Source organism: Macaca mulatta, chromosome 1, assembly GCF_049350105.2.
Source record: "Macaca mulatta isolate MMU2019108-1 chromosome 1, T2T-MMU8v2.0, whole genome shotgun sequence".
Lineage (NCBI taxonomy): Eukaryota > Metazoa > Chordata > Mammalia > Primates > Cercopithecidae > Macaca > Macaca mulatta.
The window spans coordinates 203,582,041-203,654,129 of NC_133406.1; the positions used below are offsets into that span (position 1 = coordinate 203,582,041).

Genomic DNA, 72,089 nt, shown 5'->3' on the forward strand with positions numbered 1-72,089 from the left:
AATAATTCATTTTGAATTATTGTAGTATTTTGAGTATATATCCTTGTGTAGGTTTTTTAAAAAGTGGTTGTTCTAGGATTCACATTATATATACATAACATCACAATCTATTGGTACCAACATTTGTCAATTTGAGAGGTAAGAAACCTTATCTCCCTTCGTATTCCTTTATCCTCCACAGTTTATAATTTGTAATATAATTATCTTAAATATTTCCCCTACATACAGTGAGATCCACATCAGAGAGTGTTACAATTCTTTCTTCAACCACCAAACATAATTCAGAAAACTGAAGAGGAGAAAGAAAGTCTATTTGGTTTGCCCAAATTTTTACTCTTTTCATTGTTCTTTCTGTTTTCCTGATATCCCAAGATTCCTTATTGCACAATTTCCTTTCCACATTTCCTTATTATTCTATCTTCAAGTTTAAGTTCATTTAACAATTATTTTAGGGTAGGCCAATTGGCTGTCGATTGGCTACAATTTGTCTTAGTTTTTAAAATCTGAGAATATCTTGATTTTTCCTTCCTTCCTTCCTTCCTTCCTTCCTTCCTTCCTTCCTTCCTTCCTTCCTTCCTTCCTTCCTGCCTTCCTTCTTTCATCTTTCTTTTTTCTTTCTTTTTTTTTGACAGGGTCTGACTCTGCTGCTCAGGCTGGTGTGCAGTGGTGTGATCTTGGTTTACTGCAACCTCTGCCTCCTGGATTTAAGCCATCCTCCCACCTCAGCCTCCTGAGTAGCTGGACTATAGGCATATGCCACTACACCTGTCTAATTTTTGTAGAGACAAGGTTTGGCCATGTTGCCACTACACCTGTCTAATTTTTGTAATTTTTGTAGAGACGAGGTTTGGCCATGTTGCCCAGGCTGGTCTCAAACTCCTGAGCTCAAGTGATCTGCCCACCTCGGCCTACCAAAGTATTGGGATTACAGGCGTGAGCCACCATGCCTGGCCTCCTCTTTATTCCTGATGAATATTTTTGGTGGATATAGATTTCTTGTTTGACAGCTGTTTTCTTTCAGCACTTGAAAAATATTGTGCCACTTTCTTCTGGCATTCATGGTTTCTGATGAGAAATCACTGTCATTTGAATTGTTTAACTTCTGCAGGTGAGGTATCTCTCTGCTTAAAGTATTTTCTTTGTTTTTAGTTTATGGATTTTTGACTATAATTTGTTTTGATGTGGGTTTCTTTGAGTTTATCCCATTTGGGATTCACTGGGCTTCTTAAATTCATAATTTTGTGTCTTTTGCAAAATTCAAGATACTTTCAGCCATTACTTATTTGAATATTTTTTCAGTCCATTGTCTTTTCCCTCTCCTTCTATGACTCTGATGGCATGAATGTTAGATCTTTTATTAAAATTCCACAGTCTCCTGAGATCCTGTTCATTTTTTTTCTGGTCAATTTTCTCTCTGGTGTTTAGATCTAGTATTTTCTATTGTCCAGCAAGTTCACTGGCTCTTTTATCTGTGTTCTCCTTTGTTCTACTGATATAGTCCTTTGAGTTTTAAATTTTCGGTTATCATATTTTTTAGTTTTAAAATTTCCATTTAGTTCTTCTTCACATCTTCTATTTTGTCAATTTTTTTGGCAGAATTTGTTTCAAATGTGTTCATAATAGTTTGATGAAGCATTTTTATGATGGTTGCTTTAAAATCCTTGTCAGATAATTCTAACATCTAGTGTCATCTCAGTGCTGGCATCTGTTGATGTTTTTTTCTCATTCAGGTTGAAATTTCCCTGGTTCTTGGTATGGTGAGTGATTTTAGACTGAAACTTGGACATTTTAGGTATACTGTTATAAGACTCTGTATTTTCCTTCCCTTCCCCTCCCCTCCCCTCCCCTCCCCTCCCCTCCCCTCCCCTCCCCTTCCCTTTTTCTTTCTTTTTTCTGAGGCAGAGTCTCACTCTGTCACCCAGGCTGGAGTGCAGTGGCACAATCTTGGCTCACTGCAACTTCTGCCTCCTGGGTTTAAGCGATTCTCCTGCCTCAACCTCCCGAGTACCTGGGAGTACAGGTGCCTGCCACCATGCCTGGCTAATTTTGGTATTTTTAGTAGAGATGGGGTTTCACCATGTTGGCTAGGCTGGTCTCAAACTCTTGACCTCAAGTGATCCATCCACCTTGGCCTCCCAAATGCTGGGATTACAGGCGTGAGCCACCACACCCAGCCTGTATCTTATTTCAGTCAACTGTTTCAATAAGCTTCTTCTGGTATTGTTCCGGTGGAGAAAAGAGAGTGCTGTATCATTCCTGCAAGGTGGGAATGAAAGTCCAGTTTCCTTATTCAGCGGTAATTGACATTGTAGTGGGGCAAGAACTACTTGTTACTGCTGTGTTGGAGTAAGAGTTCAGGTTCTACACTAGGCCTCTACTGAGACCATCTGGGCAGGAAGAGGGAGAAATACTTTGTTTCTGCTTTCCAGCTGGCCTCCACTAACATAACAAGGATAATGATAGTGGAGTGGACTCATTAACCAGGTGGTGGTGAAAATCCTGACCCTGTGCTAGTTCTCCTCTGACACCACTTAAGTGGGAACGGGGAGGAGCACCTTGATACCACTGCGCAGGTGTGGACGTCCAGGCTCCCCATGTTGTCTCCACTGACTCCACACAGAGAAGTCTCATGATCAGTTGGCAGAGATAAAAGTCCCAGATTTCTACTTGGCCTTTTCTGACACCACACTAGTGGGGGATAGGACACCTCATTACAGTCTGGTGAAAATGGAAGTCTAGGCTCCCCACTTAGTCTTTGCTGGTAGGGGTGGGAGTGGGACCACAGTTTTTCTGTGATATGTCACTGGAATAGAGAGAAATTATTTTCTAGAGTTTTCCATTTTGCTAAGCTTTTCCTTTGTCTAGAGGGAGCGGGCTTTGACTTAGAGATTTTTTTTTTCTGTCTATGTTCATTGACATTTCCAGGTTGTTGGCTTCTTCAGCACCCAGTGGGACACATGAGGCAAAGAGAAAATTCAAAGACCTTCCTGCTGAGTCATTCCTTGGGTCCTGAAGTCCCCAGCCAGTTTGTCTTCTTCTCACCACCTTTCAGAGTCTTGTTTGTTTTATAAATAATTATCAGGGTTTTTAGCTATACTTAGCGGGAAGATCAGTGTAAAGCACACCTACTCTATCTTTCTGGAAGCAGAAGTCCAGTCTCATGTACTAAGACAATGGAAGAAAGAACAACAACAACAAAATCAAGCTTTTTGTAGATGTTGGGGCACTTTGATTATTTTGTCTGAAGGCAATGTCAGCAAATTGAAGAGTCAGTTTGCCTGAACTCTTGGGCATCACCATAATTAATATCAGGCCTTGGTGTGGTTATTAATAATGTACCTCAACTGTTTGATTTTACAGATTTTGATTGAGTGTATTCAACCTTGAAAGAAGAAACTTGCTAAATAAGCTGGTTTTGTGAGTCACTTCATCATTAAGGTGAACAACAAATTTATTCAGCTCATTGATGTTTTTACACTCAGTTTTGATGTCTCAAAATCACTGGCAAACATCTCTCCTTGCAAAACCACTGTATATTAGTGAGATAGAACCAGCTTTTCAAGGCACTTTCCACAGGATAACAATTCAAAACACATCTTATTACAAAATTTACCTACTTTAGTTCCCTATTGAAAACATTAACAAAATCAGGAGGCAGGCACTTTCAGGTGAAGCATTCTAGGGTAAGTGAGGCAATGATTCCAGCTGTATCCAGTGTGTGCCTGAGGCCAGCTACTGCCACTCCTGCAGTTGTGCCTGTCAGAATTCTAGCTCCATCTGCTCACTTTCTCCAATTGATACTATGGTTTTCCCTGGAACTCATATTATCTTGTTGAAATTTCCTTAACCAGTTATTTTACTTTCAAGAAATTTGCATTTAATGTCTTATAGGCATCATCATTATAAACATAGTAAACATAGACCCATAAAATGCCCTCCACGTCAACATCTGTTCAGTCACATGACTGTAAGGTAAAGAACCCACTTAACCTAGGTCTCCCAACTGGTTGCTCAAATATGCCTTTAAAATACATTAAAATGCATTATTTTATGGTTCAGTCTGGAAGAGCAACTTTTCTAGCTTGGCTGCTTCTTTTTGCTCCAAAACATTCTGCCATATCTACACCCCAGTTCCTCATTTTCTCTCCTCCAGCTTGGAAGGACTTTTCTTTCCAAGGTGATTTTTTTGAAAAATTGTGATAAAACATACATAACATAAAATTTATCATTTTGACCATTTCTAAGTGTACAGTTAATTGGCATTAAGTACATTCGCATTGTTATGGAACTATCACCACCATCTCTCTCCAAAACTTTTTCATCTTCGCTAACTGAAACTTTATGCTCATTAAAAAATAATTCTCCATTTCTCCCTCCCCTCCAGCCACTGGCAACCACCACTCTACTTTCTGTTTCTCTAAATTTGACAGCCGTGGGTACTGCCTATGAGTGGAATTATACAGTATTTGTACTTTTGTGACTGGCTTACATAACTTAGCATAATGCCCTCAAAGTTTATTGATGTTATAGCATGTGTCAAAATTTCCTTATTTTTAAATTGAATTTCCTTATTAAATTTTTAAAACATTTTAAATTATTTTTAATTAAAAAATAATTTTGTGTATTTATTGGGTTACAATGTGATTTTTATTTTTTTGGAGACGGAGTATCAACGTTTTGCTTTTATTGCCTGTGCTTTTGGAGTCAAATTCAAAAAATCACTGTCCAGAACAATGTCAATAAGTGTTTTCTCTATGTTTTCTTTCAGTAGTTTTATAGTTTCAGGTCTTACCTATAAGTCTTTAATCCATTTCAAGTTGATTTATTTATTTTTGGTATATGGTATGAGATTAGGTCCAATTTTATTCTTCTGCACATGGATATCTAATTTTCCCAACCCCATTTATTTGAGATACTTCTTTATTGTGTTTCATTGGCATTCTGTAAATGCATGGATTTATCTCTGGGCTTTCTATTCTATTTCATATTGGTCTATGTTTGTTTATATTCTATTACCATATTGTTTTTACTACTGTAGCTTTGTAATATATTTTGAAATTAGGGAGTGTGATGTTCCAGCTTTGTTCTTATTACTCTAAATATTGCTGTGACTATTTAGACTATTTTGTGGTTCCATATGAATTTTAGGATTTTTCCCCATTTCTGTGAAGAATGCCATTGCAATTTTGATAAGGATTGCATAGAATCTATAGATCACTTTGGGTAGCATGGATATTTAACAACATTAATCTTTCTAATCCATGAACATGGGCTGTTTTTCTATTTATCTGTGCTTAAAAATTTTTCATAATTAATGTTTTATGATTTTCAGTGTACAAGTCTTTCACCTCTCTTTAAAAATTTTGTTTTTTCCATAAGTTATTGGGGTACAGGTGGTATGTGGTTACATGAGTAAGTTCTTTAGTGGAGATTTGTGAGAACCTGGTGCACCCATCACCTGAGCAGTATACACTGCACCATATTTGTTGTCTTTTATCCCTTGCCCCCTCCCACTCTTCCTCCAAGTCCCCAAAGTCCATTGTATCATTCTTATGCCTTTGCATCCTCATAGCGCTAGCTCCCACATATCAGTGAGAACATATGATGTTTGTTTTTCCATTCCTGAGTTACTTCATTTAGAATAATAGTCTCTAATCTAATCCAGGTCATTGCAAATGCTGTTAATTTATTCTCTTTTGTGGCTTCGAGATATATATATATATATATGTGTGTGTGTGTGTGTGTGTGTGTGTGTGTGTGTGTATGCCAGAGTTTCTTTATCCACTCTGACTGATGGGCATTTGGGTTGGGCATTTGGGTTGGTTCCACAATTTTGCTATTGTGAATTGTGCTGCTATAAACATGTGTGTGCAAGTATCTTTTTTGAATAATGACTTCTTGCTTAAGTTTATTACTAAGTATTTTATTCTTTTTGATGCTGTTGTAAATAAGATTGTTTTCTTCATTTCCTCTTTAGGTAGTTCATTGTCAGTTTGTAGAAACACCACCAATTTTCATATGTTGAATTTGTATCCTGTAACTTTATTGAATTTATTAGGCCTAACTTTTTTTCATTGAGTCTTTATGATTTTCTACATATCTAATCATGTCATTTGTGAACAGAAAAAATTTTATTTCTTCTTTTCTGATTTAGATGCCTTGTATTTATTTTTCTCCTCCTAATGCTCTGGCTAGGACTTCTAGTACTATGTTGAGTAGTAGTGGTGAGATGGCACCCTTGCATTATACTAAATATTAGAGGGAAATCTTTCCATTTCCTCCCATTGACTATGATGTTAGCTGTGGGTTTGTCATGTTTGGCCTTTATTATGTTGAGGTACATTCATTATATTGCTGAAAGTTTTTTTGTTTGTTTTGAGACAGAATCTCACCTTACCATCAAGGCTGGAGTGCAGTGGCACAGTCATAGCTCACTGCAGCCTTGAACTCCTGGGCTCAAATGATCCTCCTGCCTCAACCTCCTGAGTAGCTAAGGCTACAGGCATGCATCACCATGCCTGGCCAATTTTTAAGTTTGTTTTTTTTTTTTTTTTGTAGAGACAGAATCTTGCAATATTTCCCAGGCTGCTCTTGAGCTCCTGGCTTCAAGTGATCCTCCCACCTTTTCCTCCTAAAGTGCTGGGATTACAGGCATAAGTCACTGCACCTGTCTGAGTTTTTCTTTTAAATCAGAAATGAATGTTGAATTTTGTCAAATGTTTTCCCGCATCTATTGAGATGGTCATATGTTTTGTCCTTTATTCCATTAATGTGGTGTTATCACATTTATAGATTTACATATGTTGAACCATCCTTGCATCCTTGGGATAAATCCCACTTGGTCATAGACTATAATCCTTTTAATGTGCTATTGAATATGGTTTGCTAGTATTTTATTGAGGATTTTTGCATCTATAATAATCAATTAGGAATGTTGGCCTGTAATTTTCTTTTCTTCTGGTGTCTTTGTCTGGGTTTGGTATTGGGTAATGTTGATTTCATAAAATGAGTATGGAAGTCTTCTTTTATTTATTTAGGAAGAGTTTAAGAAGGATTGGTATAATATTTGCTAGAATTCAGCAGTGAAGCCATCTGGTCTTGGACTTTTCTTTGTTGCCAAGCTTTTGGTTACTTATTTAATCTCCTTCCTTGTTATTAATATTTTCAGGCTTTCTATTTCCTGTTGATTCAGTGTTGCCAAGTTGCATATTTCTAGGAATTTATCTACTTCTAGGTTATCCAATTTGTTGGTGCATACATGTTCATAATAGTCCCTTATGACTTTTTTTTTTTAAATTTCTGAAGCATTCATTGTAATGCCTCTTATTTCATTTCTGAGTTTATTTGAACCTTCTTTCTTTTTTTAAAATTCAGTCTAGCTAAGGGTTTGCCAATTTTGTCTGTCTTTTCAATAAACCAACTCTTAGTTTTGATGATTTGTTTCTATTGTTTTTCTGTTCTCAGTTTGATTTATTTCTGCTCTAATCTTTATCATTTTCTTCCTTATGCTAACTCTGTACTTAATTTATTCTTGTTTTTCTAGTTCCCTGATGTTTAAATTTAGGTTGTTTATTTGAGATCTTTATCTTTTTTAATGTAGGCAGTTTATCTGTTACATAGAACCAAAGGTGTGTATTTAGTCCTTGGCAATTTTATCACCTGTATTGGTTCACATAACCACAACTGTAATCATGATGCAGACCTGTTCCATCAACACAAAGATTACTTGTGCTACCCTTTTAAAGTCACACCTACCTTCCTGCCTACACCTCTTCCCCTCTGTAACCCCTGGCAACCACAAATATGTTCTTCACCTACGTAATTTTGTTACTTTTAGAATTTTGTACAAATAGAGTCATACAGTAAGTGAACTTTGGGGATTTTTTTTTTCATTCAGCATAATGCTTTGGGAACCATCGGGTTGTTGGGTATATTGACAGGTTTTTTTTTTTTTTATTGCTAAGTAGTATTCCATGATATACCACAGCTTGTTTAACCATTCACAGATTGTAGGACATTTTGGTTGTGTCCAGCTTCTTGCTATTACAAATAATCCTGCTATGAACAACCAGGTACAAGTTTTTGTGTGGACATAAGTTTCATTTATCTGAGGTAAATGCCCAGGAATGTGATTGCTGCTATCAATGGTCAGTAAATACTTAATTTTTAAAGAATACTTAATGTTTTAAGAAGTTGCCAAACTATTTTTCAGAGTGGCTATGCCATTTGGCTTCCCACCAGTAATGTAAGAGAAATCCAGTTTCAGTGATGAATTTGGTTGGTGGTATTGACACTATTTTTTTTGGCATTGTCTCTATTGGTTTTTCATATTGTTACTATTTTGTAATTTAACTCTCCTAATAGATTGTATATTAGGTTTAAAATATCCCTTCAAGAATGATAGTTTCACACAGCTATTGCTCCAGGTTTTTCTGAAATGGAGATGCTAGTTTAGGCTCAGTTGTAGTCCACAACAATAAAACTCGTATTTTAAATAAACTTTAGGTCATCCTGCCCTTCCCCCAATTGCTGCTACATTGTGGTTGCATCTTCATTCTCAAATCTTTGTGGGAAATTTCAGTGACTAGGATAAGGATACAACACCCTTGATACTTTAGAGTTCTGAGTTTTGATTATTATGTGGGTGGAATTTTCCTACTAATTTCCAATTTTACTTCAAGTTTCCTATTTTAAGTACTGATCCATGGTCCCATTTGAACATGCAATTTAAAAATGATTGCATTATGAAATGATATAAGAATAGTGAAACCCAGACCATAAGATTCCAGGAATCCATTGTGGCCAGATGTTGAAATAAGCATATTTCCACATTTTGTAGATAAATATTTAATGAAGTACATTTTTGTTAGGATTTTGAATAATTCGTACAAGAAACTTTTTTGTGTGTCAAAAGTTAAAAGAAAAGATGATACGTTTACTTTCAAAAATCTAGGTCTGCATTTTTCTGTGACCTCTGTGGAAATTCCATCCTACCCCGTTTTTAGTCTGGTGGCCTGGCCTAGCTGTGTGGGCAGCAATATCACTTTCATTTGTGCTTTCTGCAGTCTTGGCACATTCTCTGATCATTGGCTCTAATCCTAGTTCTAACTATACTGTTAATACAACTGAGCTCTGGGAAACACAAAACTACTTGTTTTTTCAATCACTGTCTGCATATATATGAAAAGGTTTTAGAAAACTCCAGTTAAAATAATGGATTGACCATGCACATTTATCTTTTTTCTTGTCATTTAAAAATGACTAGTAAAATTTGAAAGATGAGTAAAATAGTCATAAACTCACAAGGACAAAACAAAAATGGGAGAGGGGACATCAGTGGATGAGAGATTTCAACAAATCTTTACAAGACACAAATTGATGGAAGAAGGGCAACTGATCCATCATGACACAAAAGACTGTATTCACTATGTGCAGAGTAGGGTATGGATGAGAAGTGAGCTGATCCATCCCCACAGGATTTTCTAGAAGACCTAGGAGGCCGAGATACTGGTTACTGAGCAGGCTTTGGGTGAGGGGTAGAGCTACAAACTGGGGGATTTATTGGAAGACTCTGTAGTGGAAGAGTTGAATCCCCTCTTCAAACCCTATTTCCCACTTCTGTATACTCAATTCCAGAAGACAGACATCCCTTCTTATACGATCCTCTAACCTCAAGAAGGAAACTGAAAGTTTATTCCCTGTACAAATTCAGCCCAAGAAGTTTGGAAATGAGGTGGGGCATGGAGATGGAGACAATAAACCTACAGATGAAATAATTATACCAGGGGTGTCCAATCTTTTGGCTTCCCTGGGCCACATTGGAAGAAAAGAATCGTCTTGGGCCACACATAAAATATACTAACACTAACAATAGCTGATAAGCTAGAAACAATTGCAAAAAAATCTCATAATGTTTTAAGAAAGTTTACGAATGTGTATTGGGGTGCATTTAAAGCCATCCTGGGATACATGTCTACATGTCTACAGTCTGCAGGCTGCAGGTTGGACAAGCTTGAATTGTACTGTCAGCCTCCCTTCCCTCTGCTTTCCCCACCCTTAACAAAGTAGAAAGACAGAATGTTTTCCTCTGCAGAAACTGAATTGCCCCAGAAAAAGACCTCCACACAATGATTTATTTTATTCTATTTTTAGTTAAATAATACTTACATATATATTTATGGGGTACAATGTGATGTTTTAATATATGTATACTTTGTGGAATGATCATATCAAGCTAACCAACACATCCATCACCTAAAATAGTTATCATTTCTTCGTGGTAAAAGCATTCAAAGTCCACTATTTTAGTTATATGAACTATGTGGTATGTTATTATTAACTGTAGTCACCATGCTGTGCAATAGAGCATCAGAACCTACTCCTCCTGTCAAACTGGAACTTTGTACCCTTTGACCAATGTCTCCTCTTTACCTGCCCACCACCTCTTTCCCTTAGGCCCTGGCAACCACCATACTACTCTTTACTTCTGTAAGGTCAATTTCTTTAGATTCCACATATAACTGAGATCATGTAGTATTTGTCTTTCTGTGCCTGGCTGGCTTATTTCATTTAGCATAATGTCCTCTAGGTTCATCCTTGTCACAAATGACAGAATTTCCTGCTTTTTAAAGGTTGAATAATATTTCACAGTGTATGTATACCATATTTTGAAAATGTATTCATCCATTGATGCGCACTTTAGTTGTTTCTGTATCTTGGCTATTGCTGCAATAAACACAGGAGTGCAGATATCTTTTCAACATACTGATTTCATTCCCTTTGGGTGTATAACCAGAAGGGAGATTGTTGAATTTTCTTACTCCACTTGTGTTGCTATAAAGGAGTACCTAGGCTGAGTAATTTATAAAGAAAGGAGATTTATTTGGCTCACAGTTTTGCAGGCTGTACACGAAGCATGGCTCCAGCACCTCTTCTGACAGGACCTCAGGAAGCCTCCACTTATGATAGAAGGCAAAGAGGAGCCAGTGTGTGCAGATCGCATGGTGAGAGAGGGAGAAAGAGAGAAGGGAAAGTGGGAGGCTCTTTTTAAGAACCAGCTCTTTAAGGCCAGGCGTGGTAGCTCACACCTGTAATCCCAGCACTTTGGGAGGCCAAGGTAGGAGGCTCACTTAAGCCCAGAAGTTTCAAGATCATCCTGGACAACATAGTGAGACCTCATCTCCACTAAAAATAAAAAATTAGGTAGGCATGGTGGCACACACCTGTGGTCCCAGCTACTCAGGAGGCTGAAGTAAGAGGATCACTTGAGCCTAGGAGGCAGATGTTGCCACTGCACTCCAACCTGGGCGACAAAGCAAGGCCACAAGAACCAGCTCTTGGGGGCTCTTGTGGGAGCTAATAGAGTGAGAACTTTCTTGTTACCAGTAAGAGGGCACCAAACCATTAATGAGGGATCCACCCCCAAGACTCAAACACCTCCCATTAGGCCTCACCTCCAACATTTGGGATGAAATTTTAGCATGAGGTTTGGAGGGTCAAATATCTACACTATAGCATGGATCACATGGTAATTCTGTTTTTAGCTTTTTGAGGAACCCCCCGTACTTTTCCCCAAAATAGCTGTACTAATTTACAATACCAATAACAGTGTACAAGTGTTCTCTTTTCTCCACATCCTTGCCAATGCTTGTTATCATTTATCTTTATGATAATAGTCATTCTAACAGGTGTGAGGTGCTATCTCATTGTGGTTTTAATTTACATTTCCCTGAGGATTAGAGATGTTGGGCATTTTTTCATTTACTTGTTGGCCATTTCTATGTCTTCTTTTGAGAAATGTCTGTTTAGGTCCTTTGCCCATTTTAAAAATTGAGTTACTTGTTTTTGTTGTTGTAGAGCAATTTTAGTTCATTGTACATTTTGGATATGAGCCCCTTATCTGGTGTATGATTTGTAAATATTTTCTCCCAATCTGTGGGTTGTCTCTTCACTATGTTAATTGTTTCTTTTGCTATGCAGAAGCTACTTCGTTTGATGCAGTCCCATTTGTCTGTTTTTGCTTTTGTGTTTCCTGTGCTTTTGGGGTCACATTCACAAAATCATTGCCCAGGCCAATGTCTTGAAGCTTTCCTTCTATGTCTTCTTCTTAGGACTTTTACAGTATCAGGTCTTGTGTAAAGGATGAGATATGAGTCTATTTTCATTCCTCTGCATGCAGATATTCAGTTTTCCCAACACCATTTATTGAAGACTGTACTTTCCCTATTGTGTGTTCTTGACACGTTTGTCAAAAATCAATTGATTGAGGTCAGGTGCAGTGGCTCATGCCTGCAATCCTAGCACTTTGGGAGGCCAAGGCAAGAGGATCACTTGAACTAAGGAGTTTGAAACCAGCCTGGGTAACATAGTGGGACCTCATCTCTATTTAAAGAAAAAAGATCAATTGATTGTAGAAGTATGGGTTTATTTCTGGGCTCTCTGTCCTATTCCATTGATTGATGTGTCTGTTTTTATGCCAGCACCATGCTGTTTGATACTATAGCTTTGTAATATATTTTGAAATCCTGTAGTCACTCACTGATATTTTGTGCATCCACCAATGAGATGGCTGTCATCATTCTTTACCACTCTAACATAAGTCCACCTTACATAAACCTTGCCCAGGCCTCTGAGTTTTCAGCCATTTCTTAAATGCAGACAGATGGTCAAAGGTCACAAGACAATTGATAAAAGTCTTTGATTAAAAAAAAAAGTGAAAAAAAAAAAACCCACAGAGATAATATAGGGAAAAGAAAAAAACTTCCAAAATAACTACCACCCCAATTCTAATAAATATTCTCAGAGGACTATAAGAAAATATTGCATCTATAAAACAAGAGCAAGATACCACAATGAGCTTGTGGAAATAAAAATAATAGCTAAATTTTAAAAATGGATGGAAGACAAAGTCAAGGAAATATGATATAAAGCAGAAAAAAAAGATAAAGAGTTGAAAAATATAAGAATGCTGAGGAGAGGCATAGAGAATAAAGCCTAGAAATTCCACATCTGGATATAAGATTCCAGAGAGAAGATAATAAAGAAAGAAGAAAAAAAAAAAAAGAAAGAAGACTGGAAACATAGGGATAGAAACAGAGAAAATAATCCAAGAATTTTTTTTTTTTTTTTTTTTTTTTTTTTTTTTTTTTTTACCAAAATGAAGAGCACCAACCAGGCTATGTGTTGAAAGGCCCACAGTGGACACATCCCAGTGAGAATAAAAAAATGCCACATTGAGGTATATCATAGAGAGGATTTAAAGCCAAGAATTAGGTTCCCTAAAAGCTCCCAAAGAGCAAAACAATGCAAAATATGTCACATATAAAAGCATATAATTAGAAAGACACCAGACTTCTCAGTAGCAACATTGGATACCAGAAAGCAATTGAACAATAGGATCAAAAATCTTACAGAATATAATTTTCAACTGGGAATTTTACACCCTGCCAGGCTAATAGTCAAGTTGTGAGGTCAAAGTTACGACATCTTCATTCATTCGTAGACAATTTGGCACTCTTTCATAAGAAGCTTTGAGAAAACGTTCCAGTAAATCTTGAGTAATCTAAAAAAGGAGAAGTCATGGGATCCAGGAATAGATGGATTTAACTTAGGAGAGAGCTGAAGAGAAGGCTCAGGCTGACAGCTCAGAGGCCACCACTGGAGCATGAAGGAGGTTGGAGATGAGTATGGGGAAAGAATTAAGGATATGCATACAGAAAATTTTGCAAGTAAAAATAATGGTTTTTTTATTATTATTATACTTTAAGTTCTATGGTACATGTGCACAACATGCAGGTTTGTTACATATGTATACATGTGTCATATTGGTGTGCTGCACCCGTTAACTTGTCATTTACATTAGGTATATCTCCTAATGCTATCCCTTCCCACTTCCCCAACCCCATGACAGGCCCCGGTGTGTGATGTTCCCCACCCTGTGTCCAGGTGTTCTCATTGTTCAATTCCCACCTATGAATAAGAACATGTGGTGTTTGGTTTTCTGTCCTTGCGATAGTTTGCTGAGAATGATGGTTTCCAGCTTCACCTATGACCCTACAAAGAACATGAACTCATTCTTTTTTATGGCTGCATAGCATTCCATGGTGTTTATGTGCCACATTTTCTTAATCCAGTCTATCATTGATGGACATTTGGGTTGGTTCCATGTCTTTGCTCTTGTGAATAGTACCACAATAAACATACGTGTGCATGTGTCTTTCTAGCAGCAAAATTTATAATCCTTTGGGTATATACCCAGGAATGGGATGACTGGATCAAATGTTATTTCTACTTCTAGATCCTTGAGGAATCGCCACACTGTCTTCCACAATGGTTGAACTAGTTTACAGTACCACCAACAGTGTAAAAGCATTCCTATTTCTCCACATCCTTTCCAGCACCTGTTGTTTCCTGACTTTTTAATGATCACCATTCTAACTGGTGTGAGATGGTATCTCACTGTGGTTTTGATTTGCGTTTCTCTGATGGCATTTTTTTCAGTGATGATGATCATCAGTGATGATGAGCATTTTTTCATGTGTCTGTTGGCTGCATAAATGTCTTCTTTTGAGAAGTGTCTCTTCATATCCTTTGCCCACTTTTTGATGGGGTTGTTTTTTTTCTTGTAAATTTGTTTAAGTTCTTTGAAGATTCTGGATATTAGCCCTTTGTTAGATGGATAGATTGTAAAAATTTTCTCCCATTCTGTAGGTTGCCTGCTCACTCTGATGGCAGTTTCTTTTGCTGTGCAGAAGCTCTTTAGCTTAATTAGATCCCATTTGTCAATTTTGGCTTTTGTTGCCATTACTTTTGGTGTTTTAGTCATGAAGTCCTTGCCCATGCCTATGTCCTGAATGGTATTGCCTAGGTTTTCTTCTAGGGCTTTTATGGTTTTAGGTCTAACATTTAAGTCTTTAATCCATCTTGAATTAATTTTTGTATAAGGTGTAAAGAAGGGATCCTGTTTCAGCTTTCTACATACGGCTAGCCAGTTTTCCCAGCACCATTTATTAAATAGGGAATCCTTTCCCCATTTCATGTTTTTGTCAGGTTTGTCAAAGATCAGATGGTTGTAGATGTGTGGTATTATTTCCAAGGGCTCTATTCTGTTCTGTTGGTCTATGTCTCTGTTTTGGTACCTATTGGGGGAACCACCCCTAATATTTTAATGTAGTTTCTTTTCTATTTTCCCTAAGTGTTGGCTGGTCTGAGAAATAAAGGGAAAGAGTACAAAAGAGAGAAATTTTAAAGCTGGGTGTCTGGGGTAGACATCACATGTCGGCAGGTTCCGTGATGCCCCTCAAGCCGCAAAAACAGCAAGTTTTTATTAGTGATTTTTCAAAGGGGAGGGAGTGTACGAATAGGGTATGGGTCACAGAGATCACATGCTTCACAAGGCAATAAAATATCACAAGGCAAATTGGGGCAGAGTGAGATCACAGGACTGGGGTGAAATTAAAATTGCTAATGAAGTTTCAGGCATGCATTGTTATTGATAACATCTTATCAGGAGACAGGGTTTGAGAGCAGACAACCAGTTTGACTAAAATTTACTAGATGGGAATTTCCTCGTCCTAATAGGCCTGGGAGTGCTACAGGAGACCAGGGCTTATTTCATCCCTTACCTGCAGCCATATAAGACAGACATTCCCAGAGTGGCCATTTTAGAGACCTCCCCCTAGGAGCACATTCTCTTTCTCAGGGCTGTTCCTTGCTGAGAAAAAGAATTCAGTGATATTTCTCCTATTCACTTTTGTAAGAAGAGAAATATGGCTCTGTTCCACCCGGCTCTCAGGCAGTCAGACCTGATGGTTATCTCCCTTGTTCTCTAAATATTGCTGTTATCCTGTTCTTTTCTCAAGGTGTCCAGATTTCATATTGTTTGAACACCATGCTTTACGAACAATTTGTGCAGTTAATGCAATCATCACAGGATCCTGAGGCGACATACATCCTCAACTTATGAAGATGAAGGGATTAAGAGATTAAAGTAAAGGCAGGCATAGGAAATCACAAGAGTATTGATTGGGGAAGTGATAAATGTCCATGAAATCTTCACAATTTATGTTCAGAGACTGCAGTAAAGACAGGCATAAGAAATTATAAAAATATTGCCGGGCGCGGTGGCTCACGCCTGTAATCCCAGCACTTTGGGAGGCCGAGGCGGGTGGATCACAAGGTCAGGAGATCGAGACCACGGTGAAACCCCGTTTCTACTAAAAATACAAAAAATTAGCCGGGCGCGGTGGCGGGCGCCTGTAGTCCCAGCTACTCAGGAGGCTGAGGCAGGAGAATGGCGTGAACCCGGGAGGCGGAGCTTGCAGTGAGCCGAGATCGCGCCACTGCACTCCAGCCTGGGAGACAGAGCGAGACTCCGTCTCAAAAAAAAAAAAAAAAGAAATTATAAAAATATTAATTTGGGGAAGTAATAAATGTCCATGAAATCTTCACAATTTATGTTCTTCTGCCATGGCTTCAGCAGGTCCCTCCATTCGGGGTCCCTGACTTCCTGCAACAGGTACCAGTACCATGCTGTTTTGGTTACTGTAGCCTTGTAGTATAGTTTGAAGTCAGGTAGCATGATGCCTCCAGCTTTGTTCTTTTGGATTAGGATTGTCTTGGCAATGCAAACTCTTTTTTGGTTCCATATGAACTTTAAAGTAATTTTTTCCAATTCTGTGAAGAAAGTAATTGGTAGCTTGATGGGGATGGCACTGAATCTATAAATTACCTTGGGCAGTATGGCAATTTTCACACTATTGATTCCTCCTATCCATGAGAATAGAATGTCCTTCCATTTGTTTGTGTCCTCTTTTTTTTCGTTGAACAGTGGTTTGTAGTTCTCCTTGAAGAGGTCCTTCACATCCCTTGTAAGTTGGATTCCTAGGTATTTTATCCCTTTGAAGCAATTGTGAATGGGAGTTCACTCGTGATTTGGTTCTCTGTTTGTCTGTTATTGGTGTATAGGTATGCTTGTGACTTTTGCACATTGATTTTGTATCCTGAGACTTTGCTGAAGTTGCTTATCAGCTTAAGGAGATTTTGGGCTGAGACGATGGGGTTTTCTAAATATACAATCATGTCATCTGCAAACAGGGACAATTTGACTTCCTCTTTCCCTAATTGAATACCCTTTATTTCTTTCCCTTGCCTGATTGCCCTGGCCAGAACTTCCAACACTATGTTGAATAGGAGTGGTGAGAGAGGGCATCCCTGTCTTGTGCAAGTTTTAAAAGGGAATGCATCCAGTTTTTGCCCATTCAGTATTATATTGGCTGTGGGTTTGTCATAAATAGCTCTTATTATTTTGAGATAAGTTCCATCAATACCTAGTTTATTGAGAGTTTTTAGCATGAAGTGCTGTTGAATTTTGTCAAGGGCCTTTTCTGCATCTATTGAGATAATCACGTGGTTTTTGTTGTTGGTTCTGTTTATGTGATGGATTATGTTTATTGATTTGTGTATGTTGAACCAGCCTTGCATCCCAGGGATGAAGTCAACTTGATCATGGTAGATAAGCTTTTTGATGTGCTGCTGGATTCGGTTTGCCAGTATTTTATCGAGGACTTTTGCATCGATGTTCATCAGGGATATTGGTCTAAAATTCTCTTTTTTTGCTTTGTCTCTGCCAGGCTTTGGCATCAGGATGATGTTGGCCTCATAAAATGAATGAGGGAGGATTCCCTCTTTTTCTGTTGATTGGAATAGCTTCAGAAGGAATGGTACCAAGTCCTCTTTGCACCTCTGGTAGAATTTGGCTGTGAATCTGGCTGGTCCTGGACTTGTTTTGGTTGGTAGGCTATTAATTATTGCCTCAATTTCAGAACCTGTTATTGGTCTATTCAGGGATTCAACGTCTTCTTAGTTTAGTCTTTGGAGGGTGTGTGTGTCCAGGTATTTATCCATTTCTTCTAGATTTTCTAATTTTTTTGCATAGAGGTGTTTATAGTATTCTCTGATGGTAGTTTGTATTTCTGTGGGATTGGTGGTGATTTCCCCTCTATTATTTTTTATTGCATCTATTTGATTCTTCTCTCTTTTCTTCTTTATTAGTCTTGCTAGTGGTCTGTCATTTTTGTTGATCTGTTCAAAAAACCAGCTCCTGGATTCATTTTTTTGAAGGATTTTTTGCGTCTGTATCTCCTTCAGTTCTGCTCTGATCTTAGTTATTTCTTGTCTTCTGCTAGCTTTAGAATGTGTTTGCTCTTGCTTCTCTAGTTCTTTTAATTGTGTTGTTAGGGTGTTAATTTTAGATCTTTCCTGCTTTCTCTTGTGGGCATTTAGTGCTATAAATTTCCCTCTACACACTGCTTTAAATGTGTCCCAGAGATTCTGGTGTGTTTTGTCTCTGTTCTCATTGGTTTCAAAGAACATCTTTATTTCTGCCTTCATTTTGTTATGTACCCAGTAGTCATTCAGAAGCAGGTTGTTCAGTTTCCATGTAGTTGAGCAGTTTTGAGTGAGTTTCTTAATCCTGAGTTCTAGTTTCATTGCACTGTGGTCTGAGAGACAGTTTGTGATAATTTCTGTTCTTTACATTTGCTGAGGAGTGCTTTACTTCCAACAATGTGGTCAATTTTTGAATAAGTATGATGTGGTGCTGAGAAGAACGTATATTCTGTTGATTTGGAGTGGAGAGTTCTGTAGATGTCTATTAGGTCAGCTTGGTGCAGAGCTGAGTTCAATTCCCGGATATCCTTGTTAACTTTCTGTCTCGTTGATCTGCCTAATGTTGACAGTGGGGTGTTAAGGTCTCCCATTAATATTGTGTGGGAGTCTAAGTCTCTTTGTAGGTCTCTAAGGACTTGCTTTATGAGTCTGGGTGCTCCTGTATTGGGTGCATATATATTTAGGATAATTAGCTCTTCTTGTTGAATTGATCCCTTTACCATTATGTAATAGCTTTCTTTGTCTCTTTTGATCTTTGTTGATTTAAAGTCTGTTTTATCAGAGACTAGGATTGCAGCCTTTGCTTTTTTTTTTGTTTTTTATTTGCTTGGTAGATCTTCCTCCATCCCTTTATTTTGAGCCTATGTGTGTCTCTGCACGTGAGATGGGTCTCCTGAATACAGCACACTGATGGGTCTTGACTCTTTATCCAATTTGCCAGTCTGTGTCTTTTAATTGGGGCATTTAGCCCATTTACATTTAAGGTTAATATTGTTATGTGTGAATTTGATCCTGTCATTATGATGTTAGTTGGTTATTTTGCTCGTTAGTTGATGTAGTTGCTTCCTAGCATCGATGGTCTTTACAATTTGGGATGTTTTTGCAGTGGCTGGTACTGGTTGTTCCTTTCCATGTTTAGTGCTTCCTTCAGCAGCTCTTGTAAGGCAGGCCTGGCGGTGACAAAATCTCTCAGCATTTGTTTGTCTGTAAAGGATTTTATTTCTCCTTTACTTATGAAGTTTTGTTTGACTGGATATGAAATTCTGGGTTGAAAATTCTTTAAGAATGTTGAATATTGGCCCCCACTCTCTTCTGGCTTGTAGAGTTTCTGCCAAGAGATCTGCTGTTAGTCTGATGGGCTTCCCTTTGTGGGTAACCTGACCTTTCTCTCTGGTTGCCCTTAACATTTTTTCCTTCATTTCAACTTTGGTGAATTTGACAATTATGTATCTTGGAGTTGCTCTTCTCGAGGAGTTTCTCTGTGATGTTCTCTGTATTTCCTGAATTTGAATGTTGGCTGTCCTCACTAGGTTAGGGAAGTTCTCCTGGATAATATCCTGCAGAGTGTTTTCCAACTTGGTTCCATTCTCCCCGTCACTTTCAGGTACACCAATCAAATGTAGATTTGGTCTTTTCACATAGTCCCACATTTCTTGGAGGCTTTGTTCATTTCTTTTTACTCTTTTTTGTCTAAACTTCTCTTCTCACTTCTTTTCATTCATTTGATCTTCAATCACTGATACCCTTTCTTCCAGTTGATTGAATTGGCTACGGAAGCTTGTGCACGCATCACGTAGTTCTCGTGCTGTGGTTTTCAGCTCCATCAGGTCATTTAAGGACTTCTCTACACTGGTTATTCTAGTGAGTCATTTGTCTAATCTTTTTTCAAGGTTTTTAGCTTCTTTGCGATGGGTTCGAACATCCTCCTTTAGCTCGGAGAAGTTTGTTATACTGACCATCTGAAGCCTTCTTCTCTCAAGTCGTCAAAGTCATTCTCTGTTCAGCTTTGTTCCCTTGCTCGCGAGGAGCTGCATTCCTTTGGAGAAGAAGAGGCGCTCTGATTTTTAGAATTTTCGGCTTTTCTGCTCTGGTTTCTCCCCATCTTTGTGGTTTTATCTACCTTTGGTCTTTGATGATGGTGATGTACCAGTGGGGTTTTGGTGTGGATGTCCTTTCTGTTTGTTAGTTTTCCTTCTAACAGTCAGGACCCTCAGCTGCAGGTCGGTTGGAGCTTGCACTCTAGACCCTGTTTGCCTGGGTATCACCAGTGGAGGCTGCAGAACGGCAGATGTTGCTGCCTGATTCTTCTTCTGGAAGCTTTGTCTCAGAGGGGCACCCCACTGTATGAGGTGTCAGTCACCCCCTACTAGGAGGTGCCTCCCAGTTAGGCTACTCGGGGGTCAGGGACCCACTTGAGGAGGCAGTCTGTCTGTTCTCAGATCTCAAACTCTGTGCTGGGAGAACCACTACTCTTTTCAAAGCTGTCAGATAGGGACTTTTAAGTCTGCAGAAGTTTTTGCTGCCTTTTGTTCAGCTATGCTCTGCCCCCCGAGGTGGAGTCTACAGAGGCAGGCAGACCTCCTTGAGCTGCAGTGGGCTCCACCCAGTTTGAGCTTCCCAGCTGCTTTGTTTACCTACTCAAGTCTCAGCAATGGTGGACGCCTCTCCCCTATCCTTGCTGCAGCCTCCCAGTTGGATCTCAGACTGCTGTACTAGCAGTGAGTGAGGCTCCATGGGAGTGGGACCCTCTGAACCAGGCACAGGATATAATCTCCTTGTATACCATTTGCTAAGACCATTGGAAAAGCGCAGTATTAGGGTGGGAGTGCCCCGATTTTCCAGGTACCATCTGTCATGGCTTCCCTTTGCTAGGAAGGGGAATTCTCTGAACTGTTGTGCTTCCCGGGTGAGGCAATGCCCCGCCCTGCCCCATGGGCTGCATCCACTGTCTGACAAGCCCCTGTGATATGAACCCGGTATCTCAGTTGGAAATGCAGAAATCACCCATCTTCTGCGTCAGTCATGCTGGGAGCTGCAGACTGGAGCTGTTCCTATTCGGCCATCTTGGAACCTCAATAATGATTAATTAAATTTTAAGACCACCAGAATGCTGCACATGAAAGGAATTGTAATCATTCATCACTTAATTCTGTGGTGAAATCACAAATAATTTGTAGCATATCATATTGATATAAACCCTTATGTTGGTGAGGAATCTTTTCCTTGCAAGTAACTAAAAACTCAAAGTGGTTTAAACCATAAAGGAAATTACAGTATTTCTGTTGCATACTTGACAGAAGGCAGTTTAGCTTACAGATGAGGTTTGATTCAGGGGCCCTCTGAAATCTTTTAATTTCTCCTCTTGGCCTTCTGCAGTATCTATTTAAAGTAAGACTGGCTTTCCCCAGGGTTGCAAGGTGGATTCTAGCACTTAGGGACTTTAATTTTCCTCATTCACGTCCGTCAGGGAAAGAAGATTTCTCCAGTTCTGCAGAAGAACAAGGAAAGGCATGCCCTCACTTTCCTCCAGCAGACCTCTCATTGGCTGATGTTGGGTAACCTGCCTTTTCTTGAACCAGTCACTATAACTTGAGGAGTGGGGTCCAGCCGATCAGAACCCACTCTTGTGGATGGAGACGGGGTCAGCTTTTCAAGAAAGTTTCCACTGAGTAGCGGAATGGGTGGGTTTCCATTCCAAATGGGAATCAAGGTACAGTTCCAAGAGGATAGAAAATGGATGTTAGGTGGCTACCAAACAGTCAATGTCTATTTTACAACATAAATTATTTAACAAAAAGTAGTAGTGAAATTGCTGTAAGAGGCAATGCAGATTGGGAGAATGAAAGAGCCAAACCCACATCCATCATAATTCAAAATAAATAGAGAAGGTCAAATGCATGGATCAATAAACAGCAGTTTAAGCATATTATTTGGAAACATGGAGCTAACTAGTAGAAAAGTTATAAAGAATGATAAATAATTACCTCGGGGGAAGGGAGGCTGGGGGATGGGTGGGATGGGGAGGGCATGATGATTTGTCATGAGAAGTTTTTTACATGATTATATTTTAAAACTGTTCATGAATTACTTTGATGAAAACTTTAAAAGAAGTAAACACCAATCTTTCATAAAAAAGAAAACATGAAATTAGATGAAATGGAAAAGCAGAAGGCTGATGACTTTGCCTTGTGACACAGTTGTGTAAGAAAAAAACGCCCCCAGGCCATTGTTTTAATTAAATCCCCATGCCATGAATATGTGGTATTCTGTGGCTTCATGTATGCTCTAGCACATGGCTCCATTCCCCTGGCGAGTAGGAAAATGAGTCCCAGTTTGAGAAGCATAGATTAAGACACATCGGGGCAAGGAGCTTGAAATATTTTCAAAAGAGAAAACTCAAACATTTCCCAGAAACACCAAAGCCAAGGCCCCCTGTGAACAAAACACAATGCAACGATACAAAGATGACTTTAAAAAGTTTCTGGCTTTGGGGTGCTGTCAAGAGGTCTGCCCTGGCTCTCTTCTTTTCACATGAGCCAAACCATACTGATTGTCTTTCTTTTTGTCACAGTCTCACTGCCAATGTTGTTGCTCCTTTCCTCTCCTTGGACCACAAATGCTGCCTCCAGCAGCACTCAAAGGCTTTTCCTCTACTTCGCCTCCCTAATCTGATCCAAAACTGCCCATTCCTCCAGGCATCCTGTACCTCGCAGGGAATCACTGCGTCCAAAGGCATTTTTGGGGCACAGAGCAAAAACATAGGATGTCCCCCTTGGGGAAACAGGTACAAAAGGACACAACACAAAGAGAATGTGGCTTAGGTACCGCAGGTCCTTCTCAGCTGCCAGGCCTGGAGATAACCTCCAAATCATAAAGGCGGACCTCAATGTTGATGGCTAGAAGTGGCAGGAGAAGGCGCTGTTTTCAAAACTGATGACTTCCTGTTTCTCCAAGCGGGGAGATTTGTATCTTACTTATGGGCAAATTATATCTTAAGACAAATAGTTTAATGAGACTTTGGTTTCACAACTTTAAGTCAAAAACATTCTTTTCTGAAATGGAATTTGCAGGGCAGTGAAGAATGAAACCTCTCTTTATCATGATGTTAACAGTGTGTCTCCACTTTGGGCTGAGTTAGCTGTTTGCAGTTCATGGGAAGCAGAGACTGGAGATACCTTTTTCTCTGTTGCTGGACCTCACAGAAGACTGGGATGGGGAGGAGGATCTATACTTATGTTGAGAAGATAGAGACAAAGCAATTCTGTGTGCACAGTGTCAGGCTGGAGCCCAGAGAGAGAGAGAGAGAGAGAGACAGCAAGCCAGCACTCCACACTGTAATCCCGGTCTGTTCCCCATGCACCTTCAGAAAAATTGTGTTACATGTTACAACCTGGTTTTCACTGTTCTCTGGGGGAATTTAGGATGGGACTTTTAAGAGAGCAGAAATAATCCAGAGAAATGCAACACAGGGATGAAGGTACAAGTTGCCCAAAAGCCAGGCAGCTGCTTGATGTTCAAGTGATGATCAAGGCTGTTTTGTGAGACAAAGAAGCATTCCTTCGGGGATTTCCAGAGTTCTCAGGGGGAGGGAAACCTGATAAACAGCCAGGTTTTCCTTCATGTAAGCCATCTGGGGACTTGGACTATCACTATATAGCTTCTAAGGAGAAGGTTGATTCTGGAAGGCTGTAGAACTTGGGGTCATAGGGAGATATTTTTAGGGCAGTGAGTAAAGTTCTGGTGCTAACTCTATTGTCTTAGCCATTGATTACTGTAGTTTTGGTGTTTCTCCAAACTCTTACCAGAGAAACATAGCCAATGAAGGATCTCAACCAAAACAAATGCCAGCTAGCTGTGCCGAAATCCACATTGCAATAGGACACATTCACTCAGACAGTTCAAACTGGACAATTCCCTTGAGCTCATGCCTCATTCCTAATAATTCAGCTGAAATCCCACACCTGTTAGAGATTCCAATTCCTCATTCATATCACATTCACTAACTTCCATCTTAAATTACTACAAACAATTTTCATGAATTCCTGGGGAAATCTTGGAGTCCTTTTCTAAGAAAAAAAATTACAGAAACAGGAAACGCAGGGAATTATAGGCTAGCAATCCTTTCTTATGTCTAACGTCCATCCTAAATTACTACAAGCAGTTCTCATAAATTCCTGGGGAAATCTTGGAGTCCTTTTTTGAAAAAAACAAAACAAAACAACAACAACAAAACAGAAAACAGAGAATTGTAGACTAGCAACCCTTCCTTATTTCTCAATAAATTTCGCTTCAGTTGGAATATCAGATTCCTTGCATGAACCACACGTTCAATGCCTACATTGAACTTTGCATTCTGTGTTGACAGCACACCCCTATCACAGCACATTGGGTACAATATTTAGTTACTAACAAAAATTTAAATCCTACAGAAATAACCAAACTCACATAAAAAATTTGACTCAAATTATTACCATAAAACAAGAAAATCTCTAAACGAAGAATTATGCCCAATTAGAATTAAATTCACGGAGCCTCGAATTTGTGTTCCCAGTATCACTTATTGAAATCCCCAGTTTTTAGCCCTTAGCTGACAAACAGAGTGCTGGTCCCAAAGTGGGCTAAGTTTTCAGGAGAGTGGTCCCAGCCACCTGGAGTGCTCACAGCCGGGAGCCCTCTCCTGGAGGCTTCTGAGCAGCTGCTCTGAGCTGTCCCAGAAGCAGTTCCTCTCCCTGAGCTGGGAGCCCCTTGCAGATAGTGTTTTCTCTTTCCCCCTCTTGGTTAGAGCAGAGAGTTTCCCCGAGGTTACCAGCTCTTTAGCAGCTGTCCTTTGGAACTTGGTCTCCGTTTTTTCTCTCTGGCCCTCCAGGCCACAAACTCCCAGCTCTTCCCTTACCCCGCAAATGTGTAAGTCCTTTGTCCAGGTGTTTGGTGAGAGGTGAGAGGTGAGAGAGTACAATGCTTGGGCAGTGCCTTTGGTGTTACAGAGCTTGACGTCAGATCCTAACTCAAGTGCTTACCCTCTGTGTGGGCTTGTACAAGTGATTCCAACTGGGATCTGAAATATGGGGGTAATACAGCCCTAGCTCATGGGGTTGTTGTGACGATTAATGAGATGATGCATGCGCAGTACTTGGCACACTGCCTGGCATGTGGTAGACATCCAATAAATGGCAGCTATTAATATCCCTTCCTACTTGAAAGTAAGGAAAGGAGAAATTGCTTATTTGAGTCTAAAATAGAAAGTCAGTACTTTTTTCTTTTTTCTTTTTCTTTTTTTTTTTTTTTTTTTTTTTTACAGAGTCTCACTCTCGCCCAGACTGGAGGGCAGTGGCACAATCTCAGCTCACTGCAACCTCTGCCTCCCAGGTTCAAAGTGATCCCCCTGCCTCTGCCTCCCTAGTAGCTTGGATTACGGGCACATGCCACCATGCCCAGCTAATTTTTGTATTTTTAGTAGAGACAGGGTTTTGCTATGTTGGCCAGGCTAGTCTTGAACTCCTCACCTCAATGGATCTGCTCGCCTTGGCCTTCCAAAGTGCTGGGATTACAGGTGTGAGCCACCACACCCAGCCAGAAAGTCAGGACTTTCATATAAAAGTCAATTAATAGCAGCAATTGTTAGACCAAGGCCCTCATAGTTCTCATTTTTTGGTCTGTCCTAGAGCAGCAACAGAATAAACAAATAAGGCTGAATTGTTTAAGAACATATCATCTCCTAGTTAGTCAATAATAACTAAGGTATTCTTCAAAGTAGGCCTGAAGGGCAAAGTAGACATTTGTCTGGCAGATGGGGGACCAGCCAGGATGTCAAATGTGTGGTTGGTGTCCTGTCACTCCCTCCACCTCCACTCCAGCTGCCTCTCCCCTGCCTGTGGCAGACGTTATTTCTCAATCTGAGCATCTCATCTTGTTGAGCCTGGATTCTGCTTTATGATAGTTTTTCTTTCCTTTTTGTTTTTCTGTACTAAAGTGTTTGAAACAAATTCCAGATATTGTGTCCTGACACTCCTGCAGCATATATCTCTAAAAAATATGGATGTTTTCTTACACAACGACAGTGATATTATCACACCTAACAAAATTAACAATAAATCCTTTCTATTATCAAATACCCAGTCCCTAATCAAATTTCCCTGACTGTCTCAAAATATTTAAGATTATGTTCAACACAGCAGTGGAGACCCTCTACCCATGGTCAGAGGTTTAAGCAGGAGAAATGATGTTTTCAGACTTACGAGTCAGAAGCGTCTGTGGTCTGTCTTTTGGGGAATGGAATAAAGGCGTGTCTCTTACCTCGGCATGACTTGGTAACTTCAAGGGCTTCTTCCCAGATACGGCATCCATTGTCTACCTTCCTTTCTCAGAGTTCTAGTCCCCTGAATCTTTGTCCTTCCAGGAAGCCAAGGGATCCTCTGCAAACAGGACTCTGGGACTCAGGGTCACAGGGATGTGACCTGGGATGTTTCCTGGGATGATCCCAGCAATAGGGCCCTGTCCTGCCTGGCACAGCAGTGAGTGGGTGGGTGATATAAGTAGAGCAGTTAAGGGGGCCCTCAGCCCTCAGGGAGAGGCTAGTCCTACCCTGGAGGACTGGTCATGGGAGCTAGACCTTTCCCAGGCTGGCCCAGGTCATCTGTCCCCTCTGCGACCCAGGGAGTAGGCACCCAGCGTGCTTTGGAATCAATTGTCAATGTGCCTCCGGGGACTGGCATAGATTTTCCATTTCCTGTGCATGTCTACAAGGAAATTGGAAGCTCAATTTCAGGATGCCTGGGCCTGCACAAAGGCAGTGATGATGGCTATTGTCTGGAAAATGGCTCATTGTGGAGATGGGATTGAGGTGGCAGCAAATTAAGGTAAGAGTCTTTGATCAATGACTGTGCATTCCTTTCTCAGGCAGCTGAGATTGTGCTCTGGCAGACAAAAGTCTGATTTAGTGCAGGACACACTGAAGTCCAGAGAGAGGAGGTTGTCCTTACAGGAAGCAGAAGAGGATTTCGACCGAGACTTCATGGTCCTCGGGGGATCCTGCTGCCCAGCTACTGGACCTGACAGAGAGGTCAGGAGCTCAGAGGGTAGGGCAGAAACAGGGCTAGGGCAGCCCAGCAAGGGGTGCAGGAGTTACTAGGAAATTTTGGGATGGCAGAAGAGACCCAAGGGTTTGTATTTTTGACCTCATGCTCTTTATGACATTGCCTTAGCTCTTCTAGGGAAAGTGGAAAATGTATCCCTCCTTCCTTTCTTCCATTCCTTTCTGTTCTTCCCTCATTCATTCATTTGTTTACTCCTTTATCCAATGACCAATTATCAAGGGTGTTCCAACATGTCAGCCACTGTATCCAAGGCTTAGGATAAGATGCCAAAAATACAAACATGGTTTCTGCCCTCATGGAATTTACAGACCCAGGGTGAGACAGACACTAAATCATGAACACACAGATAGATGCAATGATTACAAACTGTAGTTAAATATTATGAAGAAAACAAAAGTGCTGAAACAAGAAATTAGATCATTTATTCCTTGCTCTCTCCCATGTGTTATCTACCAGTCTATGGAGGGTGTTGAGTGCTGTCTGGGACCCTGCCCTGCTTATCTCTCACCTGTGACTATTTGCTCTGTCCTGACCCAGCCGCCAGCTCTCCCTGGTATCAGGCAGGAGAGATTTGAGAGCTCTGGCCCAGCTCTCTGAGGCTGTGTCAAGATGGCGGCTGATTAGGCCTTGATCTTAAGCCCTAGACCTACCTATTCCTGAGCCAGAGAGCCTATCTTTTTCTTTTTTTTTTTTTTTAAACTTCTACAAATATATATTTTATTTTTTTATTAAGATATAAATTACATGAAGTGAGCACACAGGTCTTGTTCTGTCAGTTTTTCTTCATTGTTTTGAAACTCTGTTATTAGATACATACACATTTAGGATTGTTCTGTCTTCTTGATTGGCTCTTTTCTCATATGAAATGTCCCTCTTATCTCTAGTAATAGTTCTTGTGTTGAATCTACTTTGTCTTTCACAACATATCTTCTTTTTATCCTTTTACTTTTAGCCTCTCTGTATTTTTACATTTAAAGTGGGTATCTTATAAATAGGATACAGTTGAGTATTATTTCTTTAAATGATCAATTTTTGCCTTTTAATTGAAGTGTTTAGTCCACTTACATTTAATGTAATTATTGATTTGGTTGGGTTGAAATGTACCATTTTGCAATTTGATATCTATTTTTCCCCTTTTCTTTTTTCTTTTTTTCTTTTCTGCCTTCTTTAAATTCATGGGAATTTCTAACATTAAATTTTTTAATCTCATCTACTAGCTTTTTATCTATATCTCTTTTTAGATGGTTACTCTAGGAATTGCAATATGCATTCTTAAATTAACAAAGCCTACCTTGAATTAATATTATTCCACTTTACATACAGTATAATAATCTTACAACAGTATACTTCCATTTCCTTTCTTTGCTCTATTTTTGACATTTATTTTTACGTATGTTAACTCCCACAATGCAATGCTATTATTATTGCTCTAAACAGTCACTTTTCTCTTAAATAAATTAAAACTTAAGGAAAATGTATTTTACATTTACTCATACATACTACCATTTTTGGTGTTCTTTATTCCTTGATGAGGATCTTAGCTTCCATCTGGTACCATTCTTCTTTAGCTTGGTGATGAATTCTCTGTTTTTATTTATTTCAACATTTCTTCATTTCATCTTCATTTTTAATGACTTCTGAATATAGACTTAGGGTGATGGGCTGTTTTTCTTTTAGCACTTTAAGGTCTCCATTGCCTTCTGACTTGCGTTGTGTTTAGTGGTAAATCAGTGATCATTCTTATCTTTTAATTTTAATTCTCCTACCTATATGCATCTTTTCTTGGGTCTGTTGTGGGATTTTCTCTTTAACTTTGTTTTCCAGAAATTTTATTATTGTGTGTTTTGGTGATGGTGGTAAAGGCAGAGGTGTGTGTGTGTGTGTGTGTGTGTGTGTGTTTGTATTGCTTGGGATTTGCCAAGCTTCTGGATTTGTGGGTTGACATTGTCATCACATTCGAAACATTTTAAATCTTTAAAAAAATCAGTAGACTTTACTTTTTAGGGAAGTTATAGGATCACAGCAAAATTTAATAGAAAGTACAGACTTCCCATATACCCCTTCACCTCTCACACATATAGCCTCCCCCACCATCAATATCCCACATTAGTGTGGTACATTTATTACAACCACTGAACCAACATCAACACATTATTATCAACCAAAGTCCATAGTTTACAATAGAGTTCACTCTTGGTGTTATACATTCTATGGATTTTGACAACTGTGTAGTGACATGTGCCCATCCTTCCAGCATCATACAAAATAATTTCCCTGCTCAAAATATCTTCTGTGTTCCATATTCGTTCCTCCTTCTTTCTCCCTTGAATTCCTGGCAACCACTGATCTTTTAACTGTCTTCATATTTTATCTTTTCTAGAATGTCATATAGTTGACATCACATACAATTTTCAGGTTGTTTTCTTTTACTTAGCAATATGCCTTTAAGGTTCCCCTGTGTCTTCTCAGGGCTTAATAGCTCATTTCATTTTTAGTGATGAATAATATCCTATTGTATGGATGGTCCCACAGTATGTTTATTTATTCATTTATTGAAGGACATCTCATTTGCTTCCAAGTTTTGGCAATTATAAATGAAATTGCTGTAAACATTCCTGTGAAGGTTTTTGAGTGGAAATAAATTTTCAACTCATTTGGGTAAATATTAAGGGGAGTGATTGCTGGATTGTATAGTAAGGGTATATTTAGTTTTATAAAAAAACAAAAGAAACTGCCAAACTGTCTTCCAAAATGACTGTACCATTTGCATACCCACCAATAATAGATGAGGCATTCCTGTTGTTCACATTTGGTGTTGTCAGTGTTTTCAATTTTGGCCATTCTAATAGGTGTGTAGTGATATCTCTTTGTTTTCCTTCATAATTCCCTAATGATATATGATATTGAGCATTTTTTTCACATGCTTATTTGCCATCTGAATGTCATTTATGAAAGCCTGTCTTTCATAGGTTGTTGACCATCTGTATTAAGTATCTGTTCAGATACTTTGTTCACTTTAAATTGGGTTGCTTATTTTATGAATTGTTGAGTTTCAATAATTCTTTGTATATTTTGAATAACAGTCCCGTATCAAATATGTCTTTTGCAAATATTTTTTTCCAGTCTGTGGCTTGTCTTTTCATTCTCTTGACCATCATTATTTCTTTCAAAATTTTTTTTCTGCCCCAATCTCTCTCCCTTTTTGTTTGAACTCTAATTTTGTTTATGTTACAATCCTTGGTGGTGTCCCACAGGTCACTGACATTCTGTTCCTTTTTCTCTGTGTACTTTAGTTTTCACGGTTTCACAGGTTGTTTTCAAATTCATTGCTCTTTTCTTTTCAGTTTCCAATCTATTGTTGAGTTCATCTAGTTGATTTTTCATTCCAAGTATTGCATCTTTCAGTTCTATAATTTTTACTTGATTCATTTCATAGTTTCCATTTTTCTGTTGAGGTTCCCCATTGTTTCACTCATTTCATACATATTCTCCTTTATATCCTTAAACATATTTATAATAGATGTTTTAAAGTTTTTTACTGCTAATTCCAGCACCCATATCACCTGTAGGTAAATTTTTCTCCTGGTTATAGGTTATATTTTCCTGCTTTGCATTTTTGGCATTTTAAAAATTGTATGCTAGACAATGTGAATGCTGTGTTATGGAGATACTAATTTTTATTGCCCTCTTTGAAAGAGTATTGTGTTTTTGTTGTGGTAGGCAGTTAATTTGCTGGTGAGTCAGCCTGGTTGTGTCATGAATTAATTTTAGACTTTGTTAGGGTGAGTGTAGAGTAGTCCCTAACACATAGCCTTCTTGGAGTCTGCCAAATGCCGAGGGCATTCAGCAAGATCTCCACTCTGGCTGGTCACAACTCCACTATCTCCCAGCACAGTGTGATTTCCAACAAAGTACTTTGGCTCGCTGCAGGTCTAGAAGCTATTCTCTGCCAGGCAGCACAGTCTCACCCTGTCCATGCGTGGCTTACTATCAGGGCAAATACTATATATGTTCCTGGTGCTCCTTCTCTATGCATCTTCCAACTGTCCTGCAACCTGCTCCACAAATTCCAGCTGCCTCACACTCTAGTCTCTGATTCCTTCACGCAGTCAGATCTCTTTTCTCTCTTTCCAAATATGTGCTCCAGGTTTGGAAAGGGCCCACTGGCAGGAAGTTGGGGCGAATGTCAAACTCAGCTCCTGTGTTTCCCTTTCTCAAGGATCACAGCCAGTTAGGAGTTAGAATCTTGCAGACCTAAGAGCCAGAGTAAACCATGAAATCTTGTTGCAGGTCCACCTCCCTTTTCCACCCACCCCACTGCCCTTGGCTGTCCTGTGGCCATTCTCCTGTGGAATGGGGAGGTAGGAGAGGAACAGGGGCTCAGTAGGGGAGCCCAGAGAAGGCAGTCAGGGCATTGCCTGTTATATTTTGTTTATAACTCCCCGGGGGAGCCCCAAAGAAGGAGGCAGCTGTGTCCTGTTGAGCTTGTTGAAGAGGCAGGGAGGGAGGAGCTGCTGGGGAGTGCAATTAGCCAACGGTTTGAGACTGATGAAGTGGATAATGAGAGGTGCTAGGAGAGATTTTTGTGCTAAAAAGAAAAAAACAGGGAGAGAGACTTTGCACATTAATGTGCTCAGGCCTGACTCATCAGCAGCCTACTCCCTGCTGAGAGGCCAGGGATTGGAGGGCACCTCCTTCCCAGGAAGCCTCCTTGGGGATTGTCATCACCATCCTCACCATCACTAACATTCATCAAGCTCATGTGGGCCAGGCCCTATGCCAACCATCTTTTTTGTGCTTTCCTTCATTCAGTCCCTAAAATAACTTTATAAAATCAGTTTTATTATCACCCATTTTACAGGTGAGCAAACTGAGGTGCAAGATGATGAAACATTCCTCGGTTACATTGTTAGTAGGTTGTGGAGCTGAGTTTCTTGTCATTGTTGGACATCAGAGCCTAACAGATGCAGTCTCAGTTTTGGTCTCATGATGCAGGTTTATTTGGCTTTGGTTATTGTCCTTAAAAATAAAGGAGCCTGGCCAATATGGTGAAACCCTGTCTCCACTAAAAATAAAAAATTAGCTGGGCATGGTGGTGGGTGTCTGTAATCCCACCTACTTGGGAGGTTGAGACAGGAGAATCGCTTGAACCAGGGAGGCGGACGTTGCAGTGAGCTGAGATCGCACCACTGCACTCCAGCCTGGGTGACAGAGCAAGACTCTGTCAAAAAAAAAAAAAAAAAAAAAAAAAGGAAAGGAGGACCACATCTCCCAGAACCTGCCCTGTGAGAGGCTCTGTGCTAAACTCTGAACCAGGCGTGTTACATTTCTTCATTTTAGCTTTGCTTTGTTTTTCAATCATTCCTGATAGTATGTACTGGGGAAAGTATTGCTATTTAACTATTTTACCCCCATTTAACATATAAAGATACAGTTTTAGAGCAATAAAATACCTTGTCCAAAGAACCACATCTTACCAGTGGTGGAACAGTGTTAAAATTTATTAAACTTTTATACATTTGCAGCTCATATGGGTTAATATATATTATTATATATATGCCAGGACTTATTCTAGGTACTCCATATTTAGCAGTGAATAAAACAGATAAGAACCCTGGCCTGGTGGAGCTTACATTCTAGTGGAGAGCCAATGAGCAATAAACAAACAGCCTGATAGAGGTGAATGATAAAGAGAAAAATAATGCAGGGAACTGGGAAGGCAGAGACTGGTGTGGAGGTTGGAATTTTGCATAAACCTGCAGGAAGTTCTCACTGAGAATGACTTCTGAGCGAAACTGTGAAGGAGCTGAAGGATCCAGCCCACAGATATTTGTGGAAGGGCATCTGAGGAGAAGGGAACAGCTAGTACAAGCATCCAGAGGCACGGATTTGCCGGGCTGCACAACTCATGGACAGCATTCATGAAGGCAGCAAGGAGAGGGTTTCTCCTCGGGGTGTGCAGCAAGGTGGGAGGCAGGCGCTGTGAGGGCAGGCGGTGATGTGGCTGAGAGTGATGGAGGGGAGAAGAGGGGCCTTGAGTGAGAGGGTAGCTGCAGCTGAGTGTGCGGGGCCTTTCTGGTCATTATATGGATGTGGGCTTTAGGCTAGTGAAAATGAGGAATTGGAGGGTTTTGAGCCAAGAAGCTGCCTGTTAAGTGGACCTCTCTGGCTGAGTAGGACAGCAGGGCCAAGGTGGGCAGACCAGTTGGTGCAAGGGATGATGGTGGTCTTGGGCCCAGTGGGTAGCAGCAGAAGTGGGGAGAATTGATAAGATACTATTTATATTTTGAAAGTAAAACCAACAGCGTTTACTAGTGGATTGGATGTTGAGTGTGAGAAAAAGAAAGAAGTCAAGGATGGCTTAAGTTTTCTTTCTGAGCATCTAGGGGGCTGGGACTGTGATTTACCAGCATGAGGAACGGGCTTTGCAGGGAAGATGAGAACTGTGCCATACTGGGGATGCTAGGGCCGTCTGTGAGAAGTCACAGTGGAGAAGTAGAGCAGACCTGGGGGTCAGGGAAGAGGCATGGGTGGGTCCAGGTCCCCAACTCTTTCTATTGTAGGGGAGAAGCACCCTTTTTCAGACACAAAGTCTTCCCTGATTTGAACAGAGAAGAGGTCCGAGAGATGATTCCCAGACAGGTGCACTCAGCCACCTTGATAGCTTTCAATTGGCTTCTAAGTTTTGCCTTCCCCTTGGGTTCTGCCACTCTGATGCAACCTACCCCATGGCTGAAGTTATCTCACTTTTTCTTTTTAATCCCTAAAGTGTCCCACCAGCTCTCTCTCTTACTCCAGGTGAGACTGCCTGATATTGTGCAAAGAACTTGCCAAAACCACATGAGTGAAGAGGAAATGCTACTCACCTGCTGTGTGACTTTGGGCTGGTGGTTTCCTCTCTGGGCTTCTTTCCTCCATCTGTTGAGTGGAGACTGTAAAAGTACCCACCTTAGAGTTCATCTGTAAGCCTTAAATGAGGCCATGCCCATCATGGCAGCCGTAGGTGGAAGTCATTCTCTCACCGATACACCAGGGCCCACCCTGTGATGCATAACAGTCCCCTCCTCTTCTCCTGGGCTCCGACTGCCGGAGTTTCTCCCCCTTTCTCTCCACCCTTCCACATCTTAAGTGCCACATTTGAGGTCCCCTAAGGAGTTTCCTCAGGTCTCCCCCACTCTCACTAATTAACATGTCCATGGTACCCCGGCCATTTCCTGGAAAGGTAAGAAGGGATTTTGGCACTGGACAGGCCTGAATTTCTAGCTTGATTCTGCTTCTGCCTCTGCCTCTTGGTGATTTTAGAAGAGTGACTGGATCACTTAAAGCCTCAGTTTCCTCATTTGTAGAATAGAACCAGAATTAAATAAGATGATGCAAGAAAAGCATTTAGCACAATGAACTCAAATCAATGTTTGAGCACTTCAGCACAGATCCCACAACTTGGCTGCAAATTGTGCGATCTGTGCAAATTGTCTGCCTGAAGTTTATTTAGACCAGAAGCCAGCGAACTTCTTCTGTAGAGAGCCAGAGAGTAAATATTTCAGACTGTGCAGGCTAGAAGGTCTCTGTTGCAGGTACTCAGCTCTGCCATTGAGCAAAATCAGCCATAGACAATACACAAATGGGAGAGGCTATGTTCCAAGAAAACCTCATTTACTAAAACAGGTGATGGGCTTGTTTGGGCCCATCCGCCATAGTTTTCCAACCCCTCATCTGAATTATTCTCTTCTTGTTCCAAGTGGGTTGACGTTCCTTCTTCCATTGATTTGTCAGTTGCACACATGCTAGTTACTCATTAAATTTTCATTTGATTGGTTTAATATCACAATACATCTTTGATTCCATCTTGGAAGCTTCTGGATTTGTTCTTTGGAAAGAGCCTTGAAATAAGAGGCAAAGAAGGGATCATGAGCTGGCCCAAAGTCCCTGGTGAGTCAGGAGTTCCCAGGTCCCAGTCCTGGAGGATATAGTCAGCATGACAAGGACAGTCTTACAGCACCAGCCACTAGTGTGGCCATGCTCTGCAGCTGTGAAATTCTTCCTTTGGTTTCTCCAAGAAAATAATCCTCTAAAAAGAATCTCATCTATTAATGTGATTATTAATCTGGAAAAAAAAGGCCCACTTCTCAATAAAATGAATCTATGACAAGACAGATGTAATAAACCTGGTTAGGATTTATGATGTGCCCAGGCAGCATTTTGCAAAAGATAATGTTCCCCTGTAATGTTGATTTGCCGGATGAGAACCATGTAATTTATTCTGTCAATGTACATAAGAAATGTTATCTGTGTGGGGAATGACTGATGGCCTCATGAAAGCTGGCAGGGAAACAAATAAAACAATTTGGGCCTTAAAAATATAATCACCTAATGATCACATCCCCCTGTTGGTGACGTGGAGTGCAGGGCTGGGAGCTGCAGCTCTTCTGAATTTGTGGCCCAGACATGGAGCCATTTACCCTTGAGCTTGGCACCAGAGGGCAGCAGGGAGCCCCAAGAGTCTCTCACGAAGGTGCAGGTTCCTCCCTCTGGGCCTTTGCTTAGGCTGTTCCCTCCTCCTGGATGTTCTTCCAGGCCTGGCTCACGGGTCTCTCCTCCATGGCAAGCTTCTGTGCCTGCAGATTTCCAAGCACAAACTATGGTGACAGCAGGGTTTTTGCCTCCTGAGGACGCTTGCAGCCACTCTCTGGCTCCTTTTTATGCCACTTGGCACTTGTTCCCATGGATTCAGTGATTGATGTAATTTTCTCTTCGAGACTAGACCTAATCATGTTTCAGCATCTTCTGTAGGAGAGATAATTTCATGCGTGCACATGAGTGTTCTCTGAGTAAATTAATTCTCAGAGGCGTAGCTACTATCTGTTGAACATGTCAAGTGTGGCGCGCACTGTGCTAGGTGCGTCACAACACGGTCACGTGAATGGAACCACCCTGAAAGGCACCACTGTTGTTTGCTTTTACGTAGTGGGAACTGAGGCTCCCACTTGAACTGCCGTCCAAGATTATCGATGTGGCAAGTGGAGGAGCCAGGATCCAAATCCGGCCTGCAGAGCCCATTGTGATTCCATATTGCACGAGCCCTCTGTGCTGTTCACCCTCCCATGCTGACTGCCCCCTCCTGAGACCCTTCTTCCCTTGGTTTCCATACAGCAACCTCTCCTGGTTTCCCTCCCACTTCTCTTACCACCCCTTCTCATTATTTCCAAAACCTTTCTTAAATGTTGGTGTCCATCAGCTCTGTGCTCAGCCTTTCTTCCTCTCTCAGCACCACATCTTATTCTCTCCATTGGCTTTCACTTGGAGGATTTGACTCCCAGCTCTCTCTCTGGGTCCCAAGTCCCTCCATGTACTGGGTATCCCCAGGCGAACATTCCCAAGGCACTTCAGAACTGAGTTCACCATTGCTGCCCCCACCCCTAGCTGCTCCCCACATCCACTCCTCCTTCCGTGTTCCCGTTCTCAGAGGCTGGCACCTCTCCCATCCACCCACCTAAATGACCTGATAGCCACCTTGATCAGCTCACCTACCCTGCCCTCAAGGGCTGATATGTCACCAGTATCCTCTTGTTAGCCACTTGTGGAGCATTTCATCTGCCACCTACCACTGTGCTACTCTAGTCCAGGCCACTGTTATTCACTGGATCTTTGAGCCTCAGCAGAGACATCACTTCCCCAAGGAAGCTTTCTCTAAACTTTCCAGATGAGGTTTAGCACTCCCCAGCCTGCTCCCATTGGACCTTAGGGTGCTTGTCATTCTCCAAGGTAATAATGTGCCTTTAGACCTTTCCCCTCTAGACTGTGAGCTTTCTGAGGCCAGGGGGCCTGGTCTGATGGACTTAGGAACCCTGTGTGCCTCGTAAGGCTGGGCCTGGTACACAAGAGATGCTCAGAGACTCTCTGCTGAGTGAGTGAGTCAGGGAGTGACACAGGCTGAGGGAAGCCTAGCCAGAGCCCTGCCCCAGAGTATGCTGAAGAGATAAGAAAGACCTCAGGCAGATGTACCTCTGGTCACTGAGCATGGCCCAGAATCCTTGGGAAGGGCAGAAAGCCAAGATAGCCAGAGGGAATACCTTCTTGGACATGCCCTGGGGTACTGGTTGAAGAGCCCATAGGCAGGGCCAGCAAAGGTTATGGAAGGTACCCAAGAGGGAGTATATCTGAGCCAAGGCCAGTGTGGAGGCCAGGTCACAAGGACATGAGGCTGGCTCTGGCCTTGACAACATGAAGAGAGGCCAGAGTATAGGCTGGAGACCAGGCGAAGCCTCTCATCAGGACAAGGACAGGGCTACGAGAGACAGGGCAGGGGAGCCTATATGTCAAACATACGCAGGTCCAAGGTCCTGTAGAGAATCTTATCTCTGGGAGTGCAGCATAAGGCTTAGACAGACGCTTAAGGTAAGCCACCATGGCTGGGACATTGAATCTTGAGTCTGAGGAAAGTGATTGTATCATTCAATGCCTGGCAAGAAACAGAATACCCACCAGATGATTCAAATGAAGAAAGGTAAATGGAGGGACTGCTTATAGAGGTATAGGCAGAATAACGGGAATCAACAAATGGTCACCCAGAGAGTCACAGCAGCAGAGAGCTGCTACTACTCTGAGGATTAAAGAGAAAAAGGGCCCAGTGAGAGCTGGAGTCAGGGAGGAGGTCTAGGGAGAGATGTTAGCCACAGAGGGGTATATCTACCGCCAGAAACATGGTGCCAAAGCAAGAAGGGGGTGGAGAAGAAATGACCCAACCTCTCCTTCTGCCCTGCTGGTGACTCCCATTGGCTGAATCCAGCAGTGAGGTCAAATTCCTGGGTCATGGAGCAGATTAGAAAAGGAAACAAAGTTGGTTTGGGGGGAAGTGAGGATCAACCAGTGTGGTGACTCATTGTTAAGTCTCCCAGCTGATATGCTAGGGCTGAGTCTGGAATCTCACTGCAGAATTGACCTGTCTGCTAGCTGGTCTACAGGCAGGGCCATGAGGGAATCTAGCTTGGGGATTTGTGGAGGCAGAGACAGAAAGAAGGTGGGCGGCTCTGCATGAAAATGGAAGCCTCCCTAGTTGGTCCTCTGTTCTTATCATGCGTGAACCTTGAGCCAGGTTTGAACATGGGGTCTAGGCTGTGCTAAGGTTTAGACTATAACTGTAGGATTTAGTTTCCCTAAGGGTAGAGTGACGACAGTAGATCAAAGCAACAATTCTCAAATGGTGTTCCAAGGAACTCCAGAGCCTGGTGGAGATGCCTCAGGGGTTAGTAGGTATATGGAGGGGGAGGCCAAAAGAGTTTGGGGGGAACCCTAATAAATGCTAATCAGGCCAGCTAGTTAATGAAAAAAGCCTTTCTTGCATTTGGCTTTGAGAGAGCAGCTCAAATGAGCTGGACTTGGAGCATTTCAGCCTGGATGTGGGTACTGCCAGAGAAGGAGGGATGGTAACTGCCAATGCTTTTGGCAGTCCTAGAGACTGGTCCGTGGTCCAAGAGGCAAGATATTGGAAGGCAGTTAGGGTGGGTCCCAGGCATGTCCTGAGAGATGCTATGGACCAAACTGGGGAGCCAGAGGGAGAGAGAAGATAAAATCCAAGCATCATTCAGTGGGGAGAGAAGATCAAAACACGTCTGACCAAGTGAATGTCTTTGGGGATCTTCTGGGTGACTCCCAAGTCTGCTTGTCAGACATGATTGTTTCTTCAGATACAGATGGAAAAGCCTTCCCGGTGGGTAGACCAGGAAAAGTTCTGATGAAATTCTTTGATGCGTAGAGATACTACCCTCTGAGGGCCCCCCTGCCAGCCAGTCCCCAGCCTCCCAGGCCCCTTGGCACACACCCTGGTCCAGAATAAGGCCCTGTTTAGATTTCCCGCTGATGGCTAGAATCTTCTGGTCTCTACTTGCTTGTGCTAGAGTCCTGAGAAGCCCAACTCAGCAACTGTGGCTTCTGCCAGCCTGTCTCTGGCCTCCCTCTCTGGAGTTCTTCCTTCTGCTTTATTCTGTAATCTCTCCCAAGGCTGACATCTTCCCTGGGATTCTGCCCTGAGGGATACTGGTCCCATTTTAAAAGATCTCATCTCTGGCTCCAGGTCTTAGACCCTCCCCATACCCTACCTAAGCCTGCTCCACCTACCAGGACTTATCTAGTTCTCAGCACAGGCTCCTGGTCACAATCGCAAAGGGATCTGATCTGCTCTTGCTGCAATATGCAAGGAAAGAAAGTTGCAAGAAAATGTCATCAACACTTTAATAAAACAAGGTAGTTTAATCTGAATACATGTAGCTTACAGTCATAACAAATGGCTAACATTTATTGAACAATTCCAACGTTCCAATTCCACTGTGCTAAGTTCTTCACAGACGTGATTTCAGTTAAGCCACACCACAGCTCTCTGATAGTGTGCTTTTGTTATTCTCAATTATACAGATAAAGAAACTGAGGCTCACAGAAGAAATGCCTTCCCCAAGCTCCCATGGTTAAGAAGAGACGGAGCCTGTGTGTGTAACAACTCCACTCACCATCATTTTGGGGTTGGGAAGATAAATGAAGTCTTCTCAAACCTCTGAAAGGGCCCTTCTCAGCCACAAATTGAGGAAACAGCACAAAAATAGACAAACGACACAAAAAGGCTGATCAATAAGTACCATCTTCAAGAAGCAGAGCAATTAGGGGAGAAAATGAAATAGCTTTCCTGTCTCTAAAATAATAGACTTCTATTAATTCTAAAATATTTTCACTTTGTTGTTTATGAAAAGAAATCCAAGTTTGATTCCTTCTACTTGAATCCCCTCTCTTCACTTTCTTGTGTAGTCGGACTTTTCCCATCCTTCAGGTCTCAGTTTTTATATCACCTCCTCAGAGAAGCCTTCTGTGACTGCACAAACATCAATCGGGCCTGTGGTTTTTCTGCTGGACCCCTCACCCATTTATTCATAGCACTGATCTGCTCAGCACCATTTGCAATTGTGTGTGTCTGTGCACGTGTGATGTATGTGCATGTGAGCTTGTTCTTCCGTTCCCCTCACCCCTGGACTGTAAGCTTGGTGAGGCTAGAGACCACCTCCTGTGCATTCATCCCTCTAGAACCCACACCCAGCCTGAGGCATATCAGATGCCTGCCCAGTAAACCGGTGTCTAAAAGACAGATGAATAAATGTGGTGTACTTTTATTTATCATCCTTCAGAAATCCATTTTTATATTCTCTGATCTTATTTAATAACATATCACTTAAGAACAATTTGATATCCATTGCAGTATGTAGACTGGGAAATCATGTAAATGTGGTTATTACTTTATGACTATCCACGATGCCTTTGTATTGTTGGAAGGAAGAGAAACAGGATAACAGAAAGAGCATTGTATGGGCAGTTGTGAAATCTGGGTATGAGCCTTGGCTTTGCTGCTTACCAGCTGTGTGACCTTGAGCATGACCTTTTCCCTCTCTGGTCCTGAGTTTTCTCAGCTGTAAAATGAGCTTGGACCAGGGACTCTCTGGGGCTCTTTCAGCTGTAAAAGCTGAGACTCTGGGAATTATATAAACTGAACTTGTATGTGGTTACAATAGTTGGATTTGGGGTGTCAAATCCTGTTTTGAGCTGCACTAGAACTAGAATGGCATTTTGTTGAGATCCAGTCCTGCCCTAAAGTCCGGACGACTTCCCATGTTTCCTGTATTGTTGCAGAACCTCCCCATTATCCATGTGTGCTGGGAGCGCTGGAGGAGGGCAGAGCTACACCTCTTCCTCTCTTACAGGGCCTGTACTTTGTCTTTCCCATCCTGAGAAGCTCTGGAAACTGAAGCCTGGTAAGAAAGAAGCTGCAAAAAGAAAAAAAAAAAAAAAGCCAAAAAAAACACACCCTTTTTTATCTCTCACTTCTATCTCCTCATCCTCAGACCACAAAGCATCCAATCACTACTCAGCAACTGGGCTGGAATGAAAGTCAGAGATGTGACTGAGTTCCAGGCGCTGCAGCCTGAGAAGCCAGGAGGAGCCCAGGGGGTCACAGGGTCTGCCAGGGCCAGTGTCGCAGTGCCTATTAATCGGTGTTTAAGTGGGTTCATCAGCGCGGAGCGGCTGCCACCACTGCTGAGCTCAGCCCAGGCCCAAGGAGCTGCGAGCTGGGTTAATAACACCTTATTTAGCAGAAAATTCCACTCCACTGGAGCATGTTTCAGAAGGAGTTTGATTTGAATGAGGATTGATGTCAATCCTGCAAGGCAAAAGCGCCTGCAGCTGCTGCCGCAGCCACAGCTATAAAACAAGCCATTTGTGGTGCCCACAGGAAGGCATGCAGAGTGCAGCAGCGCCCATGTATCTACATCCCACACCCCCGTGGGATGGGCAATCCTGAGGGGACTGGCTCGTGGGAGCCCTGGTGCCCTGAACATTCCTGGGCATCTTTTAGCTTGGACCCAACAGACCAGGGCTCAAATGGGCCCGACGTATTTATTCAACAGACCAGGACTCAAATTTGGAACTGCCAGTTCTCAACTGTGCGATCTCAGGCAACTTGTGTAACCTCTCAAAGTCTTGGTTAACTCATCTCCACAGTAGAGATATTGAAACCTGCCTTGGAGAGTTGATGTGAAGCTTAAGAGAGTTTGTGTACAGTGGGTTACAGAACGACCATGCTTTCTGGCATGGAGGTGGCCCTAAATCCATTTGAAATCCCATTTCACTTCTGTCCCAGGTCAAGGCGAGGATGTGTGTGGGGTGGGAAAAGGAGTCTGGATTAGACAAGGTCCTTACACCTCCCCCACATGGGGTGCCATCTGAGTACGACTTGTCTCCAAGGCTTTTGCCCTGCCTGTGGTTTATTGGGACAGCTTGGACTGAGAATCTAGTGAAAAATCAGACCTTGTCTGTCTTCAACTCCTGTTTGTCTTTTACCCAAAGGTGTGGCTGGCAGGTTGTAATGGCTCCAGGTCCAGGGGAGGCCTCAGAGTTCCAGATTAGAGACAATATTGTCAGGTTAGTTCATCTCCACAGATCTGTCTGGTAACAGCAATAAGGAATGAAATCTCTTTTTCTTTAGTTTCTTTCTTTTTCCTCTGCTAGTGCTGTGATTCCCCATTCCCGTTTGGCAGCCCCTGTGTATGCAGTGCGCAGTGGGAAGAAGAGATGGAGAGGGGAGGCAGGAGGCTGCATCCTAACCTTTCCTATACCTGGTCTCACCATGACTGGGTACTCCCCATGCTGGCCTCAGGAACTCTGCCAGGGACCCAAGGCTTTGGTTTCGAACAGCTGTAACGTTCCTAGATATTGAGTCTGAGCAGAAGAAGCTCTGAGTCACTGTCCTCACAGCTCTGGTAGGAGACATGGTTCCCTCTTCAAGGAGGAGTCAAGAGCCACAGCCACACGTTTTCCAGCTGCAGAGGATAAGGCAGTGAGAATGGGTCCACCCAGCACCATTGTGTCTCCACTGAAGGGCTTTGCAAGTGCCTCGGAACGGGGCCCAAAGCAGCTTTCCTGTTTATTTTTAAATCTTTTTGGGCTTGCTGTTCTTGGCAGTGCTGATTTTAATTCTTCTCTTTCTCCAGCCCTTTCAGACGAGAGCTGGTTGACAAGGCATAGGCACGATTGTGTTTGCCCAAGTGCAGATAATATCAGATGTGGCAGATCTGCTGAGCCCCAGCTTCCAAAGAGAAATAGAACGTAATAAACAGGTACCAGAAGGGGAAATAAATAGGGAGGATTAAATCTGAACAAAGGCGGGAACATCTGGGACATACAAAAGCTTGTTTGGAGAATTGCTTGGGAGAGAGAGGAATGAAGAAGAAAGCAGCCCACTTCACCCTGCACCCGGCTCTGCTTCTGGGCTCTAGCAGACATACAGTGCACACAGGGCAGCCTCTGGAGAGGGTGGACGAGGCTGAAGCAGAGTGGAATCTGTGCTTTTGGAGGATCCCAAAAGGCAAAGCTCTGGTTACCCCCCAAGCTGTCCCTGAGGCAGAGGTCAGGGAACATGCAGGCCCTCATCCCCTTGTGTCAGCCCTCGTTGTCCCTCCCTTAGCCTACTTCACCCGCCATTGGGGTCCTGAATCTCTTCTCTCATAAAGTCATCTTTGGCTTCCCTGAGATAAGCAGGCAACCTCTGCTCTTCCCTGCATTGTGTCTGGGCTCTTTCCCTCTGGAACAGCTTGTCTGATGGAGCGTGGGCCCTGTTTCAGTGACTGGTTGAAGTGCTTAAGTGGTTGGGGGAAAGAATTTAGTTTTCAAAAGTGCCTTAGATGAGTCTCCTGGACAATCCACTTTTCTGAAGCCCTGGTGACCACCACTTCTCCCCAGCATGGTTCTCTTAATTATCCTCTTGCCTCTTGCCTCATTCCTCTACTCTGTTCTCAATGCTGTGACTGGACCAATCCTAACCAAATGAAGACCTGATCATTTTGGGCCCCAGTTAAAATCCTGCATGGAAGGGAAGCACTTCCAGAATGGCAGAGGAAGAATCTCCAACAATCTACTCCTGCATGAAAGCAATGAGAACACGGGAAATACTGTCAGAATCAACAGTTTTAGAATTCTGGAAATTAATCAAAGGCTCACAACAATCAAAAGAGTGTTTATTCAAGAAAAATGGCTTGGTTTCAGCAAGTGCAGTGAGCTTTGTGGTATTTCAACTTGTCTTATTCTCATGCCTCTGTCCCTAGCTCTGTGTTAACCTAGAAAACCAGCAGCCTTACAATCACAACGGCTGTGAAAACCAGTAGCCTAACAATCATGGGATAGGGAAGAACAGGTTTAGAGTCTCAAACAAAAGTTTTATTTCAAGAGAATTGTAGCTATTTGACCTGTCTGGCAGCTCCCTGGAAAAACCCCATCACAGGCCTTGCCTTCATTTGACCTAACTAGAAGCTTGTTCAGTGAGACACTCTGCAGATCATTTGTTCAAAACAATCACAGGCAATTGTTTAATATCGCACAGTTACCTGAGTTGGGGATACCTGCTGGGGTGAACAAGAGGCTGGCCAAAAAACTTAAATCTGGTGAATGAGATATTGAAGAGGGACTTTGAAGTACTCTGAAATATTCCTGTGAATCTAGAAGGCCACATATGTGTAGGGCTGTGCACATGCTCAAGAAAGACCTGAGAATGCCCTACCTCTGACCCTGGAACTCTGCACAAGCAGGAGATGAAGGCTTGGGCAGCGTCATTAATTTTCAGAGCCCTGAAGGTGTGTCCTAACCACACATGGAGACCCCCTCAGCAAAGGATGGGAGGCTTATTGGTACTGGTTGAAGTTATTTAAGGAAATCTCTGTTCAATCATTAGATAATCACTAAGGTAACTGAGCAGAGACCTCGATGACTGCATATGAAAAGGAATACAGACTTTACAGAATTAGAACAGAAAAGTCACTAAATAAACAGCAATAACGACAAATCCAGAGGAGGGGGTAAATCTGATTTCCAGAGTTGCCACAGTGTATTATTTAAAATGTTTAGTTTCCAACAAAAAATTATTAAACATGCAAAGAAACAGGAATATATGGCTCATATATAAAGGAAAAAAGTAGTCATAAGAAACTACACCAAGTTTCTTAAGAGGAAGTTGAGATGTTGGGCTTACTAGAAAAAAGACTTTAGATTAACTACAACAAATGTTTTTAGAACTAAAAGAAAGGACATCCAAAGAATTAAATTAAAGTATAAGAACAATGTCTCACTAAATAGATACTATCATTGAAGAGATAAATATTATGTGTGTGTGTGTATATATATATATATGAACAAAATAGCAACTATGGAGTTGAAAAGTATGATAACTGAAGTGAAAATTTTACTAGATAATCTCACCAGCAGGTTTGAACTGGCAGAAAAAAGGACTAGCAAACTTGAAGATAAGTCAATTGAGATTACCCAGTCTGAGAAGCAGAAAAAAAGGAAAAAATGAGCAGAGCCTCAGAGACCAATGGGACATTATGAAGCATACTAAGATATGCATAATGGAAGTCTCAGAAAGAGAGAAGAGAGAGAAAAATGCAAAAAGAATATTCGAAGAAATAATGACCTAAAATGTCCTAAATTTGATGAAAAACTACACATTCAAGAAGCTCAATAAATTTCATGTAGAATAAAGTCAAAGAGATTCACACATAGTCAAACGGTCAAAAGCCAAAGACAAAAAATAATCCTAAAATCAACAAGAGGTAAATTACTCATCACATACAAAAGATCCTCAAAAAGATTAAGAGCTGACACTTCATCAGAAACCAGGGAGGCCAGAGGCTGTGTAAAGACATATTCAAGATATTGAAAGAAAAAGGTTAACCAAAACACTCCAGCTCATCATCACTGATCGTTAGAGAAATGCAAATCAAAACCGTGATGAGATACTATCTCATGCCAGTTAGAATGGTGATCATTAAAAAGGCTGGAAACAACAGATGCTGGCAAGGATGTGGAGAAATAGGAACACTTTTGCACTGTTGGTGGGAATGTAAATTAATTCAACCATTATGGAAGACAGTGTGGTGATTCCTCAAGGATCTAGAGTCGGAAATACCATCTGACCCAGCAATCCCATTACTGGGTGTATCCTCAAAGGATTATAAATCATTCTACTATAAAGACACATGCTCATGTATGTTTATTTCAGCACTATTTACAAAAGCAAAGACTTGGAACCAACCCAAATGCTCATCAATGATAGTCGGGATAAAGAAAATGTTGCACATAAACCATGGAATAGTATGTAGTCATAAAAAGTAATGAGTTTATGTCCTTTGCAGCACATGGATGAAGCTGGAAACCATCATCCTCAGCAAACTAACACAGGAACAGAAAACCAAACACTGCATCTTCTCACTCATACGTGGGAGCTGAACAATGAGAACACATGGACACAGGGAGGGGAACATCACACACCAGGGCCTGTCAGGGGGTGAATGAAAAGGGAGATGGAGAGCATTAGGACAAATACCTAATGCACATAGGGCTTAAAACCTAGATGATGGGTTGATAGGTGCAGCAAACCATCATGATACATGTATACCTATGTAGCAAACCTGCACGTTCAGCACATGTATCCCAGAAGTTAAAGTTAAAAAACAAAAACAAAAACAAAAGCCTCAAAAACAAAGGACGTATTAACACATTCTTAGATAAACAAAAACCAAGAATTTGTTGGTAATAGGCCTGCCCTACAAAAGATATTAATGGGAATCTCTCAAGTTTAAATGAGAGGACTAAGCAGTCGGTTGAATCCACACAAAGAAATAAAGTGCACAAGTAACAGTAACGTGGGTAAATATAAAAAATAGTATAAGTACATTTTTGTTTGTAATGATTTTCTTTTCCTATTTCACTTAAAACACAATTGCATAAAGCAATAATTATAAAATTGTGTTGATGAGCTGATAATGTATAAAGACCTGATTTGTATAACAGTCAACAAAGGAGGAGGAAGCAAAGATATATTGGGAACAAAGTTTTTGCATATTATTGAAATTATGTTGGCATTATCCAAACTAAATTAAGAAGTTAATTATAACTCCCAGAGAAACCACTAAGACAAGAACTAAAAAACAAACCATGGTAATGAAACAACAGAGAATTTAAAAAATACACTAGACAGTATCTAGTATATACAAATGAAGGCAGTAATGGAAGGGTAGAGGAACAACAACAACAAAAACCCATGCCATATAGAAAACAAATACCAAATATCACATATAATTTCTACCTTATCAGCAATTACATTAAATGTGAATCAACTAAACATTCCAATCAAAAGGCTGAGATTGGCAAAATAGAAAAAAAAACCCATAATCCAACTATATGCTATCTACAAGAGGCACACATTAGATTCAAAGACAAAAATAGGCTAAAAGTAAAAGGATAGACCGAGCGCGGTGGCTCTCGCCTGTAATCTCAGCACTTGGGAGGCTGACGTGGGCGAATCATGAGGTCAGGAAATCAAGACCATCCTGGCTAACATGTTGAAACCCCGTCTCTACTAAAAATACAAAAAAATTAGCCGGACTTGGCGGCAGGCGCCTGTAGTCCCAGCCACTCGGGAGGCTGAGGCAGGAGAATGGTGTGAACTCGGGAGGCAGAGCTTGCAGTGAGCTGAGATCGAGCCACTGCACTCCAGCCTGGGTGACAAAGCGAGACTCCATCTCAAAAAAAAAAAAAAAAAAAAAGTAAAAGGATAAAGAAAAATATACTGTGCAAAGAGTAACCAAATAAGAGCTGGAGAGGCTAGACTAATCAGACAAGTAGACTTTAAAATTAAAAATTGTTTCTAGAGACAAAAAATGTTTTATAATTATGAAAAGGTCAATGTATTGGAAATGCATAACAATTAAATACATACATTCACTTAGCAAGGCCCCAACATCTATGAAGCAAAACCTGATAGAATTGGAGAGAGACATAGAATATTCAATAGTAATAGTTGGAGACTTCTATACTCCACTTTCAATAATGAATGGAACAACAAGGTTGAAGATCAAAAAGGAAATAGAAGACTTGAACAACATTATAAAGCAGACATTATGCAGAATATTTCAACTAATAATGCAGAATACACATTTTTCACAAGTGCACATAAAATATTCTCCAGGATAGACCATATGTTAGACCATAAGACAAGCCTCAATAAATTCAAAAGAATTAAAATTATGCAAAATAAACTCTTTGACCACTATGGAATAAAATTAGAAATCAGTAACAGAAGAAAAAGTGAGAAATTCACAAACACATTCAAATTAAACAATACATTCCTAAATAAAAAATGGATTAAAGGAAAAAAATCAAAAGGTAATTAGAAAATACTCTGAGATAAATGAAAATGTAAACACAACATACCAAAACGTATGGGACACAGCAAAAGCAGTGCTGAGAGAACTTTATAGCTATCAGCCCCTATATTAAATAAAAAGGCAGATCTCAAATCAATGACCTACACTTCCACCTTACAAAACTAGTAAAAGAAGAGAAAAGTAAACCAAAATCAGGCATAAGGGAGAAAATAATAAAGATTAGAGTAGAAATAAATAAAATAAAGAAAAGAAAAACAATAGAGAAATTTAATGAAAACCAAAAGTTAGTTTTTAAAAATATCAGCAAATTGACAAATCCTTTCGGAAAACTGTCCAAGAAAAAGAGAGAAGACTCAAATTATTAAAATTGGAAATGAAAGAGGTGACATCACTACAGATCTTACAGAAATAAAAATGATTATCTGCTAATACTATGAATAACTGTATGCCAACAAATTCGGTAATATAAATGAAATTAATCAATTCCTATACAGATGTAAACTACTGAAACTGGCTCAAGAAGAATTATGAAAGTGTGAATTTATCTATTACAAGAGATTGAATTAATAAAAAAACAAAACAACAACAATAAAAGATTTCCAACAAAGAAAAGCCCAGGCGCAGATGTCTTTACTGGTGAATTCTACCCAATATGTAAAGAATTAATACCAATTTTTCATGCATCCTTCAAATAAATAGAAGAGGACAAAACACTTCCCAATGAATTCTATGAGCCCAGTATTACCTTAATACCAAAACCAGATAGCAAGAAAATAAATCTATAGTCCTCATGCATATAGACACAAAATTCTCAACAAAATACTGGTGAAGTGAATCAAGCAATATACAAAATAATTGTACCCCATTACCAAGTGGAATTTATTCCAGGAATGTAAAGTTCTTTTAACATCTATAAAAACAACTAATATGATATCAATATTAATAGAAAAAGGAACAAAATCTACATGATAATTTCAATAGATGCAGAAAAAGTATTCGATAAAATCCAACTCCCTTTCAAGATAAAAGCACTCAATAAAATAAAAATGAAGATAAATAAAACTCATCTATGAAAAAACCCACAGCTAACATACTGGTGAAAGACTGATCACTTTTCCTCAAAGATTAGGAGTAAGACAAATATATTCAGTCTCACTATTTATGTTTAACATTGTAATGGAGGTTCTAGCCAGGGCAATTGGGCAAGTAAGGGAAATAAAAGACACATAGATTGGAAAGGAAGAAGTAAAATTATGTCTATTTGCAGATGACATGATCTTATGTATAGTAAATACTAAGGAAAACACACACACAAACTATTAGAACAAGTCCAGTATGGTTGCAGAATATAAGATCAATAATAGAAGTCAATTATATTTCTATATACTATCAATTAAAAATCCAAACATGAAATTAAGAAAGCTATTCTATTTATAATAGCATAAATAGTATAAAATTATCAGGAATACATTTAACAGGAGTGCAAGACTTGTATAACCAAAAATGCAGTTGAAAAATATTGTTGAAAAAGTTAAAGAAAACCTAGATAAATGGAAAGATATTTCATATTCATGATCAGAATACTTAATATTGTTAAGCTGGCAATACTCCCCAAATTGATCTACAGATTAAATGCAATCCCTGTTAGAATCCAAGCTGACTTCTTTGTAGAAATTCACAAGCTGATTCTAAATTTCATATTAAATTTAAAGGGACCCAGAATGACCAAAATAATCTTGAAAGGCAAGAACAAAGTATGAGTGCTCTTACTTCTTGATATCAAAACTTACTACAAAAAAAAAAAAAAACAAAAAACACCCAGTAATCAAGACAGTGCAGGACTGGTGGCTGGCATAAGGATAGATGTGTACATCAATGGAATGAAATTGAGTTGATACATAAACCCATACATCCATAGTCAATTGATTATTAACAAGGTTGCCAAGACAATTCAGTGAAGGAAAGAATGGTCTTTTCAACAAATGGTGCTGGACACTGGATAGCCACATGCCAAAGAGAAAGAAGTAGAACCCTACCTCACATCATGTACAAAAATTAGCTAAAAGTGGATCAAAGACCTAAACATAGGAGCTAAAGCTATAATACTTCTAGAAGAAAATGCAGGAGCAAATCTTTATAACCTTGGATTTGACAGTGGATTCTTAGATTTGACACTAAAAGCACAAGTGACAAAACAAACAAAAAATAGATAAAGTGGACTTCATCAAAATTAAAACTTTCATGCTTCAAAGGACACGATCAAGAAAGTGAAAAGACAAACCTACAAAGTGGGAAAAATACATGCAAATTATATATCTGATAAGGGAATTGTTTTTGGGATATATAAAGAACACTTACAACTCAATAATAAAAAGAAAAGTAACTCAATTTTTAAAATGGGCAAACAATTTGAACAGAAATTTCTCCAAAGAAGATATATAATTGTCCGATAAGCACATGAAAAGATGCTTAATATCATTAGTCATTAGGAAAATGCAAATTAAAACCACTATGAGATACAACTTTACATACATTGGAATGGCTAAAATAAAAAAGACACACAATAACAAAGATTGACAAGTATATGCAGAAATTGTAATTCTAATCCATTGCTAGTCAAATTGCAAAATGGTACGACCACTTTTGAACAACTTGGTAGTTCCTCAAAAAGTTAAACATAGAGTTAACTCATAATATAATAGAACATTTCCACTCCTAGATATATATCCAAGAGAAATGAAGACATATCTTCACCCAAATGCTTGTACATGAGTGTTCATGGCAGCATTATTCATAATAACCAAACAAATGACCATCAGCTGATTAATGGATAAATAAAACGTGATATATCAACACAATGGAATATTACATGACCATAAAAAGGAGTGAAGTACACACTACAACGTGGATGAACCTTGAAAACATTATGCTAAGGGAAAGAAGCCAGTCACAAAAGATCACACATTGTATGATTGCATTTATATGAAATGTCATGCATAGGCAAATCCATTGAGACAGAAAGTGGGTTAGTGGTTGCCAGGGACTGTCAAGCAAGTGGGAATGAGGAATGACTGCTAATTAGTATGGGATTTCTTTTGGAAGTGATGATGAAATGTTCTAAAATGTTCTAAAATTAGATAAGTTACACAACTCTGTGGCTATACTAAAGAATCACTGAATATTATACTTTAAAAGGGTACATTTTATGGTGTGTGGACTGCAGCTCAATAAAAATGTTATTTGAAAAGACTTAATGGCTTCCCCATTGCTCTCGGAATGAATTTCCACCTCCTGCAGGATGAGGCTCCTGCTGATCCCTCCAGGTTTATCTTTTGTTCCCCCAACACCCAAGCATTCAGTGCTCCAGCCTCATGACAGATCCCTCAACATGCTCCCAAGTCCTTATCTCTGCACCTTCAAGCTTGCTGTATATAAAATATTGAGGGTATGACCAAGGGCTTGGGAGTCACATCTTAGGGCAGCCTCTTTGCCCTAAAAATGGCCAGACTAATGCCAACTCCATCTCTGAACACTGAGAGATGCTCTAAAAAGTTCAATAACCTCTTACATTAGATGGCTCCAAGGCCCACCTTTCCCACAGGCTTTCCTAGAGATCCCAGTTTTTCTAGATATTGGAAATTTAATCCAGTAGACACAGAAACTGCTCTCTTAGTTGGTGGTAGGCTCTCAAGTTGAAAAACCAGGTGAGATCGGGGCAGGGGCACTGGACTAAACCAGATATTGGATTAGCATATGGAAGAAGCTGACCAGGAGAAAGGGAGGACATACAAGAATGTCAGTGAGAGACAGAGAAAAGAGTCTACACAGCCCTGGGGGATGAACAGAGAAAGCCTGGGTTCAGCTGCACTTCTGAGCTTTTGTTCTGTGAGATGCCTGTATCTTTTTCATAATGTGCCCTCTTTATGTGAGCTAACTTGAATGGTTTTCTGTTTCTTGCAAATCAAGCATGTCACCCTCCTTTAAAGCCAAAAATGTCCCTTTCTGCCCTTTTAGACCCCAGTAGGTCTCTGCCATCCAGGTGTGTATTTAGCCTTTCTTGCCTGGACCAATGACAGGTTCTGCGGCTTGGTCCCAGCATGCAGCAATGCACATCCTGTTATTATTCATTACACTTTCTCTTTCAGCTTCTAAGATCTGGCGTTGGACAGACAATTTTTAAGCTTCAGCTTTTCTGCTGGAGACTCTCCTAGATGACAGTCTGAACCTTTAAATCCTGTATGTCTCACACTGAACTTCTCATCTTTCTCTTACAAATTTCTCTAAATCAGCCACCTGCCATCATGCTGGACTTTGGGGTTGTCACCACTGGCCTGACAAAACCCAGGCAAGAAGAGTCAGCCTGACTCTGTCCTCTCACTCAGCTCCTAGTAGCTCATCCTTCCTCTACAGGTCTCTCCTGTCTGGCTGCCTCTTCACTGGCCTCCCTGCCTCCAGCCTCTCTCTTCTTCCTGTTGCTCTGCATACATTTGCTGTATGATGCTCCCCAAAATACTGCCATGACATCGGCTAAGACAACTAGCACATGTCACATACCTACTGCGGGGTTTGTATACTGTGGCAAGAGCTTTAAATTTTAATTTATTCTACAATTAATCTCAAGAGGGAGTTTTTAGTTTCTCCATTTTATAAATGAGAAGTTTGAAGCACGAAGAGGTTCAGCAACTTTCCACTCTATCCTGAACTCCATACAACGAGTCATGATTTAAACTCAGGTCTGTCTGACTCTTGCTCTTTCAGGTAAACTGGACTGGGTCAGGTTATTCCCCCATTCAGAGACCTTCCATGTGACTATTTCCCAGAGACAAAGTCCAAAGTCTTTTTTTTTTTTTTTTTTTTTTTTTTATATTCAAGGCCCTCCATGAGCTGGCCCCAACCTGGACCTCCAAGTGTATTAGTCTCTTCTCACGCTGCTAATAAAGGCACACACAAGACTGGGTAATTGATAAAGGAAAGGGGTTTAATTGACTCACAGTTCAGCATGGCTGGGGAGGCCTCAGGAAATTTACAATCATGGCAGAAGGCGAAAGGGAAGCAAGGCACCTTCTTCACAAGATGGCAGGAAGGAGATGTGCAAGCAGGGGAAATGCCAGATGCTTATAAAACCATCAGATCTCTTGAAACTCACTTATTATCACAAGAATAGCATGGGGGAAATCACCGTCATGATTCAATTACCTCCACCTGGTTCCTCCCTTGATATGTGAAGATGATGGGGATTACAATTCAAGATGAGATTTGGGGTGGAGACACAGAGCCAAGCCATATCACCAAGTAAACTGACCAGCTGAAGGTTCTTAGAGTCATCTTTTTATTTGTTTTTTATTTGTTTCTCTGAATTTTCATTTAGATTGTTCACCTCACATGTAAAACACCTTCTAGGAGGAACATGTAATTCTCTGAGGTATTGTCTGTTGTGGGCGTTCCCTGAAAGCACAGAGAATAGCCTCCCTTTTGCTCTGCAATAGAAAGGTTTCAGCAAATTCAGTATGTGCTGCTTGGGAGAGAAAACAGGACATATGAGCCCCAAAATTATTATTGAGAATTATTAAGGTGTCTGTATAATTGATGATCTAAACCAAAACACGTTTGAGAGTAAAAAGTGTGCTATTGATCATTACATGGAACAACAGACAAAACCTGAGACTCTCCTAAGACACCAGGATGGATGGCTGCCCTGGTAATTACCCCATTATGAATCTCATCTCCCCAAGACAGGAGTCAGAACTCACTTTCCCAGCCTCCCTTGCAGCTACTGGTAGACATGTGACCTGGGCTTCTCCAATCAGCTGCATCTATGAGAGCCTTCCAGTCAGCAGAGAACACCTTGAGGCAGGAGGCTCTGTGTGGATGCTGAGCTGTTGGCAAAGGGGTGGAGGGTGGTAGAGAGCCATCAAGCTTTTGGAGGCAGGAGTGATGTCCCGGGAAGGGTATTCTGTGCTCCAGGCCCACAAAGCAAGCTTCAGTGCCTGTGCCTGAAACAGCAGGACCATATCCACAAATGGGCCAGTCATATGACTTGAATGTTGTTTCTGGCAACATAGAAAACCAGCTCTCTGACCTTCCCTGAAATTCTGAGTGATCTAGCAACATTTGATATATTGATGCTTTTCCTCAAAATCAGTTAGAGAGCGTTATGGGTTCTGACTCATGCAACAGGGAAATGTGTAGGTTTTTTGTTGGCTTGTTTGATGTGTGTGTGTGTGTGTGTGTGTGTGTGTGTGTGTGTGAGAGATGGAAGCAAATTTCCTAAAGAGTAGAAGGTGGCAGCCTCAAGGCTGTAGATAATGGAATTTAAAACAATTTTGTTTTCAGTGCTGGGCATTTCTACAGGGGCTCCCGTAGATGTTCAGGCAGCCGTAAGGCTAAGCATGGCTTTCCTGAGATCAGCAGCTGCTCCTATAGCAAGAGCAACAAACATGGGCCCAGCAGGGCCTGTGGTCCGCCCAAACCCACCTTCCAACACACTTTCATGCTCCTAAGTCTTATTTCTTAACTTGCTGTTCTGAGAACTTTCCAACAGACCAAAGTGGGAGCTTCCCTTCAGAAAGGATCTGTTGACGGGTGCCTGCCTAGCCCTTTGTCCAGGAGCCTCTAACTTTGGGCAAGGCCCTCCTTCTCTTGGTGCCCCAGGCCAGCCATCCCCACAGTCAGTTTAGTTTGGCTCTTACCATGTCCTTCAAAACCCAATTCAGGTTCCTCCTCCTGCTCCAAGTCTTCCTTGCTCATCTAGCTCAGTGATGCCTCTCATCTGTTTATACCCCTGTGTGACAGTAGCTCCCATCATCTTGACTATTTGTTTAACAAATAATCACATTGTCTTGTCATGAATTGTGCTACTTTCTCTTTTTTTTTTAAAGCGATTCAATTTGTCATGTGATTCTGTTAAGTTTCCCTGACTTGAGGGAAGAGATTATGACTTACACTCCTAATTTCCTCCCCGTAACTTCTTTTATAGCATTAGCTGAGTGTCTCCTGTGTAGGAGATATTCAAAAGTATTTGTTGAAAACAAAATAAGCCAAGCTAATATGAAGTAGAAAAATGAAAAGATATAAAAGTTTCCAAACTGTTTGCTTTGGTTCTCTTGACTTAGTCTGTTATTGGCTGTTTTTAAGTACTCAGACACCACTGTTTACATATCGTTCAGGTCAGTTTCTCTTGGGTACACGTGGGGAAGGCTCATCTTTCCATGAAGTCGCAAGTCACCAGTTCAGGAATGTGGCCCAAGAGGACTTGCTGCTTCTCTTCCAGCCTCTCCCAGGAACAGCTGCTTTTCAGAGCAAGCGTGGATCTTGGCCAGCCTTCTGGGGCACACTTTGTATCAAGAGCGTGTAGTCTAGAGTTCAGGAGCAGGGGCTTCAGAGCCAGACTACCTGGTTTGAATACCAGCTCTTCCACTTTCAGGCCCCTGAAGACATATCCAGTCCTTTTCTTCTGAGCACACAGAAGACCACCCTGCCTAGCTTCTTTGCAGCTATGTGGAGACACATAACTAGTCTGGCCAATGGGATGTGAGAAGAGATAAGGAAACTCAGAGAACTTGTGAGATTTATGCAAGTTGTTTAATCACTCCATGCCTCAGTTTCCTCATGTATAAATGATGATAATAATATTTATCTTATAGGATTGTGGTGAGGATTTAATTAGCTATGATAGCTGAGATGCTTAGAAGGTGCTTATAAAAGCATAGCTATGATTATTATTTTACAATGATGTTATTAGAGAAAGCAAAAATACATATGCATAACAATTGTTGAATAGAAAGATCATAATGGTGCAAAGAGGCTTACAACATTCTCCAGGATGTACATGTATCTATACAAACAGAGAGAAGCAAAACCCAAAAAACAACAAACCAACAGGCAAACAAAACAGAAGCCAAAGTAAGGGGCAGCCTGGAGGTAAGCCCACTTTTCTGGTATTTGGAGACTCTGTCTTGAATGACCCTCCACTCCTGGGTGCCTGGCCTCTCCTAGTGTGCTCTGGCCAGATCCATATACATCCTAAAACAGGTGTGTTTTGCTCCCGAGTCACATTGCATATTCCAGCAGAAAAACAGCTCTGTTTATTCTTTGAGCAACTCTTTGGTCTCTTATCACTTTGGATTTCAGGCCCCCAAAGACATACCTTTTCTTCTGAGCCCACAGAATACCACCCTGTCTAGCTTCTTTGCAGCTACGTGGAGACATGTGACTAGTCTGGCCAATGGGATGTGAGAAGAGATGATGAAAGTTGGAGGAGAACTTGTGAGATTGCCTTGACTGCTCTTCCCCTGCCACAGTGGCTAAGAGGATAAGGCTATCAAGGGTGGAGCCTCTCTAGGCCTGGGTTCCTGGGTGACTGTGTGGAGCTGAGACCCTAGGCTAACTCACAATGAACGTGCCATGTGAGGAAGAAATAAAGCTTTATGTATTAAGCCACTGGAGCTTAGGGTTTAATTTGTGACTGTGGTGTAGCCTACCCTATTCTAACCAATACAAGGATCTTTGGATGACTCTCCTCAAGGAATTCTTACACAAAAACATCCTCCCTGCATGAGAACTCCCTATATGGTTCCAGCAGTATCTCTCACCTGCAATAGTGACTAAAGCCTAGACTCTCTGCTGGCTATTTCATTTCTACTGAGCTAGGTATTGTATTTGCTCTGTTATTACCTTGCTCCCCTGACAATCCTACAATCCACACAGCAGCCAAAGTGATCTTTTGAAAAGAACGCAAAATCAAATCAGATCATGTCACTCTCTTGCTTAAAGCCAGCCAATTCACCCTCCCTGCAAACCATGATACTCAGAATCAAATGCAGATTCCTTGGTATGGCTTAAAGACTCTCTGCTTCTCTGACCTCACCTCCTGTGGTGCTGCAGCTACATTTGTTCCTACTTCAGTCTTTGTACCTGGCTGTTCCCTCTGCCTGGCTTGCTCTTCTTCCCTCTTGTTATTTAGAGCTCAGCTTAAAAGTCAACTCAGGGGTATCTTCCCTGACCACTGCAACTAAAATGCCCCTCACCCACACATGTGTCATTCTATTGTACCACTCTGATTAATGTCTTCATAACACTGATCAACATCTGAAAGTATTTTGCTTAATTATTTATTTACTCATTTTTTTCTCCTTTTTCCCCACAAGAATATAAATTTGAAGAGGGCATGGACCTTTTCTGTCTTGCCTACCCTCATATCCTGGTAGCAAGTGCCTAGCAGAGTACCTGACACATCATGGATGCTCAAAAAATATTTCTTGACTGACTGGATGAATAAATGAGTGAATCATCATCAGGGTTGCTGCTGGTGAACCCCTCCTCTTGCAGCTACCTGCCTTTGAATTTGCCCTCAGGCTTCCCAGCTAGTTTTTTTTTAGCCTTTCTGACCCATTGTTCCTTCCACAGAGTTCAAGGTAACCCTGCTCCTTCTATGAACCAAAAGAAGGTGCCAGCAGCTGTTGGTGATGAAGCTCTTCTTTTCTAGGCAATAAAGCCCCCTCTAGTTGTAGCAGTTTTCTCTGGAATGGTAAGTCCTTGAGATCTGGGGGTTAATTGTTAGTGTGGCAAAGCCCAGGCCATCCTGACTGATAGAAGATTTTTTGGGAGATTATCCTTTCCCTGGATGAGGTTATACCCTGTTTATGATGGATAAACAACTTAAAACCAGTAGCATAGAATGTTAGTGCCAGAGGGGAACTGAGAGACTAACATGTTTTCCTTTTGCAGATGAGGATACTGAGGCAGAGAGAAAGGAGGGAAATTGATTAAGGCCTTTGGCTTATTGGTTCATTCCTTTGATTGCTGTGATGGATGTTTCCCTGTCTTTTTAACACCCCCGGCTTGTGTATCCTGTTCCTAGGAATTCTGCAACTCATGACTCTCCAACTTATGATAGGAAACAGAACCCACCTCCCACTCAAGAAAATGTCAATGCTTGCAGCACTCTTCACAATAGCAAAGACATGGAATCAACCCAAATTCCCATCAGTGGTAGACTGGATAAAGAAAATATAGCACATATACACCATGGAATAGTATGCAGTCATAAAAAGGAGGACCAGGATCATGTCCTTTGCAGGGACATGGATGAAGCTGGAAGCCATTATCCTCAGCAAACTAATGCAGGAACCGAAAACCAAACATCACATGTTCTCACTTATAAGTGGGAGCTGAACAATGAGAACACATGGACACGGGGAGGAGACCAGCTCACACTGGGGCCTGTTGGGGGATGGGGAAAAAGCATCAGGAAAAATAGCTAATGCATGCTAGGCTTATTACCTAGGTGATGGGTTGATAGGTGCAGCAAACCACCGTGGCACACGTTTACCTGTGTAACAAACCTATATATCCTGCAATGTACCCCATAACTTAAAATTTAAAAAAAGGCAATGCTGAGTACTCCCTTTCCCAGGCTCCTGTGCAGCTAGGATGTGGTTGTGTGAGCAGGAGGGTGTGCAAGGCTGGCAGCTGTCCCCAACAGGCAGGGTTTGAGTTTGGGGGTGGGGCAGCACTGCTGTGGGAGGGTCAAGGGTCAGTGCTTGGCGATGGTGGTGGTCTCAGCTACAGGGGCTTGCAGCTAGCTGGGAATGATAGTGGTGTCCTCCCCAAATAAGTCTGGCTGCGTGGCTTGGGCCACTGTTCTGCTGTGGGGTCCTGGTGCCCTAGAACTTGGTCTGATTCAGTTTGCTATTCAATAACCCTCTAAGAAATTGCTTTTCTCCTTGAACCAGGCATGGCTGGTTTCTCTTGCTTGCAACTAACAATTCTGACTGATTTGTTTCTTCATTCACTTATGCAGCATATTGTTTTAAAACACTGACAGTGTGTCAAGCACCATGTTAAGTGCTAGAGAAACAATGGTGAGCAGGACAGATGAGCGCAGCCCTCATGAAGCTCACATTGGAGATTGTTAGATGATTGGACAGGAAAAGTACATTAAATTGCAACACATACTCCACTAGGAAACATCCACAGTGACATAGGAGCATTTTAGCAACCTGACCTCATCTAGGGGTGATGACAATAGAATACTTCCTGGAGGAGGTGACATTTAGGCTGAAGGAGGAGAAAGGTTTTCTGGGCAAAGATGGAGGAAACAGAGCTTTAGGCTGAGGGAATGACATTTAAGAGGGCCAGAGGCAGGAAAGAGAACATGACCTTCAGAGGAACAGGCAGAAGTTATTGTGGCTGGAGCAGAGCTTTCAAGAGAACAGTGATACATGACAAGGTGGGAGAAGTGGCCTGGGCCTGATGGTGCAGGATCTTGTCCCCCTTCTTACAGCATTTGAAAATGTTCTTAAGGGCAAAGAAGCCACTGAAGGCTTTCAAACAGGTTGGTGACAAAGCTGGGAATGGGACCCAGTATCCTTCCTCCTAGTCAGTCATTTTCCCTGCGTCACCTGCCTTCAACTCTTCTGCAAAAGGAAGTCTCAGGTCTGCAAGACCCAGTGAAAGCGATCCCACAGAAAAGTGGTGAGTCATACACACACAGCTCTTCACAATGGTCTCAGAGGAAATGCAATTTCTCTGCCTCTTATTCCCAGTGACTGTAAGACTGCCTGTGCCTTTGCAATCCAAGGGGACACTGACTGCGCTGAGGGTGTGGTGACATCTGAGGGATGAGGCAGCTTAGCTTGGAGGGAGGGAGACTGAGGGGCACTGTGGCTGCCTCTGAAGGATTGTCCAGGCGGTGACTGGGAGCCGCTGTCCTCCCTGCCCACTCAGGGACTCAGAGAACAAGATGGGTGGGGCCCTGCAGAGGACGTGGGGGCAGGTGAAATATCCCCAGCCTTGGGCCAGCGACTCACCAGGACCTCTTTCACAGAGCTGGGGGATGCTGGGGGAGGGGGGTCCTGAGAAAAGTGGGCCCTGAAGGGGCAGTTGCACCACCTAAGACCTTGAGTCTTCATGCTGTGTGGCAAGTTTGAGCTTAGTTCTGGGAATATCAGTGTAAAGCAAAGGCTTTGGAGTCAATCTACCCTATGTTCAAATTCCAGCACAGCTACGACTTACTGTGTGACTTTGGGCAAATCATTTAGCCCCTCTTTTCTTCACTTTCCTCATCTATAAAATGGGTATACTAGTAATAACACCCACTTCAAAGGGTTGTGGTGTAGTTTAAATGAAATCGGTTCATCAAGTACTTAGTGTTTTGCTCTTGTGACCTAGAGGGTGGGACAAGGCAGCAAGAGTCCAGGGACCTGGGTGTCTAGCTCTCTAGAGCTCAAGGCAGGGAGCATCAGCATTTTGGCTGTGGTCAAGCCAGTCCATGTGCAACCAGCAATTGGCCCTGTGGGTACCAGGACTCAGATGTCCCCTCTGCCCGAGGAGAGGGGTCGGAAAAGGGGTGGATAGGTACCAGAGCCAAAGTTGGGAAGGCAGAATTTGGGGCAGGCAGGCTCCTGGTCTAATTAGAGAAACTGAAGTAGAGACCGAGCAAGCATGGTGGTAGGTGTGGGGGACTGCACCGCATGCTAGGCCTGGGCTGACGAACCACAGCCAGTCATTTCTTCATTCCTTCATTCACTGAGAACCAATGAATTCAGCCCCCACTCTGTACCAGTGCCTGGGCTAGGCTTTGGAGGGATGGCAGTGAGTGAGAGACATGGCTCTCGCCCTCCTGTAACTTCCAGTCCAACAGAAAAGACAGACTTAAAGTCATTACAATGACACTCAATGACAGGTGTGTCAAGGGAAGTAAAAGGTGCCACAGAGCACACGACAGGATGCCCAATAGGATGGGAGGTAAGGGCAGGCTTCCTGGAGGAAGCAATGTATTAGCTGAGAGCTGAAGGAGGAGTAGAGTTCACCAAGGTGGGAAAGGAGGAGGTAAGGAAGGAGGGAAGGAACGAGGGAAGGGAGGAGAGTGCTCCAGGCAGAGAGCATGGCATGGGGAAAGACATGGTCAGAGAGAACACACTTCTGTGGAAAAAGAATATGAGTTCAGTGGGTCCAGAGCTAGACATAAGGGGGTAAAGCCTGAGGTGGCTGGAGATAAATGCCAGGCTGGGCTCTGGAAGGTGTCTGGAAGAACTTGGACTTCACCTGCTGGCAATGGGGAGTTGTCAGGAGCTTACTTTAAATAGCAGGTGAGCAGCACCGATCGGACCGATTCCCCAGCATTGTGCAGTGAGGAACCAGAACAACTGGACATGGTGGTCCTAAGAGACCCAATGGGGCAGAGGCTCGGAGTGTCCCTCCTGCCTGGGACAGGATGTGCTCAGGGTATGGGAGTGGCTGGAAGGGCAGTGAAAATCTCCTTGGACCCTCAAGAGGAGGGTCTGAGGGAGCCAAACAAGACAGAGGATGGTCCTCAGGGACCCTTTTGAAAAGACCTAGAAGGTCCCTCTCCTTGAGACCATCACTGCTGGGTTAGGGGTGGGGTGGAAGCCAAGAGAGAGGAGGCTGTGAGTCCCCTGTCTGCCTGATGATGTGGTCTGGGGAGGAGGGAGAAGGTAGCTGCTCCGAGTGGGACATCAGTCCCGCTGGCACAGAGCCCCTTGTCAGCCATACAGTGGTGCCAGTGGAAGTTACTATGACATCCCAGGTGATTGACTTCTGGAATCAAGACATTTCTCAGTTTGAAACCCAGTTTAAAAAAATCAATGTTTCGCATTCAGTGGTGTTTGGTTAAAAAAAGAAAAATAGCTGCAGCTTGCGCTTTAACAGCAGAAAAGACGGAGCCCCATCAATTATGATGGGGAAAACAACAGTGTCTTTTTGCGGTTTTGTTCCTTCTACTCTAAAAATATTAAGTCATTGAGCCCTACAAGCCATCCACTTGGCAAGTGGCAATGTCTTCATTTGCAAAGCAGGGGCCCTGGAGCCTTAAGGGGTAGTGTGATTTCTCCCAGAACAGGAGTGCTGGGGAGCCCGGGAGTCTCACTGCTGGGGACCTGCTGATTGCTTGACCCATGAGCCCCACTGAGCGAACTCTGCAGCATCCTACAAGGCCTGCCCTTATGCCTGTCATCTGAGAGGCCTCCCAGGCTATTTGACCCCAGACCCTGAGAAGCACCCGCTCTGTGTCCCACAGCATTGAGTGGCAACTTCAAGCAGAGTCCTTATGAAATGGCAAGTTCCTCTGTCTTCAGTCTCAGCCTGGGTTCATCCATGGCTCACATCTGCATTTTCAGCCCCAGCCGCACATTGGAATCACCTGGGCTTTTTAAAGCTGCAATACTCAGAGCATACCCCAGGCCAATTAAATCAGAATATCTGAGGCCAACACCCCTGTATCAGTGTTTTTTAAAAAGCTTTTCAGGTGAGTCCAATATGTAGCCAAGGTCAAGAACCAAACAACAATGTAGAAAGCTCTCAAAGGGCCTGTTCTGAGTCAAGTTACCTCGTTTTTTACGCCCCAGTTGTTCCTTCTCCCAAACCCTGTTTGCCCTGTTAAAGTTGAGAATGTGATATGAGAGTCAACGGCGAGAAGTGGCTATTCTGGATGGGTATCAATAGGGGCCATACTTCAACAGGGATACCAGGGTTCAGCCCGACAAGTCCACATACTCAAGATGCCTGCAGAGAATGAGATGGAGGAAACTGACTCAAACTGACTAGACTCACAGAAGCCTGATGTACAAGCCAATTGCCATCTATTTCAGGCGAGACTGTTTATTTCTACAACCAGAATTTAATTTCACCATTTGGAGAAAATTCTTTCTTGGGAAATAAAAAAATCCCTGAAAAACAAAAACAAATTTCTATGTGTTTTCTTATCTTTATATTTCCCATATATGTATATTTTTTAAAGTACAGTGAAACCATTCTTGTGATTTATTCAATCTTAAGTGATCTTCTGTGTAACTGGATCATATTCATAATCATCTTGCAAAAAGACCCATCAAGGAATGATGCCACAGTTTACTGATCCTTTTCCTGTTGTTAAACCTCCAGCTATTTTATGATTTTCACTATTTAAAATCGTGTAACGTTGTCATCCACATCACCATTTCCACATTAAGCACTCCTGTCTTAGGCCCACCCCCACAGGTGGGGCGCCTGAGTCACAGACGTGAGCATCTCTGGGACAGCTCAGCCTCTCAATCCTCCACCATTGTGCTGCGCGTGGGATCTATTCGACTAGATCAATAATTTCCTAATGCTCCAGAAGGTGTAAATGGAACAAGGGAAGTTCCACGGTCCAAGTTGGATTAAACAATGTTAAACCACATTTTTTAAAAGCAGGACTGAGGTGAAAATAAAAGTCGAGTCAAACAATGTAAAGGTAGAAACTCCTTTACAGCAGGACCTCTGTGAACCTTTATTAAGCTGGGAGGGCTTCAGCACTGGGAGGGCTTTGACACACTGCATTTACAAAGCTAACTTGACCTTAGACACTTTTCTAATAGAGCCTCTTATGGGGCCGGTTTTCCAGGGAAGGCATTTTGGGAAAAGCTGGACTAGGAGATCTTGAAGGTTTCTTTACGCTCTGAGGTTCCGAGGTTTTAGATCTAAGTAACAAAGCCAGCTGCTGCTGCCGCCTTGAAACTCCAGGGCTCATTCTTCCAGTCCATTTCCTCTGACATTGGCCTACGCCAGGCCTTCGTTTTCTCACTTGAATGACTCCAGCAGCCTTCCACCAGGCCTCCTGCCTGCCACCTCTTCCCCCCTGCTCCACCCTCTGCAGCCTGTCAGACCCACTTCTTCAAACTCTGATGCTGTCATTCTCTGCTCCCAGGATCCTGCCCCAACCCCTTCTCCAGCCTTCCTCAGTGTGCCTGCTCTGACCAAGTCTGTCTTGCTCCCATCACACACTCAATCAACACATGAGCCTGTGTGCTGCAGCAGGCCTTCTATGCAAAGGGGACCTGGGCTTGGGCTACCCAGGGAAATCCTGGAGATGAGCAGAGGGCAGTGAGGTGGCATTGGGAAACAGGATGAGAGAAGCGCAAAGTCCTCGCCGTATCTTCTTCAATTGAATAAAATCAAGAGGTGCACCACATTGGCCAGGCTGGTCTTGATCTCCTGACCTCGTGACCCACCCGCCTAAAATACAAAAATTAACTGGGCATGGAGGTGCGTGCCTGTAATCCCAGCTACTTGGGAGGCTGAGGCAGGAGAATATCTTGAACCAGGGAGTTGGAGGTTGAAGTGAACCGAGATCGCGCCACTGCACTCCAGCCTGGAGACAGACCAAAACTCCGTCTCAAAAAAACAAAACAAAACAAAACAAAAAAACAAAACAAACAAAAAAAAATCAAGAGGTGCAGATGCTGCCTCTGGTGGAGAGACTAGTGCCTTGAGCCCATGCTTCCTTGTCTCCATGGCAACCAATGATGGAATTGGCAGCCAGGGATCTGGGGTCTACACCCCTCTTCTCCAGAAACTTGAGTGCCTGAGGGCTTCTAGGGCCTGACTCTGGCATTCATGCCTCCCTCCTTCCCGTATCTCCCTGTTCTCTCTCTCTCTCTTTTTCTTTCTACATGTATCCACTTACGTAATTATCGAGCCTCTTTAGAGAGTGTGGTTCCTAGACTTGAAGATCAGAAAATGGTATAGGCCTTACATCCAAATTTCAGCTCAGCATTTATCAGGGGCTCTCATCACACACGTAAGGCACAGCAGTAATCATGAAGTCTGTTTATTGCATCCCTACCATGGCCCAAGCCCCTTTCATATACATTGTTTCATTTACTCATAAATCATGAAATGTCAGAGCTGGAAGGGGCATTACGGACTATTACTCCATTTAGCAATCAACTTTTTTTTTTTCTAAGTGAAATTTTCTGCAGAAGCTCTATGTACAAAGCAGATAAAATTGGTGCTAGTTTGGTTGAAGTGGGGCTGGCTCAACTGCTTTAGCCTCACCCCTTGTTTCATGAGAAATGAGGTTCAGAGAAGGGAGGTCACTTCTAAACTCACAGTGAGTTAAAGATGCCTGGACTTGGCCCTGCAACTCCTGGCCCATAGTGCTGTGCATTTTGTGCTTTTCCACCCTGACTGGGGATGTGTGCTAATGTGGATGACACTCTGGCAGCCTCTGACTGGCTGCAGAGGGAGAAGCCATGCCTTCTGTTTACCCTGTGACCCAGTCATGTGCAAGATGGAGAGATGCCCATTGAGCAGGTGGTGGGGGGAGCCCCTGCAGATGCCATTGGGTGTGACTGGATATGTGGGCACCAGATGCCCTCACAGGATAGGCTCTTGTACTATTGAGAGCCACACAATCTAAGGCTATAGCACCTCTGAACATTTCTAGCACCTCTAGAGGCAAACAAGCATCCCTCATTTCCCTAGCATAAGCAGGCTTGCTGTATGTAAGAATGGGAAGTAGCAGCTCTATTTTCTGCAAGTGGCTGATCCTGGAGGACCTGCAGACTACTGGGAAATCCAGGTTTGCCAGCACCCAACCCTGGGGGAAGCCTGCACAGCAGGAGCCTCCCTTGCCAGTCTGAGCCAACACATTCACCAGGTCTCCTGCAGAAAAACATCAGCTGGCCATGCATGTTGAGAGCAGAGTGGCTGGAAGTGTCAGAGTAGGAGGGAGGCGGATCCTTTGCTCATCCTGAGGCAACAGCTTTCTTCTCAGGCTCTTCCAAAGGGTGCCCACGCCATGTATGTGGGAGCAGGGAGGGTGGCCAGACCTGATGCTACTACAAGGTTGACACCTGTTTGCCTTAAACAAGAATTGACTTGGCTATAGAAATGGGATGATTGTGGCTGAAAGGGTGGAGAGGTGATGATGACAGTGCTGGAGATGTGATGAGACGTATTCCTTAGTCACTCCACAAGCATTACTAGACAATCTTCTGTGCGCCAGACGCCGCAAGGACTAGAAAAAAAGATAGACATAGACACCTCCTCAACGGACTTCCTTGAAGATGTCCCCGGACCCCAGGTCAGGTTAAGACCCCTGTTAGTTGCTTTCTGGGGCTCCTGTGCTTTTCCTTCATATCACTTGCCATAGTGTACAATAGGTGTTTCTGTGATTATTTGATTTCTGCCTGTGTCTACCTCTAAACTATATGCTTTGCCCACTCTGTATCCTTAGGCCAAGGACAGAGTCCAGTAGATACTTATAAAATATTTACCAGATGAATAAAAAGAGAGTCACTTTTGGCAATCTCAGTAGAGACTTCCTTCAAAGTCTAAGAATTTACCCTTCAGCACAGCAAGAGTTCTATGCCCACAGATTAGGCACCACACACGGCAGGTCAGTGGCAAGGAAGTGAAGACATTTTTGGCTTAGCCTTAAAGGAAATAAAATGCTTGAATGCTGCTGGGTGGGGTGGGCCGGGCTGGCATTGATGGCAGAGTGGAGTAGGAGGTAAACAGGATGGGAGGAGAAGGCTCTGGGCTTTATTCTAATGGAATCCCCAGCTTGTCTTCTGTCCCCAGTTAGATCCTCAGTGAGAGAATCAGAGCAGGAATAGGATGTGCCCATGTCAGGAAGCCATGGAAAGCCACCATGCTCATTTGGACTCAAAAGGACAGTTGGAGAGACTGAGGTCTTAACCCAGCAGATCATGCCCATTGGTGTCCAGATTTCAGGGGGTGAGTGGGCATAGAGTTGGCACCAATAGGCAGCATCATAACCACCATAGCAGGGAGCAAGAACTCCTCCCATGCATGGAGGAGAGGCTAGAGGCCAGGTGCCTTCAGTGTTCACTGCTGTGCCCGGCTCCAGAACCTTCCTCCTTAGGCAGCTTCATGGACTGGGGAACCTCTCACCACTGGAACCTGCAGAGAAGACCACTGTGAGGATAGGTGGAGGAGTCCTCCTCAGGTGGTTCTTGGCAGCTACTTCCTAACCCCAGCAGCTCAAGGAAGCATTGAGACAGACACTTTGAGAGTAAGTGTGACACCTGGATATTGCACAATGTAATGGAACCAGCCAAGTGGTAAATGTAGCTTTTAAATAGGTTTTATGTTCCCCATTAACTGCCCTGATGTTGATTAGCCCTGACAGCCAAGGAGAAGGGGCTGGTCAGCAACTTTCCCCTGAAAAGGCCTCCCTGCTCCCCAGGGTGGTGAGAGCTCAGCCTACAGTTCTGTTGTGTTCTGGAGCTGCATGGAGGGGAGTGGGTTGGGGTGGGGTGCCTCGAGGATGGCCAACTCCCTGGAAGGGCTCTGGTGGGTGGGCTCAGCCCTAGGCTCCCATTCTTTCTCCACTCCATGCTCTATCCCCTCCACCCCAAGTAGAGTTGCCCATGGCGGCTTGGAGGTAGGCCAGGTGAAGATCTCCCTTACCACGGAGGTGTGGACAAGGGACCGCACTAATGAAGGATTGCTCTGTCTGCAGGTCCCATTAGAACAGAATTATCCACTGGAGTTGGAAACACTCGGATGGTCAACTGGTTCGATCTGCTTCTCAGCCTTCTCTAGGTGCATCTTCAAACTGAACATGTAGGCTTATGTAAGTCTTGCAGTCAGATGGACATGGATCAGAATCCAAGGTCTAGTATTATTAGCTGCATGAACCTGGGCTCAGCCCAGATCAAGCAAGAGTCAAAGAGAATGCATGGAGATCGTCTAAAAGCCCAGGGATCCCCCCATCAGGATGCAAGAAGGAAGGATAATGACTGAAACCATGGAAGGTTCCAGAAATCTGGTAATTCTCAGGCTTATCTACTCTCATGGAGCAACATAAAAGATGACCATAAAGGGTGCTGTGGGCTTGTCCTTGGGGAGAAAGGGACAGGAGGAGCTGGGGAGATTGAGTCCTGACTGTTAGCTATGATCAGTGCTCATAGGGTGCCGGTAGCTCCAGAAGGTGGAGGAAGCAGGATGTGCCCTTGGGCTTTCAGGAAGGAAGAATGAGCCCAGAGAAAGTTTTCTGGGTCTGAGAAGTGACTCCAGGGTTTTAAGCCTCAAGATGTTGAGTCCAGAGAAATGGGGGTGAGGTGTTTCTCTGCCTCCTACTCTCACCATACCTCATTGAAGAAGACTTCTGGCAGCTGATCTCCTATTTATATTGCCCATCTCAGGCCCTGGGTCCAAAGGTTTTGCCAAAGGAGAAACATCCCCTTTGTGTGCCTTCCTTCCTCTGTTTAAAATGCTTTTGCTCGGCTCTGGGCTTGAGGAGGTAAAGTTGTAAAGTCGCAGTTTGTAATCAGTAGCGCCACCTGCCTTTTGCATCTCTCGCTATAGGTTGTCTGATTTTGCCTCACCCTTACCCCTCTGTCCTGGCAATGTCAACTTTCCCTGGCCTTCTCCCCAAGACAAAACCTCTGAGAAGGGTTACATTGTTGAGTTACACTCGGGTTACATTGTTGAGTGATTTTAACTCTCTTCTGTCTGACTCCAAAGCTCATCTCATGCTCTTTCAATCACCCCGTGTGGTTTTCACATAAAAATTCTCATCATAGCACACATCTCTGAAATAAAAAAACTGGAACTAATCTAAATGTTCAACAATTAGGGGGTTGTTTAGTAAATCACGATGTATCCATTTGTTAGAACATTATACAGACATTAAAAGTGATCATTACAGAGACTGTATAGCAACTTGGGGAAAGGTTTATGATGAGACACTAAGTGAAAATACAATGAAAATACTACAATTGCTTTGATTGCAATGATGGAAAATATGTCAGTGTGTCAACAAGGGCTGAAAGATAATAGACAGAGGTGAAAAATAGCTGTGTTCTGGGTGGTGTTTTTTCTTTCCTTCTAAAATGATGTGCTTCTTTTTAATTCTTCTTGTGTAGTCATTTTTCTTCCTGTGAGATAATTTTTCAGGGTTGATGTAGAGCACACAAGAATATATGATGAGGCAAGGTCAAAATCTGAGAAATTTCCACCATGGGGAACCCCCTAGTCTAGTGATGCTGACTCCTTCATGTTAAGGGGCTCCGGCTCAGACATAGAACCTTCATATTGTGGTTAAGAGCAGAGGTTTTGTAGTCACATGGACATGGATCAGAATCCAAGGTCTAGTTTTAGTAGCTGCATGAACCTGGGCTCAGCACAGAGCAAGAACTCCTGTGCAGAGTCAACACAACCAGACACGGGAGATAAACTTCTCAGTACGTTTTGAATAGAGAATGTCCTACAATCCCCTTCCTCCATAATTCATCATCAGTATTGGGTGTTTCGATTCTCCAACTCTCTAGTAAAGCAAGGTTTCAGTGATTTTATTTTTTGGCGAGGGGGCTGCTGGTGAGGGTGGGTGGGGCGTGTGTTTTCTGTCACTGTCCATGGTTCTGAACTGGCACTACAAACATGTATAAGGTTGTTTCTCTGGGAAACTGCAGGGCTGGCATTTCCTCTGCCTCACCCTGTTTTTCCATAGAAGTACATTTATGCTAACCACTTCAATGTGGTCTTCATCAGTGTGAGGTTAAAAAGCTTTTGAATTCTTGGAGCTTGGCAGGAAAGGGAATTAGAAAAAAATCGCAAGTTGTAGGGGCAGGAGTGGTAGATGATATGTCAGCTCTTACTGAGTTATGACCCTGGTGAATGGCTGCAAGACATAGCATATGTTGGGTAGAAAGTTTTAAGTCATGACAGCCTTTGGGAGCATTGGAACTAGGAGAGAAAAACTATAAGACCAACAGTTGGTACTGGTACTACTTCTTTAATCTGCAGTTGTCACAGAGTCTTGGTGTATTTTATAAAGTGTAAAAAAGTGGCTTTGATGATCTGTTACATAGACTATCTCCAAAATGATAGCAACCAGCAAAGACAACTCCAATAGGAAGTAATCTGTGACCACTCTGTCTCTGTCTCTGTCATCTCCTTTCTCTATTTATCTCTGTCTTTCTCTGTGCTCATGTAGTCCCTCTGCCCCTCCTCTCTCCTCTTCTTCCCATCCCTCCCCGCTCTCCCTTCAATCTACTTTTGCTTGTAAGAAAAACACTATGTAATTTTCTTTAAAAATTAATTCTACCCTACAAAATATGTCTAAAATATTCAAGAGGGGGAAAAGTTTCTTTATTAGAACTGTTTCTTCCAGCATAATCGAGTTAATGAGTACCTCCTTATAATTTAATGCAAAGTAATTTTCACACTGGTGGTGAGCTTCAAAGATAGGTGAATAGATAACTAATAGCATGATTCCTCCTGGCAACTAAGGTAAACTTCAGTCCTGATTGGGCAAAAACAGTCAAGAAGAGGATAGAATTAACTACAAACAGCCACATTTGTCACCAGTGCTCTTTGGAGCAACAAGAAGAGAAAAAAGGCAATAATGAGTGTTGAAAGAGGGTGGGATGGGTTGTGAACCTAAAGTTAGTTGCAGAAGGTTTTTCTGTTCATTTTTTTGTTTGACTATGAAATTTGGTCTGAACTGAGTTGGAAAAGCTACAAGGCAGGAGTGACATCCAATTTTAATAAAATCAATGGCGAGCAAAAATCATTTTCAGTGTGTTTGAAGAGAGAGTCTGCTCAGTTCATGGGCTGCTGGAGCAAGCCATCACATGGAGGTAAGTCTACTGCTGCTTATTAGCTCTGAAAGCCAGAGACCAAGGCAAGAGCAAACCCAACCCAGGAAGACTGCTGACATAGGATGTATTCAAAGAAATCTGCAACCTAGTCAGTCTTTAAAACCTGTGGACACTTTCTATTTAATGCCATGTTAATTTGTCCATTTTCTCCATTCCCATTGCCTTCATCCAAACCTTTATCACGTCTCACCTGAACTATTACAATATCTGCCTATCTTGTTTCCACATTGGCCAGAAGTGCTCTACCTACCACCCAAATCTAGTCATGCCATTCCCTGCTTAAATCTCTTCAAAGGGATAGGAATACTTATCATAACACAGGGATACGTGATGCAAACTCTCTAGTATTGAATACAAGGCTCTTCATGATCTCACTCTGCTTCCCCTCACCAGCCAGCCACATCACTCACCTCTCCCCTCACTTACCCCACTAAGCACCCTCTTATTAGACTTTCTGAACAACCTGCCATTCCACTAATTTGTGTGTCATGCTCTCCCCCTTTTCTAGGTTAACGACTTTGCCTGGAAATTCTCTTTCCCTCTCCAATCCTCTTCCAACTGACACATGCCCCTCCAGATCCTGGTGAGGCACTATCCCTGCCTTCCCTGACCACTGTCACTATCAAAGTCTTGGCCAATCGCTCTTACTATGTATTTTCCAAATACTCAACACATATCTCTATTTTAGTGCCTATTACCTTGCTTGACAATGGTTTACTCCCATATCTCTCTGTCTTTACCATAGGCTCCTAGAGGACAGAGACTGTGTCTTGGTTCTTGTGGCACCCAAGCTCTTAGCATGGGGCCTGGCACATAATAGGCACTCAGCAAATGTTTGTTAATAAACAAGTGAAATGAGATTGCTAAGTAAAAATGAATTATAGATAAGGTTGAAAGTAAGAAGGGAATAGACCTATCCCAAGACAATGCATTTATTTAAGTCTTTCTTCAAGTAGAATTTTCTCCTAATTTTAATATACAACTGGGGAGTTAATGTCATCAATATTTGTGAAATTTCATACTTTCAACAGGAAAAAAATAGCACATGTGCACAAACAGCAGCTATAAGTGAAACATGAATGATAATAAGATGAAGTGCTTTGGGAGAACAGAGAGGTGGGGTGAGATATTGCTATTGTGCATGATGGCACGGAGTCATGAGGACTCATGTAGCAGTTAGGAATTATTTGCCCTGACTCTCTGCCTTTATGTCACATGGTGTCCATCCTGCACCAGACTGGTGGCTAAAACACTGAATTTCTGGAGACTCAGCCCTGGCCATAAAGGTAGAAGAGGATCTTATTTTGCCCACTGCTGTCCACACTCCTTGTTTGCCCCAGTGTCTAGTTTCTGACCATGCCAGTTTGGTCTTTTCTTCCTGGCTCCATGCTGGCCTGGAAGAGACGTTCTGTGCTTGTCTTCTTGGAATCTCCTAGGATTTAGGTTTATCAAGCCCTCCCTACTGGATGTATTGGGCGACCCCTGAGATCCTACATGTGCATCAAATTGGCTCTCTGAAGCAGGGGATAGGGAAGAAAGTGGGCCTTAAAAGACAGTGGGAGCTGAATAGGCAGAAGTGGAGGATGGGCATAAAGTGTTTAAGGAGTGGGGCAGGATGAGTAACACATCAGTGGGAGATTGCAGCAGAGTGCATGGCAAGGAGGGCAGTGCTGGGAGCAGAAGAA

At 42.1% G+C, this 72,089-nt stretch overlaps 1 long non-coding RNA gene across 1 annotated transcript; it reads left to right on the plus strand.

The window, feature by feature from the left end:
• Positions 1 to 3,309: 3,309 nt before the first annotated feature.
• Positions 3,310 to 40,418, plus strand: LOC144334289 (uncharacterized). Its single transcript, XR_013403991.1, has 2 exons — positions 3,310 to 3,438; positions 39,669 to 40,418. It is a non-coding gene; the product is annotated as an uncharacterized LOC144334289 (long non-coding RNA).
• The last annotated feature ends 31,671 nt before the right edge of the window (positions 40,419 to 72,089 follow it).